Here is a 72,089-nt window from a genome sequence, read left to right as displayed (position 1 = left end):
AAATTTTTTTACTCAGTCTGCACACAGCTCAATTTCAACGCTACAAAATGACAAGGTGACATATGGCGTACCGTATGACGTTTCTCACAAAAAAATATATATTTTTTTACTCTTGTTAGCAACAGAAAAAAATATTTTTTTTAACTTAATCTGCACACAGCTCTATTTCAACACCATAAAATGACAAGGTGACATATGGCATACTGTATCACGTTTCTCACAGAAAAAAAATATTTTTTAGCTCTACTTAGAAACAGAAAAAAAAAATGTTTTATTACTCAGTCTGCACACAGCTGAATTTTAACCCCACAAAATGACAAGGTGGCTTATGGCATGCTGTGTCATGTTACTCACAGAAAAAAATAGATTTTTTTTACTCTGAATACAGCTGAATTTCACCCCCACAAAATGACAAGGTGGGCTACTATGGCTTGCTGTATCACGTTAGCAGAAGAAAAAAATAGATTTTTGTACTCTGCAGGAGCTCTGCATACAGCTGAATTTCAACCCCACAAAATGACAAGATGGGCTACTATGGCTTGCTGTATCACATTAGCAAGTGAAAAAAATTGATTTTTAAAGGTGTACTCATGCATGGAGCACAATAGAAGCAGTGCACAACAGACTTCTATGACATGGGCCCTGCTGTCTTTATGCAATGACACAAGAAAAAAAAATCTGCTGGAAGGTCGATTTCACAGCCACACAAGACCCTATCTATCTAAACTATCTGACTTAGAAGCAACTACCTAACTAGCAAAAATCTCTCAGTATGCAGGAGCAGCATCAGCATGCAGCCTCAGTGACCTGTTATAATCACAAAATGGCGCTAACACAACATGCCTGCTCTTTATAGAAAGAGGACTTGTGATTTCAGCAGCCAATGGCATAAGCCCTTCTGTCTGGACAGTGTGGATGCTTCCTGCACCTTGATTAACTAGCCACGATTTCCACGCATAAAGTTAGGAAAAACATAGAGGTAACAAGTTCAAACAGGTGCAATTAACACAGCTAAAAAGTGTAGAGTAGGAGGGATTCTTAAAGAAAAACTAACAGGTCTGTGAGAGACAAAATTCTTCCTGATTGGTAGGTGATTAAATACCCGTATATTCCTGCGTATAAGACGACTTTTGAAGACTGAAAAATCTTCTGTCTAGTCTGGGGTCGTCTTATACGCCGGTAATGCTTTTGAACTTTCAGAAATTGACATGCGGGGATACTCTGGGGGTGTTAATAAGCTGCCGTGGCCGTATCCCTGCCATGTCGGAGTTAATATAAGGTGGAGGGAGTTAAAATACGGCGGCGGTAGGTCCAGACAGTCAGCGCTTCTGTGCTGAAACTGACACATCGCTGCGTATTCCCAGCTCCGGACACAGCGCAGGACTTCTGTGCCGACAGCTTTCACTTGTCACAGAAGCGGTGCGCTGTGTCCGGAGCAGGGAAGTTCGCATCGCTTCTGTGACAATATATGAAAAGCCGGCAATTCAGCAGCGGCATAAGCCGGCACCCGACAATTTAGAATAGAAAGAATAGAGCATCACACATAGATTAGATAGATAGAAACATGTCAGTCACATATATATGAAGTACAGTGACAGTATTGCTTACTGTACTTGTCATTTAGTGTAAAGGATTTATTAAAACAAATATTAGTGTTTTCATGCACCGTCTCTTTAAAAAAGCCGGCCGGCAATTCAGCATCTGTACCCGACAATTTATAACAGAAAGATAGAGCATCACACATAGATTAGATAGATAGAAACATGTCAGTCACATATATAAGAAGTACAGTGACAGTGCTGGTTACTGTACTTGTCATCTAGTGTTAAAATAACGGATTTATTTAAAAAAAAATTGGCGTGGGGTTCCCCGTAATTTTAGTCTCTAGCGGAGGTTAAGCAGACAGCTGGGGCAGATGTTTGAAGCCTGGGAAGGGGGTAATACCCACGGAGCTTCCCAGGCTACTAATATCAGCCCCCAGCTGAATACCTAGCCTTTACTAGCTATTAAAATGGGGGACCCCCCCAAAAAAATGACGTGGGGTCCCCCCTAATTTAATAGCTAGCAAAGGCTAGGCAGACAGCTGGGGGCTGATATTAATAGCCCAGGAAGGGAACCATGAATATTGGCCCCCTCCCAGGCTAGAAACACCAGCCGTCAGCCGCCCCAGAAATGGCGCATCCATAGGATGCGCCAATTCTGGCACTTAGCCTCGCTCTTCCACGCTGCCCTGGTGCGGTGGCAGGGGGTAATAGGGCTGGGGTTGATGTCAGCTTATAATGCCAGCTGACATCAAGCCCAGGTTAGTAATGGAGAGGCGTCTATAAGACACCCCCATTACTAACCCCATAGTAAAAGTTAAAAAAAACACAAACACCCAGAATAAAGTCCTTTAATTGAAATAAACACACAATTCTTTATTGTTCTAAATTAAACCATACTTACCATCACGCCCATTCCAGCTGAAGCCAACGATCTCCTGCAATAAAAGTAAAATAATAAAGCAACCTCATCCTTACCTCTCCATGGTTCCCAGGACCGATCCAGCTCTGCTACATTCACATGACAGGCTGGACCGCAGCAGAACGCTGCCATCCAGCCTGTCATCCCGCAGACACTGAGAAGCGCAGGCATGCTTGCGCTCTGCAGTGTCTCGCTGTGACGGCATCCAGATGAGCCGACAATGAACTCAGCTCACCTCATGCACGTCACTGACAGCGTGGGAAACTTCTACTGCGCATGCGGGGAGCAGGAGAATTTTCCCACGCTGTCAGTGACGTGCATGAGGTGAGCCGAGTTCATTGGACATGATCTCGGCTCATCTGGATGCCGTCACAGTCAGACACTGAGGAGCACAAGCATGCCTGCGCTTCTCAGTGTCTGCCGCATGGCAAGCTGAACGGCAGCGTTCTGCTGCGGTCCAGCCTGTCATGTGAATGTAGCAGAGCTGGACCGGTCCTGGGAACCATGGAGAGGCAAGGATGAGGTTGCTTTATTATTTTACTTTTATTGCAGGAGATCGTTGGCTTCAGCTGGAATGGGCGTGATGGTAAGTATGGTTTAATTTAGAACATTAAAAAATTGTGTCTTTATTTCAATTAAAGGACTTTATTCTGGGTGTTTGTGTTTTTTTTAATTACTTTACTAGAAATTCATGGTGGTCATGTCTAATATTGGCGTGACCCCATGAATTTCGGGCTTAGGGCCAGCTGATAATACCAAGCTGGCCTTAACCCCTTTATTACCCAGTGAGCCACCGCACCAGGGCCCTGGATGAGTTGGGTACAGCGCCAGAAGATGGCGCTTCTATGAACGCGCCATTTTCCGGGGTGGCTGCGGACTGCAATTTGCAGCGGGGGGGGGGGGGGGCCAGAAAGCTTGGGCCTCCCTGCGCTGCAGATTCCAGCCCCCAGCTGCCTAGTTGTACCTGGCTGGACACAAAAATAGGGCGAAGCCCCACGTCTTTTTTTTTTTAATTATTTCATGAAATAATTTAAAAAAAAAGGGCTTCCCTATATTGTTGTGTCCGGCCAGGTACAAATAGGCAGCTGGTGGTTGGGGGCAGCCCGTTCCTGCCTGCTGTACCTGGCTGGACACAAAAATATGGCGAAGCCCACGTCAACATTTTTGGGAAAAATTAATTACAAAATTAATAATAATTTAGGGACTGCATCTTTATTAACCCCTCAATTGTCATTTAGTGTTAAAATAAAGGATTTTTTAAAAAGAAAATTGGCGTGGGATCCACCATCATTATAGTCTCTAGCGGAGGTTAAGCAGACGGCTGGGGCAGATATTTGAAGTCTGGGAAGGGGGTAATACCCACGGAGCTTCCCAGGCTACTAATATCAGCCCCCAGCTGAATACCTAGCCTTTACTAGCTATTAGAATGGGGGACCCCCCCAAAAAATGACGTGGGGTCCCCCCTATTTTAATATGTTTATGAGTGACAGTTTTCCTGCTATATACCTGCATGTCATAAGAATTTAAATTAAAAAAAGGACCATGTTAAATTCAAATCTGTTTTTTTTTTATTTTTACCGGTGTTTGGTATGCGTTGGAAAAGGGGTAGTCTTATACGGTGAATATATCCTAAACTCTATATTTTAACAGGAAAGTAGGGGGGTCGTCTTATACACCAGGTCGTCTTATACGCCGGAATATACGGTACTTATTTTCCCCGCTGTATGTCTGGATGTGGCCCAGGATAAGCGACATATACCAGGATGAGAAATATACTTGTATATATCAGGATGGGGCTCAGGATAAGGGACATATATCAGGATGGGAGATATATATACCAGGATTAGGGACATATATTCAAGGATGGGGGATATATACACCAGGATGGGACCAGGATAAGGGACATACAGTTGAAACCAGAAGTTTACATGCACTATATAAAAACACACCCAATTGCATGTTTTTCTCAATATCTGACATAAAATCAGAATAAACCTTTCCTGTTTTAGGTCAATTAGGATTGCCATAATTTGTAATATTTGCCAAATGCCAGAATAATGAGAGAATGTTTTAAGGCTATGTGCACACGATGCAGAAATGCTCAGGATTTTTTCCTGAGCGTTTCTGCATCTCTCTGGCAGGAAAAAACGCATGCGGATTGTACATGCGGTTTCCTGCCAGGGACATGCGGAAATGAAGCGGTCTTCACTTTCATTTCCGCATGCGGGTTGACAAGCACTTCCCAAGCGATTTTAGCATCACTTGGAAAGTGCTTGTCAACTTCACACTATATAAATCCATGCAGCCGGCATGGATTTATATAGTGTGTGAATGTCAAAAAATAAAAAATAAATCTATACTTTACCCTCTGATGGCCCCCGGTGTCCTGCTTCATCGGTCCCGGCTGCCGGCAGTGAAGACTGTAGGACCTTCCGACGTCAGCGTCACGTGACCCGTCAGCGAAGGTCCTTCTTCATTCAACCGCGAAGTGCCCGGGAAGCCGGCAGGACTCAGCGCGGGCCGTCAGAAGGTGAGAATATATATATTTTTTATTTTATTCTTTTTTTTTTAATGGTACCTGGGTCTGGATGAGAGTCCTCTCCTCCACACCCGGGTACCATCCGCACATTAGACCGCATGAAAAGCGCATCAACATATACAGTGATGCGGATTCCATGCGGTCTAATGCAAGTCAATGGCGGCAAAAGAGCAGCGTTTCCGCAAAATTAATTGACATGCTGCGGATTTTTGACCGCAGCGTTTACGCTGCGGAAAAATCCGCATCATGGTCACAGCACATGCGGATTTCCATTGGGGAACATTGCTGCCCTTCTACCATGCGTTTTTCATGCGTTTACGCGGCGTTTACGCAACTGCAAAAACGCCGCGGAAACGCATGAAAAACGCATCGTGTGAACTCAGCCTAAGGCATTTTTAATACTTACTGCAAAGTCAAAAGTTTACATACACGAAGATTACTATGCCTTCAAACAATTCTGGACTGCCCATAATATGATGACGTCATGTGTTTGGAAGCTTCTGTTAGTTTTTTTGGCAACATCTGAGATGCAGATTTTAAGATACCTAAAGGTGCCTCGTTCATCTGTACAAACAATTATACTCAAGTACAAACAAGATGGGAATGTCCAGCCATAATACCGCTCAGGAAGGAGAAGGGTTATGTGTCCCAGAGATTAAATTGTTTTGGTCCGACATGTGCATATCAACCCAAAGACAAAAGCAAAAGACCTTGTGAAGATGATGACGGAAGCTGGTAAGATTGTGTCAATAACCACAGTGAAACGAGTACTGTATCAACATGTGTTGAAACGCCACTCTGCCAGGAAGAAGCCATTACTCCAAAAGAAACATAAAAAAGCCAGATTAATGTTTGCAAATGCACACAGGAACAATGACCTTAATTTTTGGACACATGTCCTGTAGTCTGATGACACTAAAATTGAACTTTTTGGGCATAATGACCATCATTACGTTTGGAAGAAAAAGGGAGAAGCTTGGAAGCCTAAGAACACCATCCCAACTGTGAAAGACGGGGGTGGCAGAATTATGTTATGGGGTTGTTTTGATGCAGGAGGGACTAGTACACTTCACAAAATAGATGGCATCATGAGAAAAGAAGATTATGTGACAATACTGAAGCAAAATCTCAAGACATCAGCCAAGGAGTTAAAGCTTGGGCGGAAATGCGTCTTCCAAATGAACAATGACCCGAAGCATACTGCCAAAATAGTAACAAAGTGGTTTAAGTATAACAAAGTCAATGTTTTGGAGTGGCCATCAAAAAGCCCTGATCTCAATCCTATTGAAAACTTATGGGCAAAGCTGAAAAGGCAGGTGTGAGCAAGGCGACCTACAAACCTGGATCAGTTATACCAGTTTTTTCAGGAGGAATGGGCCCAAATTTCAACCAACTTTTGTGAGAAGCTTGTGGAAGGATATCCCAAACATTTGACCCAAGTCATTCAGTTTAACAGCAATGTTACCAAATACTAATGACATGTATGTAAACTTTTGACTTTGCAGTAAGTAATAAAAATGGCTTAAAACATTCTCTCTCTCTCAGTACTCCGGCATTTGGCAATTATTAAAAATTATGCTATTATGCTAATCCTAATTGACCTAAAACGGGAAAGGTTTATTCTGATTCCATGTCAGATATTGAGAAAAACATGCATGTGTGTGTTTTTATATAGTGTGTGTAAACTTCTTGTTTCAACTGTATATACCAGGGTGAGGTACATATATATCAGGATTGGGGGTCCCAGTCCAAATCTTGCACCGGGGCCCAACAGACTCTCGTTACGTCACTGGGAACAGGGCAGTATGTCCATCTCCTTTCACATGCACCACAGATCAGTGTTACGCTCGCGCCCGGACTGACTGGCGTGAGCGTGATTAGTGATCGCACTGTACCATGAACCGAGGAGTGCCTGGAGGGGCATAACTAAGTATCAACCCAATCCGATCGCACAGCAGCTCAGTCGACTCCGTGAACCAAGGAGGAATCGAGCAGAGGGACCAGGTGCTATTCCAGGTCAGACCCCGGTCACAGCTGTTGACCCACACCGGGGAATGCAGTAAGAGGCAGGTTAGACTGGCATACAGGCAGGTGGGTATTGGCAGGCACGGCTGGTATGCAGACAGGTGGGTACTGGCAAGCACGACTGGTATGCAGACAGGAGGGCACTGGCAAGCACGGCTGGTATGCAGACAGGTGGGTACTGGCAAGCATGGCTGGAGTGCAGACAGGGAGATACTGGCAAGCATGGCTGGAGTGCAGACAGGGAGGTACTAGCAAGTTGGAGCGCAGGCTGGATAGGGTCCAGTACAGACTGGGAGACAGGAACAGAGCCGCAGATGCGGTAGACAAGCAGAGTAAAGCGAAACCGCCGGAGCGGAGGACAAGGCAGAGCAGAGAGGAACCGCCGGTGCGGTGAGCAAGCAGAACGGAGCGAAAACCGCAGGTGCGGTGGGCAAGGTTGAGCAGAGCGGAACCGCCAGAGCGGTGGACAAGGCAGAGCAGAGAGGAACCGCCGGAGCGGTGGTCAAGGCAGAGCAGAGAGGAACCGCAAGTGCGGTGGACAAGGCAGAGCAGAGAGAAACCGCAAGTGAGCTGGACAAGGCAGAGCAGAGAGAAACCACAAGTGCGGTGGACAAGGCAGAGCAGAGCGAAACCGCAGGTGCGGTGGACAAGGCAGAGCAGAGTGAAACCGCTGGTGCGGTGGACAAGGCAGAGCAGAGCGAAACCGCAGGTGCGGTGGACAAGGCTGAGCAGAGCGAAACCACAGGTGCGGTAGACAGGGCAGAGCAGAGTGAAACCGCAGGTGCGGTGGACAAGGCAGAGCAGAGAGAAGCCGCCGGAGTGGTGGGCAAGTCAGAGCAGAGGGAAACAGCTGGCGTGGTGAGCAAGCAGAGCAGGGCTGAAGGTGCAGGCAGAGAGGACAGGACTCTGTTCACATGGAACAGACTGGAAAATACAGGAAGATGGCTAGAACACAGGAGGTAGATACGGAGGAAGGGAAAAGGGACAAGCAGAACCAGATACACACAAGGTACTTACTATGAAGTAGCGAGTGGACAAAAATCTCACAAACAGAAGTACAGAGACAACGAGTTGGAGTTAGGTGCAGGTTCAGACACTGCAAGAAAAGGGAAGGTATGGACATAGAGACACACAGGTAACAGGCTAGGAGACAGTTCAGACAGGAACTGATACTGCAACGAGATACAAGAACGAGCCTGGGTATACAGCCCCCAGGGTGGCGGAAACAGACTAGAAGTCAGAGATAACAGGTCTGGGTATGCAGCCCCCAGAGTGGCGGAAACAGACTAGAAGTCAGAGATAACAGGTCTGGGTATGCAGCCCCCAGAGTGGCGGAAACAGACTAGAAGTCAGAGATAACAGGTCTGGGTATGCCGCTCCCAGGGTGGCAGAAACAGACTAGAAGTCAGAGATAACAGGTCTGAGTATGCAGCCCCCAGAGTGGCAGAAACAGACTAGAAGTCAGAGATAACAGGTCTGGGTATGCAGCCCCCAGGGTGGCAGAAACAGACAAGATACAGGACAGGACCTGGCAATTCAGTTGCAGAAACAAACTGAGTGAAGGTGTTGCTCAGGCACCTCCTTCTGGGTGGAAGGGGTTTAAATACCCAGTGACTCACAGCAATAGGCTGGGGACGCATTAGGAGCGCGCCCATAGCAGCTATAAGAATTAGGAAGTAACCGGGCTGCCGCCCTAAGCAATCAGACAAGAGACAAGCACACAGCATGGACTGGAGCAAGGTTTGCAGGCTGGACTGATGGGTAAGATTGTGGTCTTGCATAGTGGGAGGTGGTGCACTATGCAAGCACGCCACCAGGGATGTTACAATCAATTTACGCTGAGTAAAAAAAACTACAGTGGGCATGAGATTCCTATAAATCTTCACTTTCCTGATACTGTAAGATGCTGCATTTTGGACATAGTGAAAATACGCAGCATCAAAAACTCACCAAAAACTCATGGTGGGCACGTAGCCTTCGAGTCACTAACCTCAAAAGTCACTACAACTGTACTTAAGATTAGATGCTTTGGGTTCAAGCACAGAATAAACTCTCATTGTCACATTAACTTTACATTTAAAATGGATCCAATTTCATGAAAACGCATTCCCACTGTATGTCTAAAGACACTGATGAACTGTGTGTTTTTCTTTTATGTTGTTTACACCCTGAACAATGGAGTGGGGTCGAATACAAGGCACCCAATTAAATAAGAGGAGTGGTGTGCTCCTCTGTGTACACCACAAATCTTACTCCAGTCATGGAATGGAGAAAGATTTGTGGCCTAAGGAACGCCACCTCTCGACATGAAATTGATGAACACGGGTTGCCTTGCCCCATCATGCCCAGCTCTGCTCACCTTGTCACAGCTGGAGGAAAATGGCGTGAAAATGTGGCGCCCTGCTGCGCACTGGTGCCACAGATCCCAGATGGGTGCATGGATGGAATTCTCCCCAGTGGCCTCAATAAATACAGACACCTCCACCCAAGTCCACTAGATGGAGCCCTGTCAGGTATATAAATACTGGGGGGTGGAGTTCAGGAAGTCAGTCAGTGGGAAGCAGACAGTGTGACACCATGCTGCAGCCCCAGACAAGCTGAAGTCTGTGTGGCTGAAGGCCAGTGTTATGATCTGCAACAAGAACTAAGGAAAGATAGGGGAAAGCTGTCCCTACAGTAAGACTAAGCTGAATCCCCACGATGTAGCGGGCAGCCTGTTCCTAGTGAACAGACCCGCCTTAGTCCTCGGCTAGTCTGAACGAAGACCTATAGAATTAAGCGAGGGGTCCCTAAAAAAACTAAGGACTGGGACAAAAATGGGACACCTCCTAAACAGAAATTGTTGTAGAACACAAAAGACAAACTGACAAAAAGTACTAGAGGTCCCAGAGGACCAAGCGAACTAGACAGAGATAGGCACCGAAGGACCTGGCTAGAGAGACAGTCAAGCAACACTGAAGTCCAGCAAAGCCAGAAGGGCGGAGCTGGAATATATAGGCAGATGGTCACGTGACCGCAAAACACAAGATAGAAAAAACTAACAGGAGGGTTCTAACAGTACCCCCTCTTTTATGAGAATCCTCCGGATCCTCCAGGCCCAGGCCTATCCAGAAACCTCCTGTTGAAAGCTTTAACAAGCCTTTTTCAACAAGTAAACATGAAACACAGGATTAATCTTCCAGGAAGTAGGGACATCCAATCTAACAGCAGACTGGTTAACAACCTGAAGCACTTTAAATGGACCCACAAACTTAGGACCCAGTTTTTTAGAGGGAATCCTCAACCGCAGGTTCCTCGAGGACAACCAAACCATGTCACCCACAGTAAACAAAACCTCTTTACGTTTCCTGTCAAAATACTTCTTGGACTTTTTGTTAGCCTCTTGAAGGTTACAACGTACATTAGTCCAAAACAACCAAGTCCAAAATTTCTTGGTGAACTCCACTGATAGTGAGGGAAAATGCAGCAGTCTTGTGAGTAATACATTTCAAAGGAGTGTTATCAATTGCAACCACAGAAATAGGTGATGACAAAGGTTTGGATTTCAATTTAAGGTTTTCCAAAAACCCTTTATCAATCACATTAAGTGTTGAACCACAATCCACAAATACCTGAAATTCAATCAAATCTCCCTGCAGAGTAGTACTCCCAGAAAGAAATACTCCTGCAGAGCATAAACAAGCTATACGGGCGTAACTGACCTTTTTTTTTTCTTTATTTAAGCGATGCTCACAATACTTAATCAAATGATCAGCTTTACCACAATAAAGACATGAACCCTCGGCGAATCTCCGGTCTCTTTCCTGAGAGCAGAGTGACATTGCCCCCACCTCCATTGGTTCTCCGCTGTCAGAGCAGAATTTCTGGGAACTAGGACCTGACGTTACAGGAGTTTTTACATCATTCACCCTGGACCTCAGTCTCCTGTCCACACGAACAGCTAACTGCATAGCTTCCTGCAGAGTCTCAGGTGCAGGGAATGCAATTAGCAAATCCTTAACCCTTTCACTCAGACCAGCAAGAAATAAACATCTCAGCGCAGAATCATTCCATTTAACTTCTGAGGCCCATCTCCTGAAGTGTGTGCAATAATTTTCAACATCATCTGACCCCTGATTCAAACATCTAAGTTCTGATTCAGCAGATGAGACTCGATCAGGATCGTCATATAATAGCCCCATAGCAGAAAAAAATTCTTCAACAGAACTTAAACACGGATCATTAGGCTGGAGAGAAAAGGCCCAACCCTATGGTTCTTTGCGCAAAAGTGACATAATAAAACCAATGAGCTGTGATTCATTCCCAGAGGATCTTGGTCTCAAACGAAAATATAACAAACAAGCATTTTTAAAAGAAAAAAAATCTTGCTGTTTACCATAAAAAACACCAGGCAGTCCTACCTTCGGTTCGACAAAATGCGCTCCAGGACAGCTACTCACGTGTTGCTGAAGCTCGGCCACCTCCAGAGACAATCCCTGCAGGCGTTGAGCCAAATCCTGGACGGAAACCATACTGATCCCCGAATTTCTTTACTTTAAGTTTTTTGGGCTGGACTTACTGTTATGATCTGCAACAAGAACTAAGGAAAGATAGGGGAAAGCTGTCCCTACAGTAAGACCAAGCTGAATCCCTATGATGTAGCGGGCTGCCTGCTCCTAGTGAACAGACCCGCCTTCGTCCTCGGCTAGTCTGAACGAAGACCTATAGAATTAAGGGAGGGGTCCCTAAAAGAACTAAGAACTGGGACAAAAATGGGACACCTCCTAAACAGAAATTGTTGTAGAACACAAAAGACAAACTGACAAAAAGTACTAGAGGTCCCAGAGGACCAAGCGAACTAGACAGAGATAGGCACCGAAGCACCTGGCTAGAGAGACAGTCAAACAACACTGAAGTCCAGCAAAGCCAGAAGGGCGGAGCTGGAATATATAGGCAGATGGTCACGTGACCGCAAAACACAAGATAGAAAAAACTAACAGGAGGGTTCTAACAGCCAGGTTAGGCCCAAGCTGCGGGCTAGTCTGGCCAGTGAGAGCCTGGAGCGGGCTAGAAGGCAAGTGAGAGTTCCTGTCAGGCACAGACAGGGACAGAACTCAGAGAGTCTGCTAAGGGAGTCTGCATGAGAGAGTCTGCAGACTGAGGAGAAGAAAGAGAAACGCATAGGGGGCAGAGGAGCATAACAGGCTCACCCCGAAACATATACCGGACGCCAAGTCCGCGCCTACAGGGATCTTTATGACCAGTAGGAACAACCGGAATCCCTGGAGAACTACAGGTCCCAGGTTAACCAACCGCTGACCACAGCAACAGGGTTAGGTACCACTAAGTCTCCAGCAACCATGAATAGTTGGAACCAGGAGAAAACCCTACTGCCAGGTCAGTAGGTACAAGAAGGAAGCAGTAAGTAAGCCAGGCCTAGCTCCAGGCAGGCCCGAAGCTTAGAGAGTAAAAGACACAGATCAGGAGGCCCTATACCCGCTCACTGGGGAGAGTCCAGAAATGTACCCTTCGCCCTGAGTGCCCTGGACCTTACCTGCATCACCACCAGTAAAGGTATTGAAGTTTGCCCTTGTGTGTGTGCCTGTACTTCCTCTGGGACTGTCCTGCCGTCTCTATCCTGCTTCCACCATCTTTCTACACCTCTACACTGCCCTGAGGCCTGCTCCACCTGTGGGGAGCCGTCCCATCATAGCTGCCCCTAACATCAGCCTCAGTGGACTGCCGCATCGCTGGTAACCTCTTACCAGAATCCACAAGTGGCGTCACGAAAAATACCAAAAATCCCCATATAAAAGCATTCCCCCATTTCACTGACCGCCCTGGGTCACGGACCGGGCCAGCCACCGTGATATGCCCCGGCAACCAGAGGCCCAGCTGCCGAGTACCCCACGGCCCTGGGGGTGAGTCAAAAACACCAAAAGTAGCAACAGGAGACAATACATAGCTAATTATGCCAGAATTCTGGAGTAAAAGCTTTGATGTATCAAGGCATTTGTCTGTGCATATCCTTAGAGGTTTGGGGTTTTAATCCTATATTTTTAAATTTGAAGTTATACTTATATTTGCAGATTCATTTCTTTTTGGAGCAGTGATGGAATAGTTTAATAAAGATTAACTTTCTTGCTGAATCAGACTTGTAAATACTTTGAAGCTTTATTTGCATTCCTCAGTAAAAAAATAAAACTGCTTACTCTGCTTTCTGCTTTCTTATCATGCTGTCAGGTGATTAACTAAATGGCTGTTACCTCAAATGTTTGCTAGTCTTAAAATACACTTAACACAATAATAAAATGCTTGCATTGACCGGCAGTTTTACTTTCTGACTGCAGTTACTTTCCTAAGAGAATTCAGAAAGTTCTCAAGTTCTCATGCTGTATGCACCAAAAAAAAACAAGAAAAAGAGGTATGCATATACAGGGATCACCAAGATAAAGTAAAATAAATATCTTTATTGTACATAAAAACAGTTAAAAAGCATCATGGCTACAAAAAATAGATGACAACCTGATATGGTTGTAATGGTCCCTGAAAAGACCAGAATCGTATTTCTTCAATACCATATAAAGGGGTAGACTGTTACATCAATATAACACAAGGTGCAAGGAGATATATATATATATATATATATATATATATATATGTATATATATATATATATATATATATGTATATATATATATATATATATATATATATACACTAGATGGAATGTACCCTAAGCTATATGAGCAAAGTATCACAAGCACAGTATCTATAAATAATACATTTGTATTTCACCAACAAGCAAATAATGCCAGTAAGAGCACCACACATAGTATAGGATCATGATCCAATCTAGGTAAATAAACTGTGCACAGGTAAAAGAGGCAGCATATACTCAGCACTCCATGGTTGTCAACCCTTATACACCCAAGACCTGGTCAGAGGAGGGAAGAAGGTCTTTATGCTGTATGCTTGTATATTGCATTATGTAGCGCTACAGGAATGGTGACATGCGTCGCTATGGATTGGAGCCAATTTATAGAGATGCATGGCGCTGTTCCTATAGCGCTACATAGCGCGATAAAGCATACAGCATAAAGGCAATCAATTCTGATGAAGGTACATATTCACGACCGAAACGTTAACAACTATAAGGATTGCCAATAAAACTTGTTTCATTCACTGCAACTTTTTGAGTGCCAAGTTCCTCATTTACTTTGACTACAGATTGGAACCCAACTTGGGCACCTCATCTCTTAACCAGGAGTGCCGTATATATATCTCTAGTACAATTTAGTGCCTACTCAGATAAACCCTTCTGAATACCTACGTTTCTGCCCCAAACAAAATAATATCTATACACACCACTGATGCCGATGCCATTCCAGCAGTGTCAGTACTAGTTCTCCTGAGCCTCTCGTCATATTGTTATGTTATGTGATCCCTGCGGCCAATCAGCACTGGCTTTACTCTCCCCTCCTTCGGACAAATCAAAACATCTGGAGAAAATGAAAGGGCAGATACAGCTATCACTTCCTTCGGATGTCCATTATGTTTGTAGGAGAGGAGAGTGAAGCCAGCACTGATTGGCCGCAAGGATAGCGTGACATAATAATGTCACGGGATCCCTGAGAGAAACATTGCCGACACCACTGGAACGGTGCTGGCACTGGAGATGAGTATAGGTGTTATTATTTTATTGTGAGGAGACATAGGAATTCAGAAGGGGTTGTCCGAGTATTGGACAACTCCTTTAAGATGAAGAAGGAGCAGCTAATATAAAGGGGAATTTGATATGGAGTCTGATTAATTTAGGGGGTCTGTATTTGCTTGCACACAGCTTGTTTACGCATGACAATACATCGCCAAGAATTATGCTCTTTTGTACTACACAAAAGATCATTTCACCTGATGAATAAGTGTTTTGCTCATTCATCAGGTGATTGGCAGCCTATTTACACAGAAAGCTTATTGTAAAATGAGCTTTTTTAAGAAAGTTCGATCAACGATAATCTTTCAGCGTAAGTGCAGCTTAAGCAAAGAAAAAAATGAAAAAAAATTAGAGCGCCACACTTAAGGAAATTTGGGTACTCAAAATTATCTAAAATAATGAATTATTTGGGTGTGTTTCTGGTATACGAAATATTAGAAAAAAAGAACACCAACAATCCAGAACTAATAAGGGGATTTTTTTATATAATTAAATTTATACTAATTAATTAATCACTTATCTTTTTCTATTTTTTGATGTGCTTATTAGTTCTGGAATGTTTGTGTTCCTTTTTTCTACTAAATGCAGCTTTAATTCCTTAAGAACGGAGCCAATTATGTCTTTAATGACCAAGCCAAATTTTACAATTCTGACCAGTGTCACTTTATGAGGTAATAACTCTGGAACGCTTCAACAGATTCCACTGATTCTGAGATTGTTTTTTCGTGACATATTGTACTTCATGATAGTGGTAAAATTTCTTCGATATGGCTTGCGTTTAATTGTGAAAACAATGGAAATTTGACAAAAATTTTGAAAATTTTGCAATTTTAAAACTTTGAATTTTTATGCCCTTAAATCAGAGAGATAAGTCACACAAAATAGTAAATAAATAACATTTCCCACATGTCTACTTTACATCAGCACAATTTTTGCAACAAATTTTTTTTGTGTTAGGAAGTTATAAGGGTTAAAAGTTGACCAGCGATTTCTAATTTTTCCATTTAAAGTGACTTTGAGGGGTCTATATGACAGAAGATACCCAAAAGTGACACCATTCTAAAAACTGCACCCCTCAAGGTGTTCAAAACCTTATTCAAGAAGCTTAGTAACCCTTCATGTGCTTCACATGAACGGAAGCAACGTGGAAGGAAAAAATGAACATTTAACTTCTTTCACACAAATTTTTAATTTTCTCAAGGTTAACAAGAGAAAATGGGCAACAAAATTTGTTGTGCAATTTATCCTGAGTACGCCGATACCCCATATGTGGGGGAAAACCACTGTTTGGGTGCACAGCAGGGCTTGTAAGGGAAGGAGCACCATTTGACTTTTATGAATGTAAAATTTGCTTGGATAATTAGAGGACGCCATGTTGCATTTGGGGATTCCCTGATGTGCCTAAACAGTGAAAACCCTCCACAAGTGAAACCATTTTGGAAACTAAACCCCTTAGGGAACTTATCTAGAAGTGTGGTGAGCACCTTGATTCCCCAGATGCTTCACAAAAGTTTATAACATTGATCCATAAAAATACAATTTTCACATTTTTCCCACAAAAATGTTTTTCAGCCCCCAATTTTGTGTTTTCATAAGGGTAACAAAAGAAATTCCACCATACAATTTGTTGTGCAATTTCTCCTGAGTACGCCGATATCACATATGTGGGGAAAAAACACTGTTTTGGCACACGGCAGGTTTCAGAAGGGAAGGAGTACTGTGTGACTTTTTGAACGCAAAATTGGCTAGAATAGAGAGTGGACGCCATGTTGCGTTTGGAGAGCCCCTGATGCGCCTAAACAGTGGAAACACTCCACAAGTGACTCCATTTTGGACACTACGCCCCTCAAGCATTTTATCAAGGGATATAGTGGACATTTTGAACCCAGAGGTACGACACAGAATTTGATAACATTAGGTCATCATATTGAATAAGTTGTCATTAGTCTTGAGCGCAAGTGCTCGCTACTTGAGTTTGCATTGGGTACTCGGATATACACCAAGTATTGCGGGTGTTGCATATTTCACGGTTGTTAGACGGCCAAAAAACATACGGGAATTGCTCGTGTATGGCAGGCAATCCCCGAGTGGTTTTTTTGGCTGTAAAACAGCCACAAAACATGTGGGGCGAGGACTCTAGCCTGTCACTCGAGCACCCGCGATATTCGGTGCATACCCGAGCACCCGATGCAAACTCAAGTAGCGAGCACTTGCGCTCAATGCTAGTCACCATATCGTCATTTTTTTTCTTTACTTTTGAAAAAATCCCAACCCCAACCCTAACACTAACGCAACCCTAGCCCAAACCCTAACACAACCCTAACCCTAACACAGCCCTAATCCTAACCCTAACTCTAACCCTAAGGCTGTGTGCCCACTATGCGTTTTTTAAGCATTTCCGCAGCGGCAACTCCGCCGCGGAAACGCTTAAAAAACACTTGGTAGAAGGTCTGCAATGTTCCCCAATGATAATCCGCATGTGCTGTACACATGCTGCAGAAATTTCCGCTGCGGATTATCATTGCGGAAAAATCCGCAGCACTACCATTTATTTTGCAGAATCGCTGCGTTTTAACCGCCATTGACTTGCATTGGACAGCATGACTTCCGTATGACTACACGTGTACATGCAGATATCATGCGGTTCAATGCGTGGATGGTACCCGGGTCTGAAGAAGAGGAGACTCTCTTCCAGACCCGGGTACCATAGTACCTGTAGTTAAAAAAGAATTAAAATAAAAAAAAAAACACCTTTCTGGCGCCCCCCGGTCTCCTCTGAGCGCTGCTCTCTCCTTTGCTTCCAGCGGTGGGCTGCAAGGACCTTCCGTGACATCATTTAGTCATGTGACGGTCACGCGACCGCTGACGTCAGCGATCAGGTGATGGTCGCGTGACCATCACATGACTAAATGACTTCATGGAAGGTCCTTTTTTAGAGCGCCGGGAGCCGCTGAAGATACCAGACGCATCGCTAAGGAGACCGAGGGCCATCTGAAGGTGAATATAATGTTTTTTTTAAATTTTCTTTACCATTGATGCTGCATTGGCAGCATCGTAACTTGGTGACACTCTATAAATCCATGCCGGTTGCATGGATTTATATAGTGTGACCAAGTTGTCAAGCACTTTCCAAGTGATGCTAAAATCGCTTGGAAAGCGCTTGACAACCCGCATGCGAAATCGCATGTTCAAAACACTTCACTTACGCTTCTACCTGGCAGAAAAAATGCATGTACAATCCGCATGCGTTTTTTCTGCCTGGGAGATGCAGAAACACTCAGGAAAAATCCGGAGCATTTCTGCATCGTGGGCACATAGCCTAACACAACCCTAATCCTAACCCTAACTCTAACCCTAACCCTAACTGCAAAGAATGGAAAAAAATATATATATATTTTAAGTTTTATCTAACTAAGGAGGGGACAAAGAGGGGTTTGATTTATTTATTTTTTTTATATTGATCACTGTGATAGGGTTTATCACAGTGATCAAAAGGTACCAATAGGGAAAATTAACTGTTGTTGCCGGGCACCGGCCAGCAGATCTCAGCAGGCGCACTGCGCATGCATCCGCCATCAGCGTGGTCATCAGTGTTTTTCCCATATAGTGAAAGAAATTTATAAATTACAAAGCATCTCCTATGCTTTACAATGTTAAACACGTACAGCACATGGACAGAACACAGATGGCATACGTATGCTATCCGTGTGCTATATGTGTTTTTCACGGTCCATTGACTTGTATTGGGTCTTCTCATCTGTGCTGCTGGAAAAAAAGTAACATGTCTCCATGTAAAAACACGGACATGTGCAGAGCAGCATAGGTTATATTGCGTATATGTGGTATTCATGAAAAAAATGGATACCACACATACTGGAAACATGGACGTGTGAAGGAGGCCTAAGACAGGACTCTAAAACAGCATAGATACAAAATGATTTGTGAAAAAAAGTGCATTCACTATACGGTCTGTGCCTCTGTAAAATTGGTGCCTGCACATTGTATTCTCAATGCCATTATATTCTAAAATAAATACAACTAGGGTAGTAATGATTAGTTACCAGTGATGCACAAATGTGCTCGGATAAGGTGTTATCTGAGGACGCTCGAGTCCTAACCGAGTATCTTCGGCGTGCTCCGATAATATGTTAGCGTAGGCGTGGCTGCATGTCTCATAGCTGTTAGCTGGCCGCAGCACATACAGGGATTGGCTGTCTGTTACGCAATCCCTGTATGTGTTGCGGCTGTCTAACAGCCGTGAGAAATGCAGCCGCGCCGATGCGAACATATTATCGGAGCACGCCGAAGATACTCGATTAGGACTCAAGTGTGCTCGGATAACACCTTATCCGAGCATGTTCGTTCATCACTATTAGTTACACCATGGCAGCATTATTTGTCTTTGTGTAGTGGGTTTTTAACTCTTGGTATAGTGGTTGCTAGAGATTATAGTCAAGGCCAAAGGTTTTGAGACTGACACAAATTTTAGTTTTCACATAGTGTTATTCATCAGAGTTTTCAGATCTGTTAGTCAGATGTTTTATGTTTACTGATGTACAATAATAAGCATTTCATACGTTTTTATACTTTCATTGACAGATATATAATTTTTTTGCAGAGCCTCAATATTTACAGAGTTGATGCTTATTATTCAAGTCTTCTGCAATTCACCCTGGCAGGGAGATATCAGATTCTAGGCCAAATCCTGTCTGATAACAAACCATTCTTGCCTAATCAGCGCTTATCACAATTTCTGTGCTTTGTTTGTCCATCCACTTTCTGAGGATTGACCACAGATTTTCAATGGGATTAAGATCTGTGGAGTTTCCTGGCCATGAGCCCAAAATTACATTTTTTGTTTACTGACCCATTTAGTTATCACTTTTTCTTTGTTATAAAGTGCTTCATCCATCTGGAAAAATCATTCATTGTTCATCAACAAATTGCGCCTAGATCCTTGGGAGAAGTTGCTCTTGGAGGATGTTTACATCCTATTCTTTATTGATGGCAGTGTTCGATAAACATAGTTTTAGAAGGAAATACCAAATGGTAATAATAGGATTAATGCAAAGGAATATCAAACAATGGATATCCAAAAATATATATTCTCATGGGCCAATTAAATGAAAAATAATAACCAGAAAGGTACAAAATAATTAATTTAAAATAGAAGACATAGGTGTAGGAGGAATAATTAATATTAATAGTAATGCATGATATAACTCAGAGAAATACAGTGGGGAAAATAAGTATTTGATACACTGATGATTTTTCAAGTTTTCCCACCTAAAAAGAATGGAGAGGTCAGTAATTTTTATCGTAGGTACACTTCAACTGTGAGAGACAGAATCTAAAAATAAAAACGAGAAAATAACATTGTATGATTTTTAAATAATTAATTTGCATTTTATTGCATGAAATAAGTATTTCATCACCTACAAACCAGCAAGAACTCTGGCTCTCACAGACCTGTTAGTTTTTCTTCAAGAAGCCCTCCTATTCTGCATTCATAACCTGTATTAATTGCACCTGCTTGAACTTGTTACCTGTATAAAAGACACCTGTCCACACACTCAATCAATCACACTCCAACATCTCCACCATGGCCAAGGCCAAAGAGCTGTCTAAGGACACCAGGGACAAAATTGTAGACTTGCAAAAGGCTGGGATGGGCTACAGGACAATAGGCAAGTAGCCTGGTGAAAAGGCAACAAATGTTGGCACATTCATTAGAAAATGGAAGAAACACAAGATGACTCTGTCAATCTTCCTCGGTCTGGGGCTCCATGCAAGATCTTTCCTTGTGGGGTAAGGATGATTCTGAGAAAGGTCAGGAATCAGCGCAGAACTACACGGGAGGACCAGGTCAATGACCCGAAGAGAGCTGGGACCACAGTCTCAAACATTGCCGTTAGTAACACACTACGCCGTCATGGATTAAAATCCTGCAGAGTGTAACATCCCTGGCGGCGTGCTTGCATAGTGCACCACCTCCCACCATGCAAGACCGCAATCTTACCTGTCAGTCCATGCTGTACTCTTTGCTCCAGCTCCTGCTTTGTCCATGTCTCTTGTCTGATTGCTTAGGGCGTCGCTCGGCGCGGCTTTCTGCTTGTTTCTTATAGCTACTGTGTGCACAGCCCCAATGCATCCCCAGCCTATTGCTGTGAGTCACTGGATACTTAAACCCCCTCCACCCAGTGGGAGGGCCCTGAGCAACACTTTCCTTCAGTTGTGCCTTGCAACTGATGTGCCAGGTCCTGTCCTGACTCTAGTCTTTCCGCCACCCTGGGGGCCGAGTACCCAAGGCCTTTTCCTGTACCTGCGACTTCTAGTCTATTTCAGCCACCCTGGGGGCCGAGTACCCAGGGCCGTTACTTGTATCCTGACTCTAGTCTGTCCGCCTCCCTGGGGGCTGAGTTCCCAGGCTTGTTCCTGTATCTTGTTCCTGCTTCAGTTCCTGTCTGAACAGTGTCCTAGTCAGTTACTTGTTTGTCTCTATGTCCATACCCTCCCTTGTCCTGCAGTGTCTGAACCTGCACCTGGTTTTTATTTTTAGATTCTGTCTCTCACAGTTGAAGTGTACCTACGACAGACCTCTTCATTCTTCGTAGGTGGGAAAACTTGCAAAATCGGCAGTGTATCAAATACTTATTTTCCCCATTGTATTTTTATAGTTGTCATGCAAGTATATGACTCGCCCCCTGGGCCGTGGGGTACTCGACAGCCGGGCCTATGGCTGCTTGCTGGGATTATCACGGTGGCTGGCCCGGTTCGTGACCCAGGGCGGTCAGTAAAAAGACAAAACAAAAGGGAAAAGTTTATATGGGATAGGGAAAATGTTCGTGACGCCACCTGTAGATTCTGGTGAGGTTCACCAGCACTGCGACAGTCCTCTGAGGCCGGTGTTCAGGCAGCTTAGTTGGTGTAGCTCCCTACAGGTGGAGCGGGGCCTCAGGGCAGCGTAAATGGAGGGCTGCAGGACAGAGCGGCCCCAGCTGGGTCAGGGAAAGGATAGGCACACACAGAGGTTCACTTCAGTACCTTTACTGGTGGTGTTTCAGGCATGATCCAGGGCACTTTAGGGTGAATGGTGCATTTCAGGATTCTCCCCAGCGAGCGGGTGTGCGGCCTCCTCGTGTTCCTTGCCTTTCCTTAATAAGTTTCTGACCTGCCTGGAGCTAGGCCTAACTTGGTCTCTGTCTTGCACCTGCTGATCCTGCGGTAGGGCCTTCTGTTGGAGTACGCATTCCCTGGTTTCTGGGGCTTCAGTGACTCCTGACCCTGGTATAACAGTCAGTGTTTGGTATTCCTGGGACATGTAGTTCGCCAGGGGTTCCGGTTGTTTATGCTGGATATAAGGAATCCTTGCAGACGCGGACCCGGTGTCCGGTATATGGTTTTGGGGTGAGCTGGTAACGCTCCTCTGCCCCCTATTTTACTCTCCTTCCACTCGCTTTTGGCCTCGCTCGAGGCCCTGACTAGGCTTCACACGGGCAGTAGGCCTCGCTACTCTTCACCGCTCTTATGGCGTCGGCACGCCTTTGGCTCACTAACCTGAGCTTCTTGAGTTTGGACTGTGCTCGACTGCAGGCTAGCAACTGCAGGAGCTGGAACTGGCTCTGTCCCCTGAGGTGTCTGTTCTTCAGACTGTACTTCTCACAGACTAGACTCAATTCCCCATTGCAATGCCCCCTAGGAGTGAAATGTTAATATGGTGTCGGGCAACAATAGGTCTCAGGGGTCAAGATTATCATTCCCTGGTAGAACCCGTGTACTCTGATAGTAGGCCCACCATCTTGATGGCCAGGGGGGTGGTCAATGTCCGCAAAGGGAGAGTACCGATACGCATCCTGAATTGTGGGGAGAAAGAGGTCCATTTACCTCTGTATGCCACCCTTGCTAAGCTGTTCACTGTCAGTAACAATGCAATAAAGGCAGTGGAACCCTTGCCTCCGTCCAAACAGGTGGAGGATAATGGTTCCAATGGGCAGGTGGAGTATTGGTGTCAGAAGCTACAAGTAGGCACTGACTCCACCCCTTTGCACCAAAAGCATGGGGTGTACCGGGTGGTCCAAGAATATTAGCGAGTCTTTAGCAAACACCCACTAGACTTTGGGCAGGTAAAAGGGGTCCAACATCATATCCCCACAGGAGATCATCCGCCCATTAAAGAGAGGTACCGGCCTGTACCCCCAGCTCACTATCAATGTGCCAAAGGAATGTTACGGGAGATGAAGGAGGCTGGGGTATTCAGAGATAGTTGTAGCCCCTGGGCAGCTCCATTAGTCCTTGTTAGAAAGAAAGATGGTACAATGAGGATGTGTGTTGATTATAGGCAGATTAACCGCATTACACATAAGGACACCTACCCATTACCCAGAATTGAGGAATCATTAGCTGCACTGAGATCCGCTCACTACTTCTCCACTTTGGATCTCACCAGTGGGTATTGGCAGGTTCCCGTAGCAGAGGCGGACAGAGAGAAGACCGCGTTTACGACACCAATGGGCCTCTGCGAGTTCAACTGCATGCTATTCGGGCTCTGCAATGCCCCAGGAACCTTCCAGCGGTTAATGGAGTGTTGCCTAGGACACAAGAACTTCGAAACCGTCCTGCTGTACCTAGCCGACGTAATAGTCTACTCAACGACATATGAAGACCACCTGGCCAAGGTGTACGAATGCCTATCTGGTTATGGCCTGAAGGTAAAGCCGTCCAAGTGCCACCTGTTGAAGCCCAAGGTGCAGTACCTAGGTCATGTGGTAAGTGCCGAAGGTGTAGCAGCAGACCCTGAAAAGGTCACCATGATCAAGGACTCGCCAAGACCCTCCACTATCAAAGTGCGGCAGTTCCTCGGGCTGGTAGGCTACTGCAGGAGGTTCATCAAGGGTTTCACCAAGATAGCAGCACCCATGAGGACCTCTTAGTGGGCCAGTCCAAGAAGGCGAAGAACTCGAATCCTCTGTTCAAGTGGAGTAAAACAGAAGAAGAATCCTTCACTCGACTGAAAGTGGCTCTTACGGTACACGAAGTCCTGGCCTACCCCGACTATGGCCAACCCTTTATACTCCATACAGATGCCAGCAACGTGGGATTGGGAGCCGTGCTGTCCCAGGTACAGCAGGGCAGAGAGAGAGTGATTGCCTACGCCAGCAGGAAGCTCCGGCCCATGGAAAGGAACCCCGACAACTATAGTTCCTTCAATTTGGAGTTTTTCGCCATAGTCTGGGCTGTAACAGAGCGCTTCAAACACTACCTCGCCTCCTCCAGATTTACAGTCTTCACGGATAACAACCCGCTGACGCACCTGGAGACTGCGAAGCTTGGTGCCCTAGAACAACGATGGATGGCTCGACTGTCCAACTAAGAGTTTACCATCAAGTATCGGGCGGGGCATAAAAATACTAATGGTGATGCGCTGTCCAGGATGCCCAACTTGCCAGATGGGGGAGAAGACCCGGAAGAGATGGAGGAGATAGAGATACCTGCTTTCCATCATCACGGGGTGACCCAGTGCTCCCACTGTGTGAGGAACAAGCTGTCCACCTAGTAAAGGAGTTGCTGACACAAGCTGACTCGCACCGTGGTCCAGATGCTCCAACAGTCGTGGAAGGAGAAGGGCAAGCTGTTCATCTATGAGGGAAAGCTGAGTCGAAGAAGCATCAACTCCAGGACACACTAACTGGTCTGGCCGGTGGTAGTCCCGAGGCGGGCTGCGCCAATGGTCTTAGAAGCGTACCACGATGGAGCAGGACACTTTGGGTGGAAGAAGTTGGAAGTCCTGCTATGAGAGCGATTCTACTGGGCTGGCATGAGGAAAGCAATAGAGAGATGGTGTCGGGAATGTGGTCCATGCAACCTGAGACGGAAAGACCATGATAGCCAGAGGAGGGCTCACCTGCAGCCCATAATCACCAAACAACCACTTGAATTGGTAGCCTTGGACCACATGAAGCTATCCCCAAGCCGGTCAGGCTATGTCTACGCTCTCACCATAGTAGACCACTACTCCCGGTTCCTGGTAGTAGTGCCAGGGAAGGACCAGACGGCTAAGACAGCAGCCAAAGTGTTTCAACAACACTTTTGTCGTCCGCATGGTTATCCTGAATGAGTGCTTCCCGACCAAGGCCCAGCCTTTGAAACAGAAGTGTTTCAGGAATTCTGTAACTTGTACGGATGCAAGGAAATAAGGACGATGCCGTATCATCCCCAGACCAACGGGTTGTGTGAGAAAATGAATCAGGTGGTGATAGACCTGTTGAAGACGTTGCCCCTCGAGGAACGTAGCCTGTGGCCAGAGAAGTTACCAGATTTGGTGAACCTATACAACCACATCCCAGTGAACTCCACCAACTGTACACCCGCCTACCTGATGAGAGCAAGACCTGGCAAGTTACCCATTGACTTAGACAAGGGACTTTTAACACCTGAGACGACATCACCAGATGCAGACTGGGATACGGAGCAACAGCAGCAATACCGCAAGGTGCAAGAATGTGTAGAGAGAAGTTTGTCCCAGGCGAGACTGAGGCAGGAGAGAACTTATAATCAGCAAGCACCTGCAGTTCCCTTATCACCTGGAGAACAGGTACTCAAAAAGAAGAGACGAGTTCACAAATTAGATGATCAGTGGGAGGTTGAGCCATACACCGACTTACCTTCAAATTTCGACAACAGCAAGCTATGTCTCATCAGTAAAGATGGAGGAGAGACTTCAGCGGCAGTCTCAAGAGACCACCTGAAGATATGCCCTGATCAATTGAGACACAAAGAGGAAGATCAAAACAGCCTCCAACACACAGAAAAGGTGAAAGAAACGGTTCAAACCTGTCGCAGAGTGCATCTTCTTACATTCACCACTGTACTTACGAGAGCTTCAATCAGCAAGATATCTTGAGTAAACAGTATTTACTTCATACTGGATAAACATGAGATACAATTCAGTCTCACACAGTCCGTGTGCTGCTGACATAACACATTCAGGAAAAAAAAGAAAAACAAGAAGTAAGAACAACCAACAATTGAGAGCTTCCCTCTCCACATTACAGCAAGCATATAACTTTACACACTATCGCCATCTGCTGTCTGGTTTGTATAAAGTCCTCCTTTCACTTATAATAAGTCCTAATCTGTCGCATATGCCAACACCCTTTCTCAACAGTAAGGACTTATTCAATCAAACCCAACTTTTTTATTAGTCTCTGGTGTTTATCAGCATTCAACGCCTTCGTGAAGATGTCTGCTGTCATTTCTTCAGTAGGACAATACTCTAACTTCAAGACTCCTTGTTCCTGATGATCTCTCAAGAAATTATATTTCACATCAATATGCTTGGTTCTTGGATTGACTCTTTCCATCTGAGCAAGAACAAGACATCCTTGATTGTCCTCTTTCAGTTTTGTTGGTTCCAACTGTGGTTGTCCTAATTCTGTCAACAATTGTCTTAACCACAGTACTTCTTGACTCGCATGTGCTGCGGCAACATATTCTGCTTCTGTTGAAGACAGTGTCACAATTGACTGTTTCTTACTTGTCCAACTTATTGGTCCACCTGAGAGAAAAAAAATATGTCCACTGGTAGATCTTCTGTCAGTTGGATCTCCAGCCCAATCTGCATCAACATATCCTGTTAAAATGCAATTATCACTTGTGGGTAATTTCAGCTTAACATTGCTAGTTCCTTTCAAATAACGCATTACTCTCTTCACGGCATTCCAATCAGCTTTATTTGGTTTTGATACCTTTCTACTCAGGATTCCTACTGCTGCTGCGATGTCTGGTCTTGTAACGGTCGCTAGATACAGTAGTTTTCCTATTGCTGTTCTGTATTCTTCATTATTTGGTAGCATATTTTTTTCACTGTTCATCTCTTTGAGATAATTAGTTTCCATTGGAGACATTACTGTTTTTGCATCCTTTAATCCAAATGTTTCTGTTATGTCTTGAAACATGTGATTTTGATTCAGTAGGAAACTTTCGTCTTCTTCTCTTTCTACCTGTATTCCTAGGTACTGTTTCACATTTCCCAAGTCTTTGATTTCGAAATGTTGCTTCAGGATTTTTAGATTTTTTATCCGTTTCTTGTTTAAAACAAATCAAAATGTCGTCTACATATATGAGTACATAAATCCATCTATTAATCAGCCTTTTTGTGTACAAGCATGGATCAGCTTTGCTTCTTTGAAATTTTTCATTTGTAAGTACTTCCGTGATTTTGTCATTCCACCCTTTAGCTGCTTGCTTTAAACCATATATGCTTTTCTGTAGTTTGCAAACTTTGTTTGGATTTCTTTCATCTTTGAATCCTGGAGGTTGTTCCATGTAAATGTCTTCTGCTAAATCTCCATTCAAAAAAGTTGTCTTTACATCCAGATGTCTCAGTTCCATCTGTTTCATTGCTGCAACTGTAAGTAAAGTTCTTATTGTAGTGTGTTTGACAACTGGAGCTAATGTCTCATCATAGTCTTCTCCATATTTTTGAGAATACCCTTTAGCTACGAGTCTTGCTCGGTATCTTTCAGCTGTGCCATCTGTTTGGTATTTTTCTTTAAAAATCCATTTACATCCTATGGCTTTTCTTCCTTCTGGCAAATCTGTTAGTGTCTATGTATTTGAATAATGCATGGATTTAATTTCTGTTTCTGTTGCTTCTATCCATTTATTAGCTTCTTCTTCAGGAAGTTTAGATATGTCTTCCCAAGAGGTAGGCTCATAGATTTTTCTTATGCTTGTCTTGTATGAGAGACGTTTTGGTGGTTTTCCTTTGTTCTCTCTCATTGAACGTCTTGGTTCTGTGTCTGTTTGTAGTTGTGATTCTTCACTTTCAGTATTTTGTTCTTCATTAATTTATACTTCTTTCTCATCAGATATTTCTTCAGTTATGTCACTATTGTTTTTCTCATTTTTTGTTTCAACTGAAATCATAATGTCTTCATTTAAATCTTCAATGAATGTCACACTGTTACTCACCGTAACTCTGTCTGTTTTGGGATCTAGGGTTCTATATCCTTTGCAATTTTCACTATATCCAACGAATATTCCTTCCATGGATCTGTTTTGAAGTTTGGAACGTTTTTCTGTTGGAATGAATATAAAAACTTTACATCCAAAAACTTTTAAATGATTGACACTTGGTTTCATACCTTGCCACAGTTCATATGGAGTTTTCTTCAGTTTTCTGGAAAAAAGTCGGTTCTGTAGATATGTAGCTGTCATTGCTGCCTCACCCCAATATTTCTCTGGTAGTTTGGAATCCGTCAGCATACATCTTATCATTTCTGTTAGAGTTCTGTTTTTCCTTTCTGCTACTCCATTTTGTTCAGGTGTGTATGGAACAGTTTTCTGGTGTTCTATTCCATTTTGTCTTAAGTAGTCTTCTATTCTGTGACCTGTAAATTCACCTCCATTATCACTTCTGATGACAATTGGCTTCCTTTGAAATTTGTTACTTGATCTTGTTACATAGTCTACAAGTTTATCAAAAACTTCACTTTTGTTCTGAATTAAGTATGTGACTGTGTATCTTGAGTAGTCATCTATAAAAGTCAACATGTATCTATTGCCTCCTGATGTAGTCACTTTCATGGGTCCACATACGTCAGTATGCACCAAATCAAGTGGTCTTTCGCTTTTCATCTCACTTTCTTTTGGAATAGATATCCTTGTGGCTTTGGATTTTATACAACATTCACATCTTACGGTAATTGAGCAATTTGATATCTTTAAGTCTTTTGTCAATTCTTTTCTCTGTAGTTCCCTTATACTGTCAGGGTGTCTATGTCCTAGACGTCTATGCCACATGTGAATACAGTTTTTGTGATCATGTGTACATACCTTCATCTGTTCCTTTGGTGTGTCAAAATGATATAATTGTTCATCTGCCTTGACTTTGGTTATCACCTTGTTTCCTGCAATAATTGCACACTCATTGTCTTTGAATTTTACTGTAAGTCCTTTTGCTGTTAAACGTTTCACAGATAATAATCCGCCTTCCAATTTTGGAACATACAACACATCCTGTACAAGTATCTTTGAATCTTGTCCGAACTTGTTTGAACAATTTAGAATACCTTGTCCGATACCTTCTGCGGTTATTTTGCTTCCATCTGCAAGATAAATGGCTTCTTTCTTATCTAAATCAAGATCAGTAAAGAAATTCTTGTCACTTGTCATATGACTCGTTGCTCCTGAATCAATAAACCAACCAAGTGATGATTTCTTTTCTGTTACTTTCAATGTGCCATTCCAATTATTCTCACATGAATCGGAAATGTGTTTTTTACTTTCTGTGTATGCTTTTTATGTTGTAATTTTTGTTGTTCTGCTTTCCATATGGTACAGTCTTTCTTTAAATGACCTTTTTTCTTACATCTGAAGCATTCTCTTGTCTCTTTATTATAGGGTTTTTTAAATTCTGTAGCTTTAAGAGCGTTTTCACTGTCCATTTCAGTAGAAGAAACATAACTTTGTTCTTTTCTTCTCTGATATTCATCTATTAGTCTTGTTTTCACAAAATCTAATGTAATGTCAGTTTCTGGTCTCGTCTCAAGGGCATTTATCAAGGCTGTATACAAATCTGGTAAACTGCACAATAATATAGCTGCTACATGACTTTCTTTAATGTCTTCACCAATAGCTCTTAGCTGTGTTATCACTTCCATCATTGAGAATATGTGCTTCTGCATGTCGTCATTTGCACTCAATATCATACTGTAAAGCTTTCTTAATAAAAATAACTTGTGATTCAAGCTAGGTCTTTCATACAGTTTTCTTAATGCTTCCCACATTCCTTTCGCTGTTTCTTCATTTCTTATATGTATTAATTGAGCATCATCCACTAATAAGCTAATGGTGACTCTCGCTTGTCTATTTTTCTTATCCCATGTCTGATTATCTTGATCTGGTCTTTCTGTAACAATTACTTCCCATAAATCATCTTTAGATAACAACATCTCTACTTTGAATTTCCATAACTGATAATTTTCACTATTCAGTTTAGCTACTGTGAATTTCAGTTCTGTGTTACTCATCATCTTTATATAGTCTTACTTGTTTAGAGAGTTGTACTGAAGATATTCTCCTGTTTTTTTCTTGCTGATAGTTCCTGTATGTCCTGCCTGTGTTGAATTCTCTGTAATTATATCCAGCTCCTGGGATCATGAATTCCTTTGTCACTCTGTATCTGGATTTATTTCCTTCAGTTTACAGAGCTTATCTGTGTGCTCCGTTATCTGGGGTTATAAACCGGGATCCTGCTGCCTGGGCTTGTAGTGCGGGCCTGTAGTGTCTGGGCCCATAACCTGTCGCAGAGTGCATCTTCTTACATTCACCACTAGTGTTGAGCGATACCTTCCGATATCAGGAAATATCGTATCGGATTGGATCGGGCCGATACCCAAAAAGTATCGGATATCGCCGATTCCGATACCGGAAACCAATGCAAGTCAATGGGACATAAATATCGGAATGAAAATAAACCCTTTCTTTCCTTGTAGGTTAATTCTACATGAAGTAAAACAACTAAGAATAATGTAGAATGACATGAAAAGCCGGCAATTCATCAGCGGCATTCACCGGTACCCGACAATTTACAACAGAAAGAATACAGCTTCACACATAGATTAGGTAGATAGAACCATGTCAGTCACATATATATGAAGTACAGTGACAGTGTTGCTTACTGTACTTGTCATTTAGTGTAAAGGATTTATTTTAAAAAATATTAGTGTTTTCGTGCACCGTCTCTTTAAGAAAGCCGGCCGGCAATTCAGCATCTGTACCCGACAATTTAGAATAGAAAGAATAGAGAATCACACATAGATTAGATAGATAGAAACATGTCAGTCACATATATATGAAGGACAGTGACAGTGTTGATTACTGTACTTGTCATTTAGTGTTAAAATAAAGGATTTATTTAAAAAAAAATTGGCGTGGGGTTCCCCTTAATTTTAGGCTCTAGCGGAGGTTAAGCAGACAGCTGGGGCAAATGTTTGAAGCCTGGGAAGGGGGTAATACCCACGGAGCTTCCCAGGCAACTAATATCAGCCCCCAGCTGAATACCTAGCCTTTACTAGCTATTAAAATGGGGGAACCCCCCCAAAAAAATAACGTGGGGTCCCCCCTAATTTAATAGCTAGCAAAGGCTAGGCAGACAGCTGGGGGCTGATTTTAATAGCCCAGGAAGGGTGCCATGAATATTGGCCCCCTCCCAGGCTAGAAACACCAGCCGTCAGCCGCCCCAGAAATGGCGCATCCATAGGATGCGCCAATTCTGGCACTTAGCCTCGCTCTTCCCACTGCCCTGTAGCGGTGGCAGTGGGGTAATAGGGCTGGGGTTGATGTCAGCTTATAATGCCAGCTGACATCAAGCCCAGGTTAGTAATGGAGAGGCGTCTATAAGACACCCCCATTACTAACCCCATAGTCAAAGTTAAAGAAAAACACAAACACCCAGAATAAAGTCCTTTAATTGAAATAAACACACAATTCTTTATTGTTCTAAATTAAACCATACTTACCATCACGCCCATTCCAGCTGAAGCCAACGATCTCCTGCAATAAAAGAAAAATAATAAAGCAACCTCATCCTTACCTTTCCATGGTTCCCACGACAGCTTCAGCTCTGCTACATCGAGATGACAGGCTGGACCGCAGCAGAACGCTGCCATCCAGCCTGTCATCCCGCAGACACTGAGAAGCGCAGGCATGCTTGCGCTCCTCAGTGTCTCTCTGTGACGTCATCCAGATGAGCCGAGTTCATGTCCAATGAACTCAGCTCACCTCATGCACGTCACTGACAGCGTGGGAAAATTCTCACGCTGAAGTGCTGAGTGCAGGAGAATTTTCCCACGCTGTCAGTGACGTGCATGAGGTGAGCTGAGTTCATTGGACATGACCTCGGCTCATCTTTATGCCGTCACAGCCAGACACTGAGGAGTGGAAGTATGCCTGCGCTTCTCAGTGTCTGCGGGATGACAGGCTGAATGGCAGCGTTCTGCTGCGGTCCAGCCTGTCATCTCGATGTAGCAGAGCTGAAGCTGTCATGGGAGCCATGGAAAGGTAAGGATGAGGTTGCTTTATTATTTTACTTTTATTGCAGGAGATCGTTGGCTTCAGCTGGAATGGGCGTGACGGTAAGTATGGTTTAATTTAGAACAATAAAGAATTGTGTGTTTATTTCAATTAAACGACTTTATTCTGGGTGTTGTGTTTTTTTAAATACTTTACTACAAATTCATGGTGGTCATGTCTAATATTGGCGTGACCCCATGAATTTCGGGCTTAGGGCTAGCTGATAATGCCAAGCTGGCCTTAACCCCTTTATTACCCAGTGAGCCACCGCACCAGGGCCCTGGATGAGTTGGGTACAGCGCCAGAAGATGGCGCTTCTATGAACGCGCCATTTTCTGGGGCGGCTGCGGACTGCAATTTGCAGCGGGTGGGGCCCAGAAAGCTTGGGTCTCCCTGCGCTGCGGATTCCAGCCCCCAGCTGCCTAGTTGTACCTGGCTGGGCACAAAAATAGGGCGAAGCCCCACGCATTTTTTTTTTTAATTATTTCATGAAATTCATGGAATAATTAAGAAAAAAAGGGCTTCCCTATATTGTTGTGTCCAACCAGGCACAAATAGGCAGCTGGTGGTTGGGGGCAGCCCATTCCTGCCTGCTGTACCTGGCTGGACACAAATATAGTGCGAAGCCCCACGTCAATTTTTTTTTAATTATTTCATGAAATAATTTTTTTAAAAAAGGGCTTCCCTATATTGTTGTGTCCGGCCAGGTACAAATAGGCAGCTGGTGGTTGGGGGCAGCCTGTTCCTGCTTGCTGTACCTGGCTGGACACAAATATAGGGCGAAGCCCCACATCAATTTTTTTTAAAATAAATCCTTTATTTTAACACTAAATGACATTTGAGGAGTTAATAAAGATGCAGTCCCTAAATTATTATTTATTTTTTAATTAATTTTTCCCAAAACTTTTGACGTGGGCTTCGCCATATTTTTGTATGCCAGCCAGGTACAGCATCCAGCTTCTATGAATGCGTCATTTTCCGGGGTGGCTGCGGACTGCAATTTTCAGCGGGGGGGGGGGGGGGGGGTCAGAAAGCTTGGGCCTCCCTGCGCTGCAGATTCCATCCCCCAGCTGCCTAGTTGTACCTGGCTGGACACAAAAATAGGGAGAAGCTTCACGTATTTTTTTTTTTTAATTATTTCATGAAATTCATGAAATAATTAAGAAAAAAAGGGCTTCCCTATATTGTTGTGTCCAACCAGGTACAAATAGGCAGCTGGTGGTTGGGGGCAGCCCGTTCCTGCCTGCTGTACCTGGCTGGACACAAATATAGTGCGAAGCCCCACGTCAATTTTTTTTTAATCATTTCAGGAAATTCATGAAATAATTAAAAAAAATTGATGTGGGGCTTCGCCCTATATTTGTGTCCAGTCAGGTACAGCAGGCAGGAACGGGCTGCCCCCAACCACCAGCTGCCTATTTGTACCTAGCCGGACACAACAATATAGGGAAGCCCTTTTTTTCTTAATTATTCCATGAATTTCATGAATTTAAAAAAAAAATACGTGGAGCTTCGCCCTATTTTTGTGTCCAGCCAGGTACAACTAGGCAGCTGGGGGCTGGAATCTGCAGCGCAGGGAGGCCCAAGCTTTCTGGGCCCCACCCGCTGCAAATTGCAGTCCACAGCCGCCCCGGAAAATGGCGCGTTCATAGAAGCGCCATCTTCTGGCGCTGTACCCAACTCATCCAGGGCCCTGGTGCGGTGGCTCACTGGGTAATAAAGGGGTTAAGGCCAGCTTGGCATTATCAGCTGGCCCTAAGCCCGAAATTCATGGGGTCACGCCAATATTAGACATGACCACCATGAATTTCTAGTAAAGTATTTAAAAAAAACACAAACACCCAGAAAAAAGTCCTTTAATTGAAATAAACACACAATTCTTTATTGTTCTAAATTAAACCATACTTACAGTCACGCCCATTCCAGCTGAAGCCAACGATCTCCTGCAATAAAAGTAAAATAATAAACCAACCTCATCCTTACCTTCCCATGGATCCCACGACAGCTTCAGCTCTGCTACATCGAGATGACAGGCTGGACCGCAGCAGAACGCTGCCATCCAGCCTATCATCCCGCAGACACTGAGAAGCGCAGGCATGCTTGTGCTCCTCAGTGTCTGGCTGTGACGGCATAAAGATGAGCCGAGGTCATGTCCAATGAACTCGGCGCACCTCATGCACGTCACTGACAGCGTGGGAAAATTCTCACGCTGAAGCGCTGAGTGCAGGAGAATTTTCCCACGCTGTCAGTGACGTGCATGAGGTGAGCTGAGTTCATTGGACATGACCTCACCTCATGTATGTCACTGACAGCGTGGGAGAAGTCTCACGCTGAAGCGTTGAGTGCAGGAGAATTTTCCCACGCTGTCAGTGACGTGCATGAGGTGAGCTGAGTTCATTGGACATGACCTCGGCTCATCTGGATGCCGTCACAGCCAGACACTGAGGAGCGCAAGCATGCCTGCGCTTCTCAGTGTCTGCGGGATGACAGGCTGGATGGCAGCGTTCTGCTGCGGTCCAGCCTGTCATCTCGATGTAGCAGAGCTGAAGCTGTCGTGGGATCCATGGGAAGGTAAGGATGAGGTTGCTTTATTATTTTTCTTTTATTGAAGGAGATCGTTGGCTTCAGCTGGAATGGGCGTGATGGTAAGTATGGTTTAATTTAGAACAATAAAGAATTGTGTCTTTATTTCAATTAAAGGACTTTTTTCTGGGTGTTTGTGTTTTTTTTAAATACTTTACTAGAAATTCATGGCGGTCATGTCTAATATTGGCGTGACCCCATGAATTTCGGGCTTAGGGCCAGCTGATAATGCCAAGCTGGCCTTAACCCCTTTATTACCCAGTGAGCCACCGCACCAGGGCCCTGGATGAGTTGGGTACAGCGCCAGAAGATGGCGCTTCTATGAACGCGCCATTTTCCGGGGCGGCTGCGTACTGCAATTTGCAGCGGGTGGGGCCCAGAAAGCTTGGGCCTCCCTGCGCTGTGGATTCCAGCCCCCAGCTGCCTTGTTGTACCTGGCTGGACACAAAAATAGGGCGAAGCCCCACGTATTTTTTTTTTTAATTATTTCATGAAATTCATGGAATAATTAAGAAAAAAAGGGCTTCCCTATATTGTTGTGTCCGGCTAGGTACAAATAGGCAGCTGGTGGTTGGGGGCAGCCCGTTCCTGCCTGCTGTACCTGACTGGACACAAATATAGGGCGAAGCCCCACATAATTTTTTTTTAATTATTTCATGAATTTCCTGAAATAATTAAAAAAAAATTGACGTGGGGCTTTGCACTATATTTGTGTCCAGCCAGGTACAGCAGGCAGGAACGGGCTGCCCCCAACCACCAGCTGCCTATTTGTACCTGGTTGGACACAACAATATAGGGAAGCCCTTTTTTTCTTAATTATTCCATGAATTTCATGAAATAATTAAAAAAAAAAAAACGTGGAGCTTCTCCCTATTTTTGTGTCCAGCCAGGTACAACTAGGCAGCTGGGGGATGGAATCTGCAGCGCAGGGAGGCCCAAGCTTTCTGCCCCCCACCCCCCCCCCCCCCCGCTGAAAATTGCAGTCCGCAGCCGCCCCGGAAAATGGCGCGTTCATAGAAGCTGGATGATGTACCTGGCTGGCATACAAAAATATGGCGAAGCCCACGTCAAAAGTTTTGGGAAAAATTAATTAAAAAATAAATAATAATTTAGGGACTGCATCTTTATTAACTCCTCAAATGTCATTTAGTGTTAAAATAAAGGATTTATTTAAAAAAAAAAATGGCGTGGGATCCCCCATAATTTTAGTCTCTAGCGGAGGTTAAGCAGACGGCTGGGGCAGATGTTTGAAGCCTGGGAAGGGGGTAAAACCCACGGAGCTTCCCAGGCTTCTAATATCAGCCCCCAGCTGAATACCTAGCCTTTACTAGCTATTAAAATGGGGGACCCCCCCCAAAAAAATGACGTGGGGTCCCCCCTATTTTAATAGCTAGCAAAGGCTAGGCAGACAGCTGGGGGCTGATATTAATAGCCCAGGAAGGGTGCCATGAATAATGGCCCCCTCCCAGGCTAGAAACACCAGCCGTCAGCCGCCCCAGAAATGGCGCATCCATAGGATGCGCCAATTCTGGCACTTAGCCTCGCTCTTCCACGCTGCCCTGGTGCGGTGGCAGGGGGTAATAGTGGTGGGGTTCATGTCAGCGCCAGCTGCCATGAAGCCCAGGTTAGTAATGATGGGCGTCTATAAGACACCCCCATTACTAACCTACAAAGTGTTAAAAAGAAAAAACACACTACACCCAGAAAAAAATAATTTATTTGAAATAAAACACACCATTTTATTTAATTCTTAGTTTACTAAAAATAATAGTTACCTGTCCACGTTCCTGCGCTGATCTCCCATGCACAGCTGTCACATCTGGAGATGGTGACAGCTGTCATTGCTGCTGTAAGCTCACGCTGCCGGGAACACGTCCGCTCCCAGCAGCGGGAGCCACTGACTGAGGTCACCGGAGTGCATTCAGTCAGCGCAGCTCCGGAGACCTCCTTTACTGCACTGCTGTACCGTGGGAATTTCTCACGATACAGCAGGGCCGTAAAGGAGCTGACCGGAGCAGCGCTGCCTGAACTCCGGTGAACCCTTACGGCCCCGTCATTCTAGCGGCGGCAGCGGTTCAGAGCGGTCACATTCTATGTGGCTGCTCTGAACTGGAGATCATCGTGGGACACTTCTGGACTACTACAGAGGGGTAAGGATAAGGTTGTGGTTTATTATTTTATATTTTATTACAGGAGATCGATGGCTTCGGGGAATTAGGTGTCTAGGTGAGTATAGGTGTAGTTTTTTATTTTTTACTTTATTTTAGGTGGCGATCGGCGGGGACAGGTAATGTATGAACTAATTTATTGTAGGTAACCACTGGCCACCAATGACATGTATTTAAAATTTATTGGGGCACAGTAGGGCAATTTAAATAGCAGGATCAGGCTGATGGGAACTACTGCTCCCATCGAGCTGATCCTGCTGGCACGAGTGGACGGGGGACAGACATAGGCCGATGGGAGTAGTAGTGTCACATCGGCCTATGTCTGCCTGCACGCACAGACACCGCGCACACCCGCACAAACATCGCACAGACACCGCACAGACACCGCACAAACATCGCACAGACACCCCGCACACACACCCCGCACACACACCCCGCACACACACCCCGCACACACACCCCGCACACACACTAATCATGACGGGTCTGATGGTCTGGGAGGTGAGGCTGACCTGTGCGACCGTGGGAAAGTTCATGTGAGTTCATGCAGTCAAGCATGAACTCACATGAACCCTCTGAGGGCACCGCGGCTACTTCAAATGAACAGCTGATCGGCATCACCTGATACCTCAGCTGTTCATTTGAAATAACCGGCGGGAAAGCGCAGCACAGAACGGGAAAGCCAGCGGTGAAGTCTTTTCACTGCCGGCTTCCCCGCCCGGGTCCTTCGCTCCTTGGTGCTGCGCTCCCCGCCCGGTCCTAATTTACGATCGGGATGGGAGGTGGCGAGGGGAGCGGAGGATCGGGGTGGGAGGCTGCGGGGAAGCAGTATGGGGCTGTGTGATTGTTTAAAAGCCGGCGGCTTTTTACCGCGCGCCGGCTTTTAAACAATCAGGAGAATTCTCCCCCGCTGGGATGGCATTCTGATGACAGGCTGGATCGCGTTGCCATCCAACTTGTCATCCTTCACAGACACTGCAGAGCGCAGGCATTATGGGAACTTCCGATTCCGGTATTCGATATTGTAAAAGTATCGGAATTAAGTATCGGAATTCCGATACCGCGAATATCGGCCGATACCCGATATTACAGTATCGGAATGCTCAACACTATTCACCACTGTACTTACGAGAGCTTCAATCAGCAAGATATCTTAAGTAAACAGTATTTACTTCATACTGGATAAACATGAGATACAATTCAGTGTCACACAGTCCGTGTGCTGCTGACATAACACATTCAGGAAAAAAAAAGAAAAACAGGAAGTAAGAACAACCAACAATTGAGAGCTTCCCTCCCCACATTACAGCAAGCATATAACTTTACACACTATCACCATCTGCTGTCTGGTTAGTATAAAGTCCTTCTTTCACTTATAATAACTCCTAATCTGTTGCATATGCCAACAAAACCATCCTTGGAGAATTTCCCTGGTCTTGGACGCAGGTGAACCAAGCAATCGTGGTACCTGTCCTGACCTTTCCCCAAGTAGCCTCACCGGAAGCCTCAGAGACTCTAGAACAGCGGAGAGACCAAACGGCCCCAGAAACAGTTTCTTCATCAGCAGCAGATCAGGAGAATCTACCCTCTGCTAGCGGTGAATCTGTCATACCCATGGTGAGTCAAAGAAGTCGTAGAAGACTACCAAGCCTACCAGTGTTACCTCCGACTAACCGTAGTGTAGTCCACACTGAGCCCACCACACTAGCGGTAGACACTAGAGACCCGGGTAGGTCATTGGCAACAAACGTACTGCGTAGATCAACCCGTAGTACCATAGGTCAGCTCCCTGCCCCCTATAGGGTGTAGCATCGGCGGCTCTGCCTCCTGCCGGGGAGAGAAGCCATTCCCCTCACCGCCACGGCCCTGGTCCGGCGTCTTCCGACTCCAGTCCTTCAGCTACTGTGGTGCGCACTGCGCGCAGCTTCCCGGGCTCTGTGCTTAGGGTGCGTCCGCGCTTCCTCCCTCATAAAGGGGAGGTGCAATATGGAGGTGCCTGTGCAAGGTTGATGTTCCGTGTGTTAACACTTGCTTCAGCCCTCAGGTCGCGCTGCCTGTCAGTCCTGCCCGCCTGTCTGACTGTCAGTCCTGCTCACCAGTCTGCTTGCCAGTTACCTGCCGTGCTCACCAGCCTGCCTACCTGGAGCACCTGCCTGTTACCTGTCGTGCCGACCAGCCTGCTTACCTGGAAGCACCTGCCTGTTACCTGTTGTGCCTGCCTGCCTACCTGGAGCACCTGCCAGTTACCTGTCGTACCCGCTAGGTTGTCTACCCGGACCACCCATCAGCCTTTCTGCCATGCTCATCCGCTGTACCGGTCAGCTCCTGCCATATGACCCGTGGGAGTCACCTGCCCTCTTACAAGGTGGGTCACAGAGTGGCACCTGGTCCCCCTGCTCCTTCCCTCCCTGGTTCACGGAGTCGATTGAGCCGCAGTGCGACCTTGGTCAGGCCGAGTAGGTACTTAGTCACGCCCCTCTGGTCCCTCCTTGCACCGCAACACAGAGGTTCCACCACCCGGATTCGTAACAGTTTGCACGGGCCATGGAACCTGGTGGCCCCCAGGCTTCTTCGCTCTCTGACCTGTACCAGGAGGTTTCACGTCAGAGATCCCAATAGGAAACTATCCTGACCTACCTGCGGTCTGTCAACTCCCGCCTGGACACGCCTGGTCTGTATCCGTCTGTAGCCGAGCGGCACCCGCTCCGGCGGCACCTCAACCTACAAGCACTATGGCATCCGGCTCTGGTCCCCGGCTCTCTGCGCCTCCACGTTTTGGTGGTGACCCCGTCTTATGTCAGGGTTTCCTAAATCAGTGCACGCTGCACTTTGAACTCCTGGCACATCAGTTCCATTCCGACTGGGCCAAGGTGGCGTTCATCATGTCTCACCTCACCGGGGAGGCATTGGCATGGCTAAACCCTCTGTGGGAGAGAGGGGATCCCCTGGTGACCGATCTTCTGGCTTTCCTCACTGCCTTCCAGAAGGTCTTCGGTGAGCCCAGAAGAAAAACTTCTACTGCCTCCTCACTTCTCCGTCTCCGCCAAGGGAGTCTCACCGTGGGCCAATATGCCATACATTTCCGTACCCTCGCATCAGCGCTTGCCTTGAACAACGAGGCCCTGGTGTACACCTTCTGGGAGGGTGATGAGCTAGCCGGTCGTGACATTCCTTCCACCCTGGACGACCTGGTGTCATTAGCTACCCGGATTGACATCCGTTTTTTGGAACGAGCTAAGGAGACTACCCAGGAGAAAAGACTTCCGCGTCTTGCTCCTGTATTCCAAAACCCAGTCTCGCAACCAACTATTCCTCGGACACATTCCCCAGAGCCTATGCAAATTGACCAAATCAAAATGGTCAAGTCTCACCTGGAGATGTGCCGAGCTGAGAGGAGTTGCTTCTACTGTGGCAGTAAAGAGCATCTGATCCGTTCCTGCCCAATGAAGTCGGGAAACTTCGGTGTCTAGGACCGCTTGGAGAGGTCATCCTAGGGAAGAGTAAATCCTCTCCATCCTTGACTCTATCTGTTTCCATTTCCAGTGGTGAGACCCACTTCTTTGAGATTGTCCACCTGGATTCCGGAGCCGCTGGGGCTCTCATTTCACAGGCTGTTGTGGAGCTGTATCTGATTCCTACTGTACGTCTGGCTGAACTGTTGGCGGTCGCTTCCGTGGATGGGAGACTTCTTCCAGAGACCATCTTGCTCGTCAGAGAGCCTGTAACCCTTCAGGTGGGAATGCTGCATTCGGAGAGGATCTCCTTTCATGTGCTGTCCGGTCTTTCTCACTCCCTCTTGCTTGGTCTACCCTGGTTACAGAGATATGAACCAGTCCTGAATTGGAGATCTGGTGAAGTGCTCCGTTGGGGGCAGGAATGTCATGAGTCCTGCCTGCTTCCGGTTCGTCCAACTCGACCGCCGTCTACTCCGGCTAATCTACCTGGTCTGCCGGCACCCTACTGGTCTTATGCGAACGTCTTCAACAAAAAGGAGGCAGAGACTCTACCACCTCATAGGCCGTATGATTGCCCCATCGACCTGGTACCTGGTGCTTCTCTTCCCCGTGGGCGAATCTACCCCTTGTCACTGGCTGAGACCTGGGCCATGTCTGAGTACATAGAGGAGAATCTTGCTAGGGGATTCATCCAGAAATCTACCTCCCCGGCTGGCGCAGGATTCTTCTTCGTTAAGAAAAAAGACGGCTTACTACGTCCCTGTATCGATTACAGGGGCCTTAACCAGATTACCATCAAGAATAAGTACCCCCTGCCTCTCATCTCAGAGCTGTTTGACCGCATTAAAGGCGCAAAGATCTTCATCAAACTCGATCTTCGTGGGGCGTACAATTTGGTCTGGATCCGCCAGGGAGATGAGTGGAAGACAGCATTCAACACCCGGGCCGGTCACTATGAATATCACGTGATGCCCTTCGGTTTCTGTAATGCCCCAGCCATCTTCCAGGAGCTGGTTAACGACATCTTCCATGATCTCCTGTATTCTTGCGTGGTGGTGTACCTGGACGATATCTTGGTCTTCTCTTCGGACCTGCCCACACACCGGAGGGATGTTCGTCAGGTTCTGCTAAGGCTCCGGCAGAATCGCCTATATGCAAAATTTGAGAAATGCCTCTTCGAGCAGACCTCTTTTCCGTTCCTGGGCTATATTATCTCCGAGACTGGTCTGCGGATGGATCCCGAGAAGGTTTCTGCAGTCTTAAAATGGCCCTGACCGGCGATTCCTGGGCTTCGCAAATTATTACCGCCTCTTCATCCCTCATTTCTCCTCCCGGACCGCTCCTATCTCCACACTCACCCGTAAGGAATGGACTTCCCAGGGAATGGACTTCCGAAGCAGAGAAGGCCTTCGTCTCCCTAAAACAAGCTTTCTCCTCCGCCCCTATGCTGCACCGCCTAGATAGCAACAAGCAGTTCTTCCAGGAGGTTAATGCATCCTCCTCCAGAGCCGGAGCGGTGCTCACCCAGAAATCCCTGTCAGGGAGAATGGTAACCTGCGTTTTTTTCTCCAAGCTCTTCTCCTCGTCCGAGCGCAACTACTCCATAGGAGATCGTGAGCTGCTAGCCATCAAATTGGCGCTGGTGGAGTGGCGTTACCGGCTGGAGGGGGCTCTGCACCCGGTGGTCATCTACACTGACCACAAAAACCTGGCCTATTTACAAAACGCCCAAAGACTTAATTCGCGTCAGGCCAGGTGGTCTCTATTCTTTGCCCGATTCTGCTTCACTCTGCATTACCGCCCGGCGGACATGAACATTAAGGCTGACGCTTTATCCCGCTCGTTCCTGTCCACTGACCAAGAGAAGGAGCCTCTACATATCATCGACCCCTCCAAAGTAATGACTGTGGCTCCGTTTGGCCTGTCTCTTCTTCCACCCGGTAAGACCTTCGTGGCGGTTCCAGATCGTAAGAAAGTTCTACTCTGGGGTCATTCATCCAAACTAGCCGGTCCTGCTGGTCAGAGGAAGACCTTTCTGCTCATCGCCCGACATTACTGGTGGCCTTCTCTGCACAAGGATGCTAGTAGCCTGATGAAGAGACCTGAGTAGTCTCGAAAGCTTGCAATTTGTTACCATCTTTTCAGTTAGCCATTAAAAGGTATCAACCATTGAGGACTCTCAAATCTAAATATTTTTCTATCTAAATTGACAAATCTGATTGATGAATCTCAGTCATCTACTGTGATTCACGTTGTCTGAAGCACAAATAGCTGTTTTTGTGCTTTAGGGCTCATACCCATCACCGTAAACAAAATTGGTCCGTTGTTGTTCCAGAAAAGTCGGATGAGTTTCATGCACGTGGCATGCAATTTTCATGCGAGTACAATGCGATTTTTATCACCTAGCATCCGAATGACATGCAAATGCAATCCGTATGCAATGCGATTTTAACATAAGCTTTCACAAAGAGAATTCCTCTGTCATTTAAAGATAGTGTTCAAAGGAAATATTCTTCTATAGATAGATAGATAGATAGATAGATAGAAATATGTGAGTGAGATATAGAATCAGTGCTTTGCATGTGTAGCTTACTGTACATATATTTTAGTAATAAATACATTTCTGACAAAAATGGCGGAACACTGCATGTGTTAAAATGCTCAGATGCCACACACAGCACGCAGAGAGTATGGCAGAGGTTTAATTCAAGATTTGGTTTCTCCACGCAGGAAGTGTAAATTTAAGTAACACAACAATAAAACAGTAAAATCGGACAATAAACGATTGTGGTTTAACTATAACACGGAAAGGATGAACAATACGGCGCAGTCCCAAAAGTTCAGGCTGAATAAGAGAAGGTAGATTACTGGAGGCTTGCACTTATCTGTCCTTTAGCGATAACTACGTCCGTCTTCAGACACTCACTCCAGAGGGTGTCCGTCTTCTGGTGGCAGTGGGCGGTCTCGGGTCTCACCCACTGGGCCCCCAGTCCTTTTGACCACACGACAGCGGTCACGACTCCTTTAAGAGCCGTAGCAAGCTCCTCCGGTGTACAACAAACTGCGTTAGGATCACTAATCCCGGGTGCATCCTCACACGTAGGTCACCGTCAGATGTCTGGAAAACTGTGGTGATGCAGGTAACTGAACGATCACTTTCTGTAGGCCCGGTACAGACCGCACAGCCCTTATTTTGCGGCAAAGCTGTGTCACCTGTTCGTCCGTCACCGCAGACAGGTCAGCACGTCTCTATTTCACTGAGGACAGGGCAGCACGTCTCTCTCTCGTTGTCGGCAGGTCAGACTGTTTCTCCCCAACTGCCGGTCTGCTCTCCACAACCAACTGTCTCTTTCGCGCAAGCCCAGACACCTGACTTCCTCTCTTCCATCCCTCTCCTCTGTCCTCCAGCACTGTCTAGGAAGTCCCCCGTGCACTCTTAATCCCGTCCCCTGGCAACACTGGGCAGGTCCCTGGCAGCTCCGGCACCGGAGCTCCGCACCTGTCCCTAGGCAAGTCTTCCTTCTTACACTCCTGCTCCCTTTGAGCTCGCCATTCCACGGGCGAGAGTTTTTTCACCAGGCGCTCACACTCTCTGACCTCTTGGATGATACGTTGCCAGATGAACTGATCCTGATTGAAGCGGATAGGCGGCACACCAGCCATGGATCGTTCGGACCGGCGTAACGCAGTTGGAGCGCAGGGTACTTGAGAGTCGCTGGGGTTCCCAACTTCGCCCGGCCCAGCCTAACGGAGCGGTGGGCCCTCCTCTGTCGTGTGGGAAGCTGTGGGCGATGTGAGACTGGGGATCGCAGCCACTATCATCTCTTCCTCCTCATCATCAAAGATGGGCGCACTGGGTGTGGGATCTCTCGTCCTTGTGCTGAGTTCTTCCTTCTTTTCCTCATCGCTAGACAAACAGGGCCATAACATGCTTCGATGAACGATTCTAGTTGGAGCCGCTTCTTCCCCCTCAGGCTGAACCTCATACACCGGTCCTTCAGGACTAACTCTCCGTTTCACTCGATACGGGGTCGACTCCCACCGTCTACTCAGCTTGCCCCGGGGTCTCTTGTCCCATACCAACACCCGTTCTCCCGACTTAAGGGCTGTCCCTCGAAGAGGTGGCATTTCATGGTGCCTATGTTCCTTAAACTTCTGCTGCACCAACCTCCGAAGAGTCTGCAACCGGTGCCAATGCTCCCGGACCCAGGTAGATGGGCCCATCCGGGGCCAGTCCTCCACGGGATCTAGTTCGAGCTCGGTGATCTCCCTACCCTTTTGTCCAAACAGCAGGGTGTAGGGGGTGAACCCTGTGGCACTATGTACCCGGTTATTATAGACCCACACCAGCTCGGCCACAAACTCCGGCCAGCGTACCTTCCGATCTTCTTCCAAGGTTCGAAGCATCTGGATCAAAGTTCTGTTGAAGTGTTCACAGGACCCATTCCCTTGCGGATGGTAAGGGGTGGTCCTAGACTTCTCGATCTTGTATAGCCGGTGCAGCTCCTCCATCACCCGTCCTTGGAAACAAGCTCCTTGATCGGAGTGAATTCTCTTCAGACAGCCATAGACCCTGATGAAGTCCCGACAGATAGCCTGGGCAAAAGATTCAGCTGTCTGATCCCTGGTCGGAGTTACCACCGCAAATTTCGTGAAGTGGTCGGTCATGACCAGGCAATGTCCATACCCGAGATGCGCCGGCCCGATGGTCAGGTAGTCGATCATCAACACCTCTAAGGGCGCAGCTGTCACAATGGTCTGGACGCGGGCCCGCTGCTCTGGGGTTTTCACCAACTCACAACTCCGGCACTTCTGGCAGACGTTCTCCACTGCAACTCTTAGCTGGGGGTGGTACACCAGTCTCTGCAGCCACTGGAAGGTCTTTTCGGGTCCAAAGTGTGCTCCCTGCTCGTGTGCTTCCTTGGCCAGTGTCCCAATCACACTCTCTGGAACCACTACTTGCCAAGTGGGGCCAAACTCCCGTACCAACTGGACCCGTCTGTACAACAAGCCGTCTTACAGGCTCAGTCTCTCCCACTGCTGCAGCATCTTCAGCCCCTCTGGCGTCAGGGTCTCCCTTTCTTCGCGGTTAGGGACTTGTTTCAAAGCCACCCACTGTCGCAACCGCGCAATCTCTCCATCCATTTGCTGTATCCGTACCCACTCGTCCCTGGGCCGCCCCAACACGTGTCCTTCTTTCACTTCCCCAATCTGTCCCTGCGTAGCAGACAACGGGCTGCCAACCCTCCGGAAGCTGGGCACCTCTTCGGCCTCCAGTTCTTCATCTCGGTCACGGTCGGGGTGCTCATGGGTCACCCTGGAGAGGGCATCAGCATGCGTGTTTTCAGCCCTAGGCCGGTAGGTGATCTTATACCGGTACCGAGCCATGCAAACTACCCATCGTTGCTCCAGGGCTCCCAACTTCGCGTTCTCCAGATGAGCCAACGGGTTGTTGTCTGTCTTCACCAACACTTCAGACCCCGACAAGTACTCCGCAAACTTTTCTGTCATTGCCCACACTAGGGCCAACAATTCCAGTTTAAAGGAGCTGTAATTGTCTGGGTTCTTCTCCGAGTCTCGGAGCGAGCGACTCGCATATGCTATCACCCGCTCTCTCCCCTCCTGCGACAGCACGGCCCCTAGACCAAGGAGACTTCCATCGGTGTGAAGAACGAAGGGCTGAGAAAAGTCCGCGTAGGCCAGTATGGGAGCTTCCGTCAGGGCCATCTTCAAGGCCCTGAAGACCTCCTCCTGTTCTCTTCCTCATTTCACTGTTCGATTTTTCGAGACCGCTGGTATCCCTTGAAGGAGCTCCAGTAGCGGATTAGCGATGCGCGTGAAATTTTTCACGAATCTGCGGTAATACCCTGCGAGTCCTAGGAAGGCCCGCACGTCCTTTACAGTCTTCGGGGTGGGCCACTCTTGCACGGCGGCCACTTTCTCCCGAGCGGGCCTGACTCCTTCACCTGACACCGTGTGCCCGGAGTACTCAACCTGCTTGCAGAATATATCACATTTTTGTGGCTTCTCAAGACTTGCTCCAGTCGTCGTAGATGTTCCTGGAAGGTAGACGCATAGACGATGATGTCATCAAGGTAGATCAGTGTGGCCTCAAAGTTCAGATCACCTAAACATCTCTCCATCAAGTGTTGAAAGGTCCCGGGAGCGTTGGTTAAGGCCAAAAGGCATCCGATTAAACTCGAAGAGTCCCATGGGCAACACGAATGCTGTCTTGGCACGGTCGTGTTCAGCCACTGGCACTTGCCAGTCTCCGCTGGCCAGATCCAAGGAGGAGAAGTATTTTTCCTTGCCTAGGGCGCATAGAGACTCCTCGATCCTGGGTAAAGGGTACGAGTCTCTTACGGTGCAAGCATTTAGCCGCCTGTAGTCCACACAGAATCGTAGGGTTCCATCCTTCTTCCTGACCAAGATGATTGGAGCCGCTCACGGGCTCTGGCTTTCCCGAATCACCCCGTTCTGTATCATATGGGCCAGCATTTCCTTCACCTCCTGGTACATTTGTGGGGGTATCTGTCTATACCGTTCTCGTACCGGAGCAGCATTTCCCGTAGGGATCTCATGGGTGATGGCCTCGGTACATCCAAAGTCGTCCTCATGTCGGGCAAAGACGTCCTGGTACCGTCCCAGCATCTCTTCGACCTAGTGCACCTGTTCCGCCATGAGCCCTGTCAAATCAGCACGCATCTGTTCTAGGATCCTTCGACCGTCCTTAGTCTGAGGTCGAGGAGACCCCGATCGTACGGTGATCGCCAGGGTCCAGGGATCCCCCCTTACGGCTGACAATTGTATCGCATCTGGTGGTTCCAGCTGTTCTGGCATCCCCAGGATCTGGGCTATTTCGGTCCTGGCGGGAAGAATGACCTCACTCGGATTCAGGTTCACGCATCGTACCACCACGTTTCCCTTATGGATGGTAGCCAAGGTCCACGCTACCAATAGACCCGGAGGCATCTTGTCCACGGTGGTTGACTCGATCTGAATCTCTACCCCTTCTAGTGGGGTGCAGGCTCGGAGAGGCAAAGTGAGGACTGTCTGTCCTGGTGGTAAGGTGAGGGTGTTGGTGGCGGGTATTATCACCTTTCCCAGAACTTTTCCCCCACTCGAGGTCTCTTGCGCCTGGGCAACCCTGATCAGCTGCTGGAGGGCCTTCCTTTGAGGGGCTTTAGAGTTCCACCACCCTAGCGTGAGCTCTCATGGTTCCCTAATCAGGATCTGCCCAATTTCCTTCAGCACTTTAATACCGAGGGTCACTGGTGGTCCTGGGCCGGCATCTCCGCCTGTCAGGATGACTCCTTTTCTTCCCACATCTTGTCCGCACACCCGGATGCGTAACCACACTACTCCTGTGACCGGAATGGGCAGTTGGTTAGCGGCTGTGAGCTTTATCAAGGGACCCCCTTCATTTCGTGCCATCTCTGGGTACCGCTGACGGAAATAAGTTTCTCCCATGGTGGTCACTTCAGATCCCGTGTCGATCAAGCAGTGAACCGCCCATCTGCCAAGCTCGGCCCACACTGTCAGGCTCATGGATATTAAGTCTTCGGGACTCACTGCCTTCCTCTGCTTCGGGTTGCGTCCCTCACACCCGGAGCCCGTCAGTTTAACGGCTGCCCAGACAGAGGTCTTCCTCAACTGGCAGAGCTCCTGGCGTAATGCCCCATGCCCCCACAATTCCAACACGTTGGTCCCCTGTCTGCGGGGGGTCGTCGGACCACCCGATTGGGCTTTGTTCCAACCCGGGGTCTGAGCTCATCCTTTATCTCACCCGGGGGTCTCGGGTCAACTGTTCCGGCTCTCACTGATTGAGCCACTCGAATATTGTACCACTCTTCTCGCATTTCTTGGATCTCCCGCCGCATCTCTCGGGCCCATTCTGGTTCGGCCGTGGGTGACAGGGGCACTGCATTGCCCCGGACCATCCCTGCCAGGGTCACTATACACATCTCCTGTTCTCTCACGCGGGCCTCTGCCCCTGCCTCCAGAAATGTCATACGCGGGTTGGTGCGCAAGCGCTCTCGCAAGGCCTGTCTCTGCTGCGCATCTCTGAGGCCGGCTATGAACTGGTCCCTAAGTACTAGGTCCGGGGGCCCCACTCCCACGTCTTCTAGGTTCGTTTTCTAGTGATGTAAGTGTACACCCTCTGTAGGGCGTTGACATATTGGGTCACAGTCTCCCCCTCCCTTTGTACCTGTTGGAACAGTCGCATCCTTAACTCTGCCACATTAGTAGGGTCCCCATGCATTTCGTCTAGGATCCGTACCACCTTTTCCACCGTATTTCGGTCAGTGGGGGAACGAAACATTACTGACTGACGAGCTTCTCCTTCTAAAGCCAGCAAAGCTATCTCTGCTTGCATATCGGGGGTCATTTGGTGCATCCGTAACATGCTCTTAACCCGTTCTACCCAATCCCATAGCATCATGTTGTCTCCGGTAAACTTTGGGAGATTATTCAACATGGCGCCCAGGGGTAGGCTAGCTGTAGGGGCTCTCGCGCTGGCCTAGTCTGCCATGCCTGCAACTGCGTCTGGGGACGACATCTTGCCAACTATGTCAAATGTTAAAAGGCTCAGATGCCGCACACAGCACGCAGAGAGTATGGCAGAGGTTTAATTCAAGATTTGGTTTCTCCACGCAGGGAGTGTAAATTTAAGTAACACAACAATAAAACAGAAAAATAGGACAATAAACGATTGTGGTTTAACTATAAAACGGAAAAGATGAACAATACGGCGCAGTCCCAAAAGTTCAGGCTGAATAAGAGAAGGTAGATTACTGGAGGCTTGCACTTATCTGTCCTTTAGCGATAACTACGTCCGTCTTCAGACACTCACTCCGGAGGGTGTCCGTTTTCTGGGGGCAGTGGGCGGTCTCGGGTCTCACCCACTGGGCCCCCAGTCCTTTTGACCACACAACAGCGGTCACGACTCCTTTAAGAGCCGTAGCAAGCTCCTCCGGCATACAACAAACTGCATTAGGATCACTAATCCCCGGTGCGTTCTCACATGTAGGTCACCGTCAAATGTCTGGAAAACTGTGGTGATGCAGGTAACTGAACGATCACTTTCTGTAGGCCCGGTACAGACCGCACGCCCCTTGTTTTGCGGCAAGCTGTGTCACCTGTTCGTCCGTCACCGCAGACAGGTCAGCACGTCTCTATTTCACTGAGGACAGGGCAGCATGTCTCTCTCTCGTTGTCGGCAGGTCAGACTGTTTCTCCCCAACTGCAGTTCTGCTCTCCACAACCAACTGTCTCTTTCACGCGAGCCCAGACACCTGACTTCCTCTCTTCCGTCCTTCTCCTCTGTCCCCCAGCACTGTCCAGGAAGTCCCCCGTGCACTCTTAATCCCGTCCCCTGGCAACACTGGGCAGGACCCTGGCAGTTCCGGCGCCAGAGCTCCGCACCTGTCCCTAGGCAAGTCTTCCTTCTTACACATGCGCAACTCAGTGTTTCTGCTGGATGGCAGGCTGAATTGTTGCATCATGCCACCAAGAGAAATATGCTGTCTTCCAGGTGCAAAAATCAAAGATGTGTTTGACAGGATATCAGAACTCTTCAGACTTACAGATGGCTATCCATTCCTGCTAATACACGTGGGGATAAATGACACATCAAAAAAGGACCTGTAAACCATCTGCAGTGACTTTGAAGACTAAGGAAAAAAAGCAAAAGAACTGGGACCGCTGGTGGTCTTCTCATCCATCTTCCCAGTGGATGGCCATGGAACAAGGAGGTTGAACAAGATTCTACAGGTAAACAACTGGCTACATCGATGGTGCTGTCAGCAAGGATTTGGATTTCTTGATCACGGAGTGAATTACCTATACGATGGACTATTTGCTAGATATGAGCTGCACTTTACCAAGACTGGAAAATACATATTTGGAAGTCGCCTTGCTACACTCATCAGGAGAGCTTTAAACTAGAACATTGTGGAAAGGTAAGCAAAAGGCCAGGGAAAGCTATACAGAGAATAAATACTATTGAGAGCTCTGCTATTAGAAGTGAAAAGGAAGAACACATACTAAGATGTTTCTATACAAATGCACAGAGCATGGGCAACAAACAAGGAGAATTGGAGCTACTAACGCAGGAAAAGAAATATTATGTCATTGGCATCACTGAAACTTGGTGGGACGACACACATGATTAGAATACAAGGCTAGAAGGATGCAACTTATTTCCAAGAAACAAACTTAATATACAGGGAGGAGGTGCCGCATTGTATGTTAGAAAAGTATATATGTCCACAGAGATAGAAGCTTCAGAGACTGGGAGTTCTGTGGAAACTGTTTGCGTAAGAATACAAGGAGAGAACAATGGAAAGGACACCATTATAGGTGTTTACTAAAGGCCACCTGGGCAAGCTGACGATATGGAGGAACTTTATACAACAGATAGCCAAGTTCTGAAAAATATGACTGTAGTGATCATGGGAGATTTCAACTATCCAGACTTTTGTTGGGAATCTCTCTCAGGCAAAAGTGACAGGTCCAGCAAATTCTTATCATCTCTTGCTGACAACTTTATCTACCAAAAGGTAGAGAGAACAAGGGGATCTGCTACCTTGGATCTGATCCTCTTAAACAGGGAGGAAATGGTTGAGGAGGTAAGGGTGGCTGGGACCCTAGGAGGCAGCGATCATGCTATCATAGAATTTTGGATAACTAGAGGAGGAAGACCTGTGAAGAGTCAGTCAGACTTTAAAGTTGGACTTCAGAAAAGCAGATTTTAAGGGACTCAAATAGAGGATAGGAGGGATCCAATGGCTGGATGTCCTTAAGGACAGAAATGTCCAAGAAGGATGGGAAATTTTGAAATAGTAGATTCTGAAAGCACAATCGTTAGATAGTGAGGGAATACTTAGCTAACATAAGTGAATTCAAGTCTCCAGGTCCAGATGAATTGCATCCTGAGTTACTTAAGGAGATTGCAGAGGAAATTATTGAACCACTCTCCATAATCTTTGAAAATTCTTGGAGAACAGGAAAAGTCCCAGAAGACTGGAGAAGATCGAATGTTGCCCCTATCTTCAAAAAGTGGAAGAAATTGGACCGAGGGAACTATAGGCCTGTGAGCCTTACTTCTATACCAGGAAAAATCTTTGAACAAATGAGCACTGGCCAGTCCCCACTATAAACTAAAGACTAGTGATGAGCGAGCACTAAAATGCTCGGGTACTCTTTGCTCAAGTAGAGCAAATTGGAGTGCTCGAGTGCTTGACACGAGCAACGAGCCCAATGTAAGTCTATGAAAAACTGAAGCATTTTTCTGGTGGACCCCCCCCCCCGGCGGTCTGCAGAGGGCCTAAAAATTGCCCAAATCGATGGAAACAGTGCTCAAATGACATGGGAACAGCATGGGAAAGACCCTTGGAAGCATCTCTGACTCCCAGGTCACTGCTGTCAACAATGTTGTCAGAGTATTACGCCACTTTCATGGACTCAGAGTAAAACATACAAAAATGAAACCAAGATGGATTTTCCTGGGAAAAATATTAAAGTAACGACATGTTCCTAGAAAGGAGATGTTTTGCTATCCAGTTATAGGGTATGCAGTGAGTACAAAGGCTACCAAAATTTGGGGAAAACCCCAATAACAATTTAAAGACACATAGACGTGGGTCACAGTAGCAACATGTTCCCATTAGAAAGGAGTGGGTCTCCCCCATACTGTTTGCCTATGCAGTGAATACAACAGCTGCCAAAAATTTGGAGGCACTGCAATGACCCTTGCAAGAGACATAGAGGAGGGCCTCCTGAAATTTTTTTTCCCATTATTAGGAAGTGGGTCTCCCATATGGTTTGTCTATGCAGTGAATGCAATGGCTGCCAAAAATTTGGAGGCACTCCAACGCCCCTTGCAAGAGACGTAGAGGAGGGCCTCCTGAAAAAAGTGTTCCCATTATTAGGAAGTGGGTCTCCATATGGTTTGCCTATGCAGTGAATGTACTGTAACAGCTGCCAAAAATTTGGAGGCACTCCAATGACCCTTGCAAAAGACGTAGAGGAGGGCCTCCTGAAAAAAATATTAACATTATTAGGAAGTGGGTCTCCCATACTGTTTTCCTATGCAGTGAATGCAGCGGCTGCCAAAAATTTGGAGGCACTCCAATGCCCCTTGCAAGAGACGTAGAGGAGGGCCTCCTGAAAAAAATGTTTCCATTATTAGGAAGCGGGTCTCCCATACTGTTTTCCTATGCAGTGAATGCAATGGCTGCCAAAAGTTTGGAGTCACTCCAATGCCCCTTGCAAGAGATGTAGAGGAGGGCCTTCTGAAAAAAATGTTCCCATTATTAGGAAGCGGGTCTCCCATACTGTTTGCCTATGCAGTGAATGCAACGGCTGCCAAAAATTTGGAGGAACTCCAATGCCCCTTGCAAGAGATGTAAGACAATGAACATGGAAGAGCGCAGCATGAAAAGCACCTAGTGGTTTAGTGGGGATATTCTAATAAATGTGGGGGGATTAGCCTCTCATCTGAAAGGGTTGTGAACCCCTGCACAACCTCAGTAACGGGCGTCTCCGTGCACTCCTGCTGTGTTGCTCCGGGACCACTCCTGTGCTGTGCTTCCTGGTCTGGTCACATGGGTCCAAGATCCGGTCACGTGATACCACCTCACAGGATGTGACGTCACTTCAGGTCCTGATGACTGGAGATACTCTCTAGAGCCCCAAGCTAGAGGAGGACCTCCTGAAAAAAATGTTCCCATTATTAGGAAGCTGGTCTCCCATACGGTTTGCCTATGCAGTGAATGCAACGGCTGCCAACAATTTGGAAGCACTCCAATGCCCCTTACAAGAGACGTAGAGGAGGGCCTCCTGAAAAAAATGTTCCTATTATTAGCAAGTGGGTCTCCCATACTGTTTGCCTATGCAGTGAATGCAACGGCTGCCAAAAATTTGGAGGAACTCCAATGCCCCTTGCAAGAGATGTAAGACAATGAACATGGAAGAGCGCAGCATGAAAAGCACCTAGTGGTTTAGTGGGGATATTCTAATAAAGGTGGGGGGATTAGCCTCTCATCTGAAAGGGTTGTGAACCCCTGCACAACCTCAGTAACGGGCGTCTCCGTGCACTCCTGCTGTGTTGCTCCGGGACCACTCCTGTGCTGTGCTTCCTGGTCTGGTCACATGGGTCCAAGATCCGGTCACGTGATACCACCTCACAGGATGTGACGTCACTTCAGGTCCTGATGACTGGAGATACTCTCTAGAGCCCCAAGCTAGAGGAGGACCTCCTGAAAAAAATGTTCCCATTATTAGGAAGCTGGTCTCCCATACGGTTTGCCTATGCAGTGAATGCAACGGCTGCCAAAAATTTGGAAGCACTCCAATGCCCCTTACAAGAGACGTAGAGGAGGGCCTCCTTAAAAAAATGTTCCTATTATTAGCAAGTGGGTCTCCCATACTGTTTGCCTATGCAGTGAATGCAACAGTTGACAAAAATTTGGAGGCACTCCAATGCCCCTTGCAAGAGACGTAGAGGAGGTCATATGGTAGATATGGTGGTGAACTATATAGTGATGGAGGATGCGAAGAAGGAGGAGGACAACAGCAAATAGATAAAATCAGGAAGTGTATACCCATGTTTGGGTGTGAAGAGGTGCATGGAAATAGACCCCCCAAAAAAAGACACTGGATTTGAGTTTATGTTACGCTGCTATCATTCGGTGGTGTTGAGAAGTCTGTCCCAATCCAGCCCTTGTTCATTTTTATAAGAGTCAGTCTGTCAGCATTTTCAGTTGACAGGCGGATGTGCCTATCAGTTATAATTCCATCAGCGGCACTAAAAACCCGCTCTTACAAAACGCTAGTGGCAGGACAGGCCAGGACCAAGGCCTCCAAGGCATAGAGAGCCAGTTCATGCCACGTGTCCAGCTTGGATGCCCAATAATTATAAGGCACAGAGAAATCACATAGGATGTTGGTACGGTCAGCAAGGTACTCCCTCAGCATCTTCCAAAACTTTTACCTCTTTGTGAGAGTACGCTGCGTATCAGGGCCTATGCGATGGGAAGGTCTGAGAAAACTGTCCCAGAACTTTGACAGTGTTCCCCTGCCTCTGCTGGATTGGATTTGTGTCTCTCTCACCTGTACTCCTTGGTTGTCCAACGAACTGTGACCTCAGCCGCCAGAATTTTCAGATGGGAATTTTTATTATAATTCCGCAACAAGGGCGTTCTGGTACTGCCCCATTTTATTAGACCTGTCCGCCGTATGAATATGAGATAGAAAGTTCTCCTTCTAGCGTGGGTCTAGAAGTGTCACCAACCAGTAATGATTGTCACCCAAAATTTGGACAACGCGAGGCTCATGGGAAAGGCATAAAACATAAAATCAGCCATGTGTGGCAGACTGCTAACAGGCAAAACTTTCATGTCCTCACCAAGAGGACGACTGACCATGCAATCCTCCTCCTCCTCCTCCCTGTCCTCAGGCCATCCACGCTGAACAGGCGATATGACAGTTGTGCAGGTAGTACCATCTATAGTGCAGGAAACTAGCTCCTGTTATTCCTCCTCCTCTTCCTCATTGTCACCAAATCCACGTTGGGATGAGAGGAGGCTGGGCTGTGTGGAATCACCCTGTATGGTTTCTTGCTCCATCTCATCGTGCTCGGCAAGCAATTCATCCTCTTTAATTGTGAACAGAGAGCGTTTCAGAAGACAGAGAAGTGGGATGGTGACACTAATTATGGCGTCATCACCACTCACCATCTTGGTGGAGTCCTCAAAGTTTTGGAGGATGGTACAGATGTCTGACATCCATGTCAACTCCTGAGGTCTTATGTGTGGAGTCTGACCTGAATACCGATGGCCGTGTTGATGCTGGTAGTCAACAACTGCCCTCTTCTGCTCACAAATCCTTCCCAACATCAGCAATGTAGAGTTCCAATGAGTGGGGACATCACACACCAGTTGGTGAGCTGGAAGCAGCAAACGCTGCTGAAGCACGGCAAGGGCGGCGGAAGCTGTAGCTGACTTTCTAAAATGGGCACACACGCAGCGTACTTTGACAAGCAGATCCAGCAGATCTGGGTAGGTTTTGAGAAACTGCTGAACCAAGAGGTAAAGCACATGGGCCAGGCATGGTACGTGTGTGAGCTCGCCTCACTTCAGAGCCACCACCAGGGTCCGGCAATTGTCACAGACGACCATGCCTGGCTGTAGGGACAGCGGTGTCAGCCACAGATCTGCCTGCTCTTTCAGAGCTGTCCACAGCTCTTCAGCATTGTGCGGTTTGTCGCCTAAGCATATTAGCTTCAGCACATCTTGTTGCCGCTTAGCCGAAGCAGTGCTGCAGCACTTCCAGCTTGTGAATGATGTGGTCATTTCGGAGATGGAGGCTGAAGAGGAGGAGCAGATGCAGGAGCTGTAGAATGTGGGGGCAACCCTGATTGACCCAGGGCCCGCAATCCTCAGCGTCGGGAGGATGTGTTCCGTCCCAAGGTCAGACTGGGTCCCGGCTTCCACTATATTAACCCAGTGTGTTCCTGGCACCTATTTATCATAGTTGAGCTTGGTCTTTATTTATTATTGATTCTTAATTCTTCTGACTTTTGAACCATGCGGTAACCTCCCTCCTGCTCTGTTTGACACACCCTGGTCTGGGTGTTTATAAACTCTCAGTCTGCTTCAGGGAGTCGCCGGTGATATTCTCATTTTCCTTTGTGAAGTCTTGAAGCTATAGCAGTCAGATAACTTCTTCTCTGGTGCCCTTGGAGGACGTTTGGTGTTATCGCTCTGGTGTCTACTTAAGCTAAGTTTTCCCCCCTTTGTTTTTCTCCTTAGCTGTTTTTAGTAGTGATGAGCGAACATGCTCGCCATTAATCGGTACTCGCCCAAGCATCACTGTACTCAACAAGCTCGGCAAGTATTTCTAGGTTGCTTGGGCGGGAGCTCGGGTCCCCATCCTGGATGTTTGGCACTCTTTGGAGAGCCAATAAACATGCAAGGATTGCTTGCCACGCACTGTAATGCTGCAGCCATTTTGGTTGTGGCTTTACAATGATTGGCTGGCCACATAGCATCATCGGATCTATTTAAAACCCGGTGATGATAGGCTCGTCACCGTCTACCCCGGAAACAGGCAGGGTAGGGAGAGCTGCTGCTGAGTAAGGGAGAGATTTGCTTGTTTATAGTTAGTAAAAATATTCCACAGCATATCTATATATCCATCTGAACTAACAGTCCTTCTGAGGACTAATCCAGCTGCATATATTCAGTGGTGATAGCAGGAGTTAGGCAGGCAGGGTATGTGGCAGAGTGCAATGCATATAGCACAAGAATGTCCCTTGCATGTACTGTCTGCTGCTGCTGCTGTTTTTACAGATATTTGTAGACATAGCCCCAGATATCAGGGGCCAGGGCTAATTTTTTTTTCTCTTAATCTTGGTTATTTGCTTAAAAAGCAAGGCAGGCAGGTTATGTGGTCGACTGCAGTGCATACAGCACAAGAGGGTCCATTGCACGTTCTGACTGCTGCTGTTACAGATATTTGTAGACATAGCCCCAGGTATCAGGGGCCAGGGCTAATTTTTTATCTTAATCCTGATTATTTGCTTAAAAAGCAATCCAGAGTACACCATTTACAAACACCTGAGCAAGAGTCTTGGCATTCGGAAGTGCCGGACACTTATCCCCATTTTAAAATGCAGTGGCAGGTGGGACGTCTGACCACAGCCTCATTCATTCTCTTTGTGGCATCCATAAAAAAACAAGAACAGCCACTGAGGGAATGAATGTATCAGTGGTCAAGTCGCACATGAGCTCCAGTCTAATGGGGATAAAACTCCACATTCTACCAATCGGTGCAGGTCCCGGCATTCAGACCCCCACTAATCAATAACTTAGCACTTATCCTGTGGAGAGGTGATTACTTGTTTTCCCCAGAGCACCCCTGTAAGTTCATCTCTGCCGCTCTGTTCTAAGAATTTAATCACTAATGAAAATAAAGAATCTTCTCCTAATTAATATCAGAGAGAACAAATGACTGCCATACACAACACTATCCACTATACCAACACCAATGGTACCACATTCAAGGGAGAAATTCCACCACACCATGACTGGACTACATATTTCCAACATATAGCGACCAAATAATACCACATACAAGGGAGAAATACAGCTACACTGTGACAAGACCAGATATTACCAGCATATATCGACCAAATAATTCCACATACTAGGGAATAATAGCACCACACCATGACCAGACCATATATTACCACCACATAGTAACCAAAAAATAATACATACAAGGGAGAAACACAGTGACACCCGTGACCAGACCAAATATAACCACCAAATAGTGACCGAATAATACCACATACTGTACAAGGGAGAAATAACACCATACCCGCACCAGACCAGATATTAACAGCATATAGCATCCAAATAATTCCCCATCATTGCTCTCCCCCACCTCTTCCATCATTGCTCTCCCCCTCCACCATCAATGCCTCCCCCACCTCCTCCATCATTGCTCTCCCCCACCTCCTCCATAATTGCTTTCCCCCATCCCCGTCATTGCTCTCCCCACCTTCTCCAGCATTACTTTCCCCCATCTTCTCCATCATTGCTTTCCCCCACCTTCTCCATCATTTTCATATCTCCCCCACCTTCTCCATCATTGTCATATCTCCACCACCTCCTCCATCATTGTCATATCTCCCCCATATCCTCCATCATTGTCATATTTCCCCCTCCTCCTCCATTATTGTCATATCTCCCCCACCTCCTCCATTATTGTCATATCTCCCCCACCTCCTCCATTATTGTCATATCTCCCCCTCCTCCTCCATTATTGTCATATCTCCCCCACCTCCTCCATTATTGTCATATCTCCCCCACCTCCTCCATCATTGTCTTATCTCCCTCACCTCCTCCTTCATTGTCATATCTCCCCACCTTCTCCATTATTGTCATATCTCCCCCACCTCCTCCATCATTGTCTTATCTCCCTCACCTCCTCCATAATTGTCATATCTCCCCCACCTACTCCATCATTGTCTTATCTCCCTCACCTCCTCCATCATTGTCATATAGCCCCACCTACTCCATAATCATTGCCATATCTCCCTCCACCTCCTCCATCATCATTGCCATATCTCCCCCTACCTCCTCCATCATCATTGGCATGTCACCCCATCTTCTCCATCATCATTGCCATATCTCTTCCCACCTCCTCCATCATCATTGCCATATCTTCCCCTACCTCCTCTCTATCATCATTGCCATTTGTCCCCCACCTCCTCCATCATCATTGTCATTTCTCCCCCACCTCCTCTATCATCATTGCTATTTCTCCCTCATCTTCTCTATCATCATTACCATATCTCCCCCATCATCATTGTCATATCTCCCCAACCTCCTCCATCATCATTGCAATATCTCCCTATCATCATAGCCATATCTCCCCCATCATCATTGCCATATCACCCCATTATCATTGCCATATCTCCCCACCTCCTCCATCATCATTGCCATATCTCCCCTACCTCCTCCATCATCATTGCCATATCTCCCCCACCTCCTCCATCATCATTGCCATCTCCCCCACCTCCTCCATCATCATTGCCATATCTCCCCCACCTCCTCCATCATCATTGTCATATCTCCCCCATTATCATTGCCATACCTGACTCATCATCATTGCCATATCTCCCCCACCTCCTCCAATATCATTGTCATATCTCCCTCATCTCCTCCATCATCATTGCCATATCTCCCCGACCTCTTCCATCACCATTGCCATATCTCCCCCACCTTCTCCATCATCATTGCCATATATCAGCATCATCATTGCCATATCTACCCCACCTCCTCCATCATCATTGCCATATCTCTCCCATCATCATTGCCCTATTTTCCCTCATCATTGCCATATCTCCCCCACCTCCTCCATCATCATTGCAATATCTCCCTATCATCATTGCCATATTTACCCCATTATCATTGCCATATCTACCTTCTCCATCATCAAAGCCATATCTCCCCATCATCATTGCCATATCTCCCCTATCATCAATGCCATATCTCCCCCACCTCCTCCATCATCATCATATCTCCCCCACCTCCTCCATCATTGTCATTTCTCCCCCACCTCCTCCATCATTGTCATATCTCCACCACCTCCTCCATCATTGCCATATCTCCATCACCTCCTCCATCATCATATCTCTCCCACCTCCTCCATCCTCAATGGCATATCTCCCCCATCATCATTAGCCCACCTCCTCCATCATCATTGCCATATCACTCCCATCATCATTGCCATATCTCCCCCATCATCATTGCCATATCTCCACCACCTCCTCCATCATCATTGCCATATCTCCCCCACCTCCTCCATCATCATTGCCATATCTCTCCATCATCATTGCCATATCTCCCTACCTTCTCCATCACCATTACCATATCTCTCCTACCTCCTCCATTATCATTGCAATATCTCCCTATCATCATTGCCATATTTACCCCATCATCATTGCCATATCTCCCCTATCATCAATGCCATATTTAACCCACCTCCTCCATCATCATCATATCTCCCCCACCTCCTCCATCATTGTCATATCTCCCCCACCTCCTCCATCATTGTCATATCTCCCCCACCTCCTCCATCACTGTCATATCACCCCCACCTCCTCCATCATTGTCATATCTCCACCACCTCCTCCCCCATTGTAACGGGTCTGGGAGGTGGAACCTCTGAGCAACGATACAAAGGGGCAGTCCTTGTAAGGAAGCGGGTGGCTCCCAGGGCAGGTAGTCACGGCAAGTGACGGGGACAGTCTCTGGGTAAAAGGGCAGGAGGTCACGGCAAGTGACGGGGACAGTCTCTGGGAAGAAGGGCAGGAGGTCACGGCAAGTGACGGGGACAGTCTCTGGGAAGAAGGGCAGGAGGTCACGGCAAGTGACGGGGACAGTCTCTTGACAGGCGGGTGGTCACGGCAAGTGACGGCTAAGCCTCCAGATAGGCTAGCAGGCGGGTAGCAGGTGGACGCTCCCAGGTGAGCGGGCAAGAGTCTCTGGACAGGCAGGTGGTCACAGCAAGTGATGGCTAAGCCTCCAGGAAGACTAGCAGGCAGGTAGCAGGTGGAGGCTCCCAGGTGAGCAGGCAAGAGTCTCTGGACAGGCAGGTGGTCACAGCAGGTGACGGCAGAGCCTCCGGTAGGCTAGCAGGCAGGTAGCAGGCGGATGCTCCCAGGTGAGCGGGTAAGAGTCTCTGGACAGGCAGGTGGTCACAGCACGTGACAGCAGAGCCTCCAGGTAGGCTAGCAGGCAGGTAGCAGGCGGACGCTCCCAGGTGAGCGGGTAAGAGTCTCTGGACAGGCAGGTGGTCACAGCACGTGACGGCAGAGCCTCCAGGTAGGCTAGCAGGCAGGTAGCAGGCGGATGCTCCCAGGTGAGCGGGTAAGAGTCTCTGGACAGGCAGGTGGTCACAGCACGTGACGGCAGAGCCTCCAGGTAGACTAGCAGGCAGGTAGCGGTTGAGCGCTCTCAGGTGAGCGGGCAATCAGATCCATAGACAGACTGGCAGGGCTGGTAGGCAGACTGTCGACCACAGGAATGCAAGTAGATAGACAAGTATCAGGCAGGTATCAAGCAGGAATCTGGCAGGTAACTGGCAGGTAACTGGCAGGTATCTGGTAACGGGACCTGAGGGCTGAAGCAGAGTGATAGGCTATGCAACAGCATTGCTCGGGCACCTCCATTTTGGAAGAGGTGCCTTATATATGGTGAGGTCCTCCGGCCATTGGCCGGGGACTCCTTAGGACGGCGCGCGCGGCCCCTTTAAGAGAGGGGGAGCGTGCGCGCCCTAAGCACAGTGGCCAGGAAGCAGCGCGTGCTGCCAGCAGAGCGGGAGGAAGACGCCGGGCACGGAGCGGAGAGGTGAGGGGAACAGCGTCCCTGCCTAGCAGGAGGCAGGGACGCCGACGCTACAGTACCCCCCCCCTTTAGGCCCCCCCTTTTTTAGGCCAGACAGAAATTTATCAAGGATGAGAGGGGCATGGATGTTCTCCCGGGGCTCCCACGTTCTCTCCTCAGGACCAAACCCCTTCCAATCCACTAGAAAAAAGGTCTTTCCTCTTACCCTTTTGGTGGCCAGAATGTTCTCTACCTCAAACTCGTTTTCAGCGGAAACCGGAGCAGGAGGCGTACCTGTAGACTTGGAAAAACAGTTAAGTACCACGGGTTTGAGGAGAGATACATGGAAGGAGTTAGGGATCCGCAAGTTGGCCGGGAGTTTCAATTTATAGGACACTGGGTTGATTTGTTTGATAACTTCCAGTGGGCCGACGAACCGAGGCCCTAACTTGTAGGAAGGAATCTTGAGCCGGACATTCTTGGACGAGAGCCAGACTTTATCTCCAGGACAGAATTGTGGAGGATCCAGGCGTTTTTTGTGAGCGTGTGTTTTTATCCGCTCGGACGACTGAAGGAGTGCGGATCGGGTACTCTCCCAAATGGAGGAGAATTCGCTAACGAGAGATTCCGCAGCCAGATTGTCCACTGAGGTGGAGACGGGAAATGGGATCCGAGGATGCTGACCGAAGACTACAAAAAACGGGGATTTGGAGGAAGATTCGCTCTCGTGATTATTGTAAGAGAACTCGGCCCATGGTAGGAGATCCACCCAGTCCGAATAATGGGCATTAACGAAGTGCCGGAGGTAACTGGTCAGGATCTGATTGATCCGCTCCACTTGACCATTGGACTGTGGGTGGTAAGCGGAGGAGAAGTCCAGGGTGACGTCCAGCAGCTTACATGTGGCTCTCCAGAAGCGTGAGGTGAACTGAACCCCACGATCCGACATGATGTGGAGGGGCAGGCCATGGAGACGGAAGATGTGGCGGATAAAGTCTTTAGCCAGCTCGGGTGCAGACGGGAGGCCCGGCAGGGGAATGAAGTGAGCCATCTTGGAAAAGCGGTCAGCGACCACCCAAATGACAGTACAACCGGCAGAGACAGGGAGATCCGTTATAAAGTCCATAGCTATATGCTGCCACGGGGCAGCAGGTACTGGAAGAGGAAGGAGGCGACCGGCTGGCTGATGTCTCGGAACCTTGTTGCGGGCGCAGGACACACAGGCTGAAACAAAGTCTATTACGTCCTTGTGCAGGGTAGGCCACCAGTAATGCCGGGTAATAAGCTGGAGGGTCTTTTTCTGACCGGCGTGGCCAGCTAGCTTAGACGAGTGACCCCAGTGTAGGATCTTCTTCCGATCAGGTACTGTTACGAACATCTTACCGGGAGGGAGACGATTTAGATTCACGGGGGCCACCTGCATTACTCTGGCGGGATCAATGATGTGCTTAGGCTTCTCCTCTAGATCAGACACCAGGAAGGATCGGGACAAGGCGTCAGCTTTGATGTTTTTGTCTGCCGGGCGAAAATGAAGAACGAAATCAAAGCGGGCAAAAAACAAGGACCACCGGGCTTGGCGCGGGTTAAGTCTCTGGGCGCTCTGGAGGTAAGCCAAGTTCTTGTGGTCCGTGTAAATAATTACTGGGTGAAGAGCCCCCTCGAGCAGGTAACGCCACTCCTCCAGTGCCAGCTTAATGGCCAATAACTCTCGGTCTCCTATAGAATAATTGCGCTCAGAAGGGGAGAAGAGTTTGGAGAAGAAGCCGCAAGTTACCATTCTTCCGGAAGACGACTTTTGGGTAAGTACCGCTCCGGCTCCAGAGGAGGAGGCGTCCACCTCCAGGAAGAATTGTTTGTTGCCGTCCAGACGATGCAGCACCGGGGCGGAAGAGAAAGCCTGTTTTAAGGAAAGAAAGGCTTCCTCTGCTTCGGGCGGCCATTCTCTGGGATCAGTGCCCTTACGGGTGAGCGCAGAGATTGGGGCAGTCCGGGAAGAGAAGTGCGGTAAGAAGAGGCGGTAGTAGTTGGCGAAGCCCAGGAACCGCTGAATAGCCATCAACCCCTCTGGTCAGGGCCACTTCTGGATGGCAGACAGTTTCTCAGGATCCATTCGTAGGCCGGTCTGAGAGATTATGTAGCTCAAGAACGGAAGCGAGGTCTGCTCAAAGAGGCACTTCTCATATTTAGCGCAGAGGTGGTTCTGCCTGAGCCTGAGCAGGACCTGACGAACATCCCTCCGGTGAGTGAGGAGATCCGGGGAGAAGACCAAGATGTCGTCCAGATACACCACTATGCAGGAGTAGAGAAGGTCTCGGAAGATGTCATTGACCAACTCTTGAAAGACGGCGGGAGCGTTACAGAGACCGAAGGGCATTACCAGGTATTCATAGTGGCCGTCCCGGGTGTTGAATGCCATCTCCCATTCATCCCCCTGACGGATACGGACCAGGTTATACGCCCCACGGAGGTCCAGCTTGGTGAAGATTCCAGCCCCCCTCAGACGATCAAATAATTCCAGAATGAGCGGAAGGGGGTATTTATTCTTCACCGTGATCTGGTTAAGGCCTCTATAGTCTATACAGGGACGGAGTGAGCGGTCCTTCTTTTTGACGAAGAAGAAGCCTGCTCCCACCGGGGAGGTCGATTTCCGGATAAATCCCCGGGCCAGATTCTCCTCAATATATTCAGACATGGACCGGGTCTCAGCAGCGGACAAAGGGTAAATACGCCCACGGGGAGGAGTAGCGCAGGGCATCAGGTCGATTGGACAGTCGTATGGTCTATGAGGGGGTAATGTCTCTGCCTCCTTTTTATTAAAGATGTCCGCATAAGACCAATAGGGAACTGGAACACCAGGTACATTGGCTGGGGTAGGAGAAGGACGGACAGGATGGACGGGAACTAAACAAGTCTTATGGCAGTCCTGTCCCCAGCGAAGGACATCTCCGGTCTGCCAATCAAGCACGGGTGCATGTTTCTGAAGCCAAGGTAGGCCTAGCAAGAGGGCGTGAGAGAGTCCAGGCAGAACATGAAAGAAGATGCTCTCTGAGTGCAGCATTCCCATCTGCAGGGTTATGGATTCGGTGATGAGTTGGATGGCATGTGGTAAGAGGCCCCCATCTACGGCAGCGACAGATAAGGGTACAGCTAGAGGTTTGGTGGGAATGCGGTATTTCTCTACCAGGGACTGAGAAATGAGATTTCCGGCAGCTCCAGAGTCAAGTTGGGCTAGTTCAAAATAACGGTTCTCCCCGCAGATGATAGAGACCGACAGCAACAGAGATGGAGAGGGTTTACTCTTTTCTAGGACGACCTCTCTGAGCGATCCTAGACACAGGCGTTTCCCGACCTCTCCGGGCAGGAACGGATCTGGTGCTCCTTACTGCCACAGTAGAAGCAGCTCCCCTCGGCTCGGCGTAACTCTTGACGGGTCTTGACCATCTTGGTCTGGTCGACCTGCATAGGCTCGGGTGAGTGCGCCTGGGGAGTAACGGGAGAAGTGACGGGCTTCTGGAAGGTAGGGGCTAGACGTGGAAACCTCCTCTCACGTGTGACCTCTTTGGCTCGCTCCTGGAACCGGATGTCTATCCGGGTGGCAAGAGTTATTAAGTCGTCGAGAGTGGTAGGAATGTCCCGACCGGCGAGTTCATCTTTAATACGGCCGGACAGACCCTCCCAAAAGACAGACACAGGGCGTCGTTATCCCAGGCCAGCTCCGAAGCAAGGGTACGGAACCGTATGGCATATTGGCCCACGGTGAGATTTCCTTGACGGAGGCGTAGCAGAGATGATGCGGATGAGGTCTTCCATCCTGGTTCGTCGAAGACTTTCCGGAAAGCCGTGAGAAAGGCTGGCAGGTTGGACACCAGGGGGTCTCCTCTCTCCCATAGAGGATTTAGCCAAGCCAGTGCCTCTCCCGTGAGATGGGACATGATGAAGGCTACTTTGGCTCAGTCGGTGGTAAACTGGTGTGCCAACAGTTCGAAGTGCAGAGTGCACTGGTTAATGAAGCCCCGTGCCTGGCTGGGATCTCCGCCAAAACGAGGAGGAGCGGAGAGGCGGGGACCTGGAAGAGATGCCATGGTGTTGATGGGCTGCGGCGGTGCCGGGGTAGTAAGTGTGCATATGGAGGCAGCTCCCGAAGAGGTAGACAATGTGTCCAGGCGGGAGTTAACACTACGCAGATGACTCAGGATGGACTCCTGTTGGGACCTCTGACGGGAAAGTTCATGACACAAGTCCGAGAGCGAGGGAGCTTGGGTGCCACCGGGTTCCAGGGCCCGAGCAAACTGTAAAGGGTCTGGGAGGTGGAACCTCTGAGCAACGATACAAAGGGGCAGTCCTTGTAAGGAAGCGGGTGGCTCCCAGGGTAGGCGGGCAGGTAGTCACGGCAAGTGACGGGGACAGTCTCTGGGTAGAAGGGCAGGAGGTCACGGCAAGTGACGGGGACAGTCTCTGGGAAGAAGGGCAGGAGGTCACAGCAAGTGAAGGGGACAGTCTCTGGGAAGAATGACAGGAGGTCACGGCAAGTGACGGGGACAGTCTCTTGACAGGCGGGTGGTCACGGCAAGTGACGGCTAAGCCTCCAGATAGGCTAGCAGGCGGGTAGCAGGTGGACGCTCCCAGGTGAGCGGGCAAGAGTCTCTGGACAGGCAGGTGGTCACAGCAAGTGATGGCTAAGCCTCCAGGAAGACTAGCAGGCAGGTAGCAGGTGGAGGCTCCCAGGTGAGCGGGCAAGAGTCTCTGGACAGGCAGGTGGTCACAGCAGGTGACGGCAGAGCCTCCAGGTAGACTAGCAGGCAGGTAGCAGGCGGATGCTCCCAGGTGAGCGGGTAAAAGTCTCTGGACAGGCAGGTGGTCACAGCACGTGACGGCAGAGCCTCCAGGTAGGCTAGCAGGCAGGTAGCAGGCGGACGCTCCCAGGTGAGCGGGAAAGAGTCTCTGGACAGGCAGGTGGTCACAGCACGTGACGGCAGAGCCTCCAGGTAGGCTAGCAGGCAGGTAGCAGGCGGACGCTCCCAGGTGAGCGGGTAAGAGTCTCTGGACAGGCAGGTGGTCACAGCACATGACGGCAGAGCCTCCAGGTAGGCTAGCAGGCAGGTAGCAGATGAGCGCTCCCTGGTGAGCGGGCAATCAGATCCATAGACAGACTGGCAGGGCTGGTAGGCAGACTGTTGGACCACAGGAATGCAAGTAGAAAGACAAGTATCAGGCAGGTATCAAGCAGGAATCTGGCAGGTAACTGGCAGGTAACTGGCAGGTATCTGGTAACAGGACCTGAGGGCTGAAGCAGAGTGATAGGCTATGCAACAGCATTGCTCGGGCACCTCCATTTTGGAGGAGGTGCCTTATATATGGTGAGGTCCTCCGGCCATTGGCCGGGGACTCCTTAGGACGGCGCGCGTGGCCCCTTTAAGAGAGGGGGAGCGTGCGCGCCCTAAGCACAGTGGCCGGGAAGCAGCGCGCGCTGCCAGCAGAGTGGGAGGAAGACGCCGGGCACGGAGTGGAGAGGTGAGGGGAACAGCGTCCCTGCCTAGCAGGAGGCAGGGACGCCGACGCTACGCCCATCATCAAATCTCCCCCACCTCCTCCATCCTCAATGGCATATCTCCCCCATCATCATTGGCATATCTCCCCCATCATCATTGCCATATCTCCCCCACCTCCTCCATCATCATTGCCATATCTCCCTCACGTCCTCCATGATCATTGCCTTATCTTCCCCACCTCCTCCATCATCATTGCCATATCTCCCCATCATCATTGCCATATCTCCACCACCTCCTCCATCATCATTGCCATATGTCCCCCACCTCCTCCATCATCATTGCCATAGCTCCCCATCATCATTGCCATATCTCCCTACCTTCTCCATCACCATTACCATATCTCTCCTACCTCCTCCATTATCATTGCCATATCTCCCCCATTTCCTTCATCATCATTGTCTTATCTCCCCCACCTCCTCCATCATTGTCATATGTCCCACACCTCCTCCATCCTTGTCATATATCCCCAACCTCCTCCATCATTGTCATATCTCCCCTCACCTCCTACATCATCATTGCGATATCTCCCCTCACCTCCTCCATCATCATTGTCATATCTCTCCCCATCCCCTACATCATCACTGCTATATCTCTCTCCACCTCCTCCATCATCATTACCATATCTCCCCCCACCTCCTTCATCATCATTGCCATATCTCCCACACCTCCTCCATACTCAATGGCATATCTCCCCCATCATCATTGGCATATCTCCCCCATCATCATTGCCATATCTCCTCACCTCCTTCATCATCATTACCATATCTCTCCCACTTCCTCCATCATCATTGCCATACAGTATCTCCCCCACTTCCTTCATCATCATTGCCATATCTCCCCCACCTCCATTATCATCATTGCCATATCTCCCCCACCTCCTCCATCATCATTGCCATATATCCCTCACCTTCTCCATCATCATTGCCAAATCTTCCCCACCTCCTCCATCATCATTGCCATATCACTCCCATCATCATTGCCATATCTCCCCCATCATCATTGCCATATCTCCACCACCTCCTCCATCATCATTGCCATATCTCCCCCACCTCCTCCATCATCATTGCTATATCTCCCCATCATCATTGCCATATCTCCCTACCTTCTCCATCACCATTACCATATCTCTCCTACCTCCTCCATTATCATTGCAATATCTCCCTATCATCATTGCCATATTTACCCCATCATCATTGCCATATCTACCTTCTCCATCATCATAGCCATATCTCCCCATCATCATTGCCATATGTCCCCTATCATCAATGCCATATTTCCCACACCTCCTCCATCATCATCATATCTCCCCCACCTCCTCCATCATTGTCTTATCTCCCCCACCTCCTCCATCACTGTCATATCACCCCCACCTCCTCCATCACTGTCATATCACCCCCACCTCCTCCATCATTGTCATATCTCCATCACCTCCTCCCCCATCATCAAATCTCCCCCACCTCCTCCATCCTCAATGGCATATCTCCCCCATCATCATTGGCATATCTCCCCCATCATCATTGTCATATCTCCCCCACCTCCTCCATCATCATTGTCATATTTCCCCCACCTCCTCCATCACTGTCATATCACCCCCACCTCCTCCATCACTGTCATATCACCCCCACCTCCTCCATCATTGTCATATCTCCACCACCTCCTCCCCCATCATCAAATTTCCCCCACCTCCTCCATCCTCAATGGCATATCTCCCCCATCATCATTGGCATATCTCCCCCATCATCATTGCCATATCTCCTCCACCTCCTCCATCATCATTGCCATATCTCCCTCACGTCCTCCATCATCATGGCCATATCTTCCCCACCTCCTCCATCATCATTGCCATATCTCCCCCATCATCATTGCCATATCTACCCCACCTCCTCCATCATCATTGCCATATCTCCCCATCATCATTGCCATATCTCCCTACCTTCTCCATCACCATTGCCATATCTATCCTACCTCCTCCATTATCATTGCCATATCTTCCCCACTTCCGTCATCATCATTGTCCTATCTCCCCCACCTCCTCCATCATTGGCATATGTCCCACACCTCCTCCATCCTTGTCATATCTCCCCAACCTCCTCCATCATTTTGATATTTCTCCTCACCTCCTCCATCATCATTGCCATATCTTCCACACCTCCTCCATCCTCAATGGCATATCTCCCCCATCATCATTGGCATATCTCCCCCATCATCATTGCCATATCTTCCCAACCTCCTCCATCATCATCATATCTCCCCCACCTCCTACATCATTGTGCTATCTCCCCCACCTCCTCCATCATTGTCATATGTCCCCCACCTTCTCCATCATTGTCATATCTCCCCAACCTCCTCCATCATTGTCATATCTCCCTTCAGCTCCTACATCATCATTGCTATATCTCCCCTCCTCCATCATCATTGTCATATCTCCCCACCCCCTCCATCATCATTGCCATATCTCCCTCCACCTTCTCCATCATCATTGCCATATCTCCCCCCATCATCATTGCCATATCTCCCCCACCTCCTCCATCATCATTGCCATATCTCCCCCACCTCCTCCATCATCATTGCCATATCTCCCTTACCTCCTCCATCATCATTGCCATATCTCCCCCACCTCCTCCATCATCATTGCCATATCTCCCCCATCATCATTGCCATATCTTCCCCATTATCATTGCCATATCTCCCCCACCTCCTAGATCATCATTGCCATATCATCATTGCCATATCTCCCCCACCTCCTCCATCATCATTGCCATATCTCCCCCACCTCCTCCATCATCATTGCCATATCTCCCCCACCTCCTCCTTCATCATTTCCATATCTCCTCCCACCTCCTCCTTCATCATTTCCATATCTCCTCCCACCTCCTCCATCATCATTGCCATATCTCCCCCATCATCATTGCCATATCTTCCCCATTATCATTGCCATATCTCCCCCACCTCCTAGATCATCATTGCCATATCATCATTGCCATATCTCCCCCACCTCCTCCATCATCATTGCCATATCTCCCCCACCTCCTCCATCATCATTGCCATATCTCCCCCACCTCCTCCTTCATCATTTCCATATCTCCTCCCACCTCCTCCATCATCATTGCCATATCTCCCCCACCTCCTCCATCATCATTGCCATATCTCCCCCACCTCCTCCATCATCATTGCTCTCCCTCATCCCCAGTGTATTAGTTAAAAAAAAAATACAACACTTACCACTCCGTCTTTTCCCTCGCAGCATCGTTGTTGTCTGCAATTGTCTCCGGTGACACAGGCCTGCACTGCTTGCTGACGTCATCAAGCCGCACAAGCCTGTATCAGAGATAAAGCGTCGGGCAGGAAGTAGAGGACGGATCCCTCCGGTCTGCTACCATTTTCCTCCTGTCAGCAGCGGAGTTGGAGGGATCACATCACTCCCTGCCCGCTGCACACGATGAGGGCAATCTTACCATGGGCCCCCGGAGCCTGGGGGTCCGAGAAGCAGGCCAGATTGCCTTCATTATCAGCTGCCCTGCAAGGGCCCCCCTCCACCCCTGAGCCCGGTGCACCTGCACCGGCGTACAGTATATACACCCTTGCGTCAACTGACAGCCACTTATAGGTCAGCGGCCATGTTAACCATGTTAACCATGTTATCCTGCTCGGGGGCCTGCCATGCACAGGGGCCCACCTGATAATTCTCCGGTGTCCCGGTGCCCCAGTCCGACCATGGTCACCACCACCAGGGAAGTTCCGGGACAAAGCATCAGCCTTGACATTTTTGACCCCTGGACGAAAAGTGACAATAAAATTGAACCTAGTGAAAAACAGGGACCATCTAGCTTGCTTAGGGTTGAGACGTTTAGCCAATTGAAGATATGACAGGTTCTTATGGTCAGTGATAACAGTAATAGGATAGACAGCCCCCTCCAACCAATGTCACCATTCTTCGAGCACCAATTTAATCGCCAAAAGCTCCCTATTAACCATGTCATAATTTCTCTCAACCGAAGATAATGTCTTAGAAAAGAAAGTGCATGGACGCCATTTACCAGGTGACGGACCCTGAGACAATGAGACGCCTCGCCCTCCCTGGGAAATGGGTTTACTCAGAGCCGGGTCAGATGTTGGGGGTTGCTGGGGATGCAGTCGTGGCCTAGACCCGTTCCGTGCCCAGGGCTGTCTCATAAAAAATATTGGGCTTCTTTTAGGATGAGTGGTATTTCGACTACGCCGCCTGCGGTTTCCGGTGATGGACACCAGCGCTGCTTCAGTCCACTGAGGCCGGTGTTTAGGGGCAGCTAAGATGGGACGACTCCCCGCAGGCGGAGTAGGCCTCAGTGCAGTGAGAAGAGGTCTGAGGAGTAGTGGTAGGTACGGTGCCACGCAGAAATGAGCAAACAGAGGCCGTCTGTGAAGTCATCCAAGATTTACTCACTTTGGTGAAATAGCAGCTGCAAGGCTCCTCTCTGCTTCTCACGGCGCGCTGCGGCCACCAGGGAAGGGGTCCAGCACTTCCCAGGTTTTTCAGGAGCACCTGTCAGGACCCCGCAGGGGTGTTACTAGATTCTTCCACTAAGTCCTCTCCTGTCTGTATGTGGTGTAAGGCCGGGTCTCCCGCTGGATATACACAGGCTTGAGAGATACAGGTGGCGACTCCGCTCCATCCGTATCCCCCTGGGATCCACTGAGCCTCCGGGCTTTTCTGACTGAGACTTGAAGTGACAAAGTCAGATATCGGGGGCCGGTCCCCTCTTGCGGCAGGAGTCCCTCTGGCTTGGCCAGAGTGAAGAATACAGGTGCCGATTCCGCTCCGTCCGTATCCCCCTGGGATCCTTTCGCCTGTGGAGCCTATCTCCTCTGCTCCCCTCTTGACTGGACTCTGACCAGGAACAGAGCTGGCTATAACTCAACTCTGCCCCAATCCCCGACTCGAGGCCTGAGACTGGGAACCGTGACCCCTGATCCGGCCGCAGCCTTGTGCTGTCTGACCTTCCCAGAGAACCACGACTAAAGACCCGGTTATAAAGATGGCCACTGTATATATATGCCTAGATTAAGTGTAAAAGTAAAGTGCTTCCTCCACCCTCACCCACTACATGGTTCCCCCTATCTTTGGTTCCCCCCATCTCCCTTGTCCTGGGACGGGGCAGCACACTTGTGCCTTTTAGCCCCCTGCAGGTGGGAGTGGTGTAGTGTTGGGTGTAAAGCAGGGTCCTGTGAGATGCTCCATCCTTACCTGAGAGAGGAGATACCACACGTCTATCTGAGGTGCAGTATCCCTGTGGCGACTGAACCCTCAGGGGCGCCACAACAACACAGCCCCAAACCCCACCTCCGACGCATCAACCTCCACAATAAAGGATTGGGAAACATTAGGTTGACTGAGTATAGGTGCCGTGGCAAAACAGCTCTTTATGGAGGAAAAAGCCTGCAGGGCGGCATTTGACCATTTAGAAAAATCACACCCCATCCTTGTTATGTCAGTGAGGGGTTTCACAATTACTGAATAATTTTGGATGAATTTCCATTAAAAATTAGTAAAGCTCAGAAAACTTTGTAGAGTGTTCAGGTTCTCAGGACGGTCCCAATCAAGGACCGCACAGATCTTCTCTGGATCCATCCGAAAACCCGAAGATGACAACAGGTACCC

Source organism: Phyllobates terribilis, unplaced genomic scaffold (genome assembly GCF_046119375.1).
Source record: "Phyllobates terribilis strain yellow unplaced genomic scaffold, ASM4611937v1 Scaffold_9__5_contigs__length_417890890, whole genome shotgun sequence".
In the NCBI taxonomy this organism is placed as follows: Eukaryota; Metazoa; Chordata; class Amphibia; order Anura; family Dendrobatidae; genus Phyllobates; species Phyllobates terribilis.
This window is presented reverse-complemented; position numbering follows the sequence as displayed.